General features: G+C 45.6%; 3 long non-coding RNA genes across 3 annotated transcripts in view; all 3 read right to left on the bottom strand.

Moving 5' to 3' along the window:
- Positions 1 to 19,883: 19,883 nt before the first annotated feature.
- LOC134950605 (uncharacterized) lies at positions 19,884 to 47,888 on the bottom strand. The gene is made up of 5 exons (XR_010183541.1): positions 47,535 to 47,888; positions 44,209 to 44,274; positions 43,083 to 43,134; positions 38,298 to 38,355; positions 19,884 to 21,876 (listed from the first exon to the last, which is right to left on the bottom strand). It is a non-coding gene; the product is annotated as an uncharacterized LOC134950605 (long non-coding RNA).
- Positions 47,889 to 52,543: 4,655 nt separating this feature from the next.
- On the bottom strand, positions 52,544 to 57,349 carry LOC134950494 (uncharacterized). Its single transcript, XR_010183449.1, has 3 exons — positions 56,996 to 57,349; positions 53,671 to 53,736; positions 52,544 to 52,596 (listed from the first exon to the last, which is right to left on the bottom strand). It is a non-coding gene; the product is annotated as an uncharacterized LOC134950494 (long non-coding RNA).
- Positions 57,350 to 61,958: 4,609 nt separating this feature from the next.
- LOC134950383 (uncharacterized) overlaps positions 61,959 to 72,089 on the bottom strand; it is a 12,168-nt gene continuing 2,037 nt past the window's right edge. The window contains exons 2-3 of the long non-coding RNA XR_010183357.1: positions 70,447 to 70,512; positions 61,959 to 62,011 (exon numbers count right to left, since the gene is read on the bottom strand). This is a non-coding gene — a long non-coding RNA (uncharacterized LOC134950383). The remainder of the gene's footprint in view (positions 62,012 to 70,446; positions 70,513 to 72,089) is intronic.

The raw sequence follows: 72,089 nt of genomic DNA, 5'->3' as shown, positions 1-72,089 counted from the left end.
CAGGTGTTTGTGTCGGCCACTTGGGTCGCTTAGCTTAGTCACACAGCGACCTTGGTGCGCCACTTTTTTTCTTTGCATCATGTGCTGTTTGGGGACTATTTTTTGTAGTGCCATCCTGTCTGACACTGCAATGCCACTCCTAGATGGGCCAGGTGTTTGTGTCGGCCACTTGTGTCACTTAGCTTAGTCACACAGCCACCTTGGTGCGCCTCTTTTTTTCTTTGCATCATGTGCTGTTTGGGGACAATTTTTTTGAAGTGCCATCCTGCCTTGATTGACACTGCAGTGCCACTCCTAGATGGGCCAGGTGTTTGTGTCGGCCACTTGTGTCGCTTAGCTTAGTCAAACAGCCACCTTGGTGTGCCTCTTTTTTTCTTTGCATCATGTGCTGTTTGGGGACAATTTTTTGGAAGTGCCATCCTGTCTTGATTGACACTGCAGTGCCACTCCTAGATGGGCCAGGTGTTTGTGTCGGCCACTTGTGTCGCTTAGCTTAATCAAACAGCCACCTTGGTGCGCCTCTTTTTTTCTTTGCATCATGTGCTGTTTGGGGACAATTTTTTTGAAGTGCTATCCTGTCTTGATTGACACTGCAGTGCCACTCCTAGATGGGCCAGGTGTTTGTGTCGGCCACTTGTGTCGCTTAGCTTAGCCATCCAGCGACCTCGGTGCAAATTGTAGGACTAAAAATAATATTGTGAGGTGTGAGGTGTTCAGAATAGACTGGAAATGAGTGGAAATTATGGTAATTGAGGTTAATAATACTATGGGATCAAAATGACCCCCAAATTCTATGATTTAAGCTGTTTTTTAGGGTTTTTTGAAAAAAACACCCAAATCCAAAACACACCCGAATCCGACAAAAAAATTTCGGTGAGGTTTTGCCAAAACGCGTCCGAATCCAAAACACGGCCGCGGAACCGAATCCAAAACCAAAACACAAAACCCGAAAAATGTCCGGTGCACATCACTAGTTATAAGTAGAAATGAGCGGGTTCAGTTCGTCGAGATCCGAACCCCCCCGAATTTCACCTATTTTACACGGGTCCGAGGCAGCCTCGGATCTTCCCGCCTTGCTCGGTTAACCCAAAAGCGGCCAAACGTCAACATCCCGCTGTCCGTATCTCGCGAGATTCGTATTCTATATAAAGAGCCGCGCATCGCCACCATTTTCACTCGTGCAATGGAGATTGAACGGAGAGGACATGGCTACGATCTCTGCCTGAAAAGCTCCATATCTGTGCTCAGTGTGCTGCAAATATCTGTGCTCAGTGTGCTGCAAATATCTACGTTCTCTGCCTGAAAAGCTCCATATCTGTGCTCAGTGTGCTGCAAATATCTGTGCTCAGTGTGCTGCATTTTGGTGACCAACAGTATATAGTTGTACAGTACAGTAGGCCATTGCTATATCTTGCAGCTCTGTGTCACTGCAAGTATCCATTCCATATCTGTGCTGCATTTTTGTGAGCAGTATATATAGTAGTACAGTGCAGCATTTTGGTGACCAACAGTATATAGTTCTACAGTACAGTAGGCCATTGCTGTATCTTGCAGCTCCGTGTCACTGCAAGTATCCATTCCATATCTGTGCTGCATTTTTGTGAGCAGTATATATAGTAGTACAGTGCAGCATTTTGGTGACCAACAGTATATAGTTGTACAGTACAGTAGGCCATTGCTGTATCTTGCAGCTCCGTGCCACTGCGAGTATCCATTCCATATTTGTGCTGCATTTTTGTGAGCAGTATATATAGCAGTACAGTGCAGCATTTTGGTGACCAACAGTATATAGTTGTACAGTACAGTAGGCCATTGCAGTATCTTGCACTGTTGAAGTACACCAGGATGAGGATATGGGTGTTGCTGGAGCTGAGGAGGAAATTGACAAGGAGGATTCTGATAGTGAGGTGGTTTGTTTAAGTCAGGCACCCACGGAGACACCTGTTGTCTGTGGGATGAATAAGGCCATTGACATGCCTGGTCAAAATACAAAAAAAATTACCTCTTCGGTGTGGAATTATTTCAACAGAAATGCGGACAACTAGTGTCAAGCCGTGTGTTGCCTTTGTCAAGCTGTAATAAGTAGGGGTAAGAACGTTAACCACCTAGGAACATCCTCCCTTATACGTCACCTGGAGCGCATTCATCAGAAGTCATTGACAAGTTCAAAAACTTTGGGTGACAGCGGAAGCAGTCCACTGACAACTAAATCCCTTCTTCCTCTTGTACCCAAGCTCCCAGTGCAAACCATACCACCAACTCCCTCAGTGGCAATTTCCTCCTTAGGAACGCCAATAGTCCTGCAGGCCATGTCACTGGCAAGTCTCATGAGTCCTCTCCTGACTGGGATTCCTCCGATGGATCCTTCAGTGTAATGCCTACTGCTGCTGGCGCTGAAGTTGTTGCTGCTGGGAGTCGATCATCATCCCAGAGGGGAAGTCGGAAGACCACTTGTACTACTTCCAGTAAGCAATTGACTGTCCAACAGTCCTTTGCGAGGAAGATGAAATATCACAGCAGTCATCCTGTTGCAAAGCGGATAACTCAGGCATTGGCAGCTGTGTTGGTGTTAGACGTGCGTCCGGTATCCGGCGTTAGTTCACAGGGAACTAGAGAATTTTCTTGAGGTAGTGTGCCCCCAGTACCAAATACCATCTAGATTCCACTTCTCTAGGCAGGCGATACCGAGAATGTACACAGATGTCAGAAAACATCACCAGTGTCCTAAAAAATGCAGTTGTACCCAATGTCCACTTAACCACGGACATGTGGACAAGTGGAGCAGGGCAGACTCAGGACTATATGACTGTGACAGCCCACTGGGTAGATGTATTGCCTCCCGCAGCAAGAACAGCAGTGGCGGCACCAGTAGCAGCATCTCGCACATGCCAAGTCGTTCCTAGGCAGGCTACATTTTGTATCACCGCTTTCCATAAGAGGCACACAGCTGACAACCTCTTATGGAAACTGAGGAACATCATCGCAGATTGGCTTACCCCAATTGGACTCTCCTGAGGATTTGTGGCATCGGACAACACCACCAATATTGTGCGTGCTTTACATGTGGACAAATTCCAGCACGTCCCATGTTTTGCACATACATTGAATTTGGTGGTGCAGAATTTTTTTTAAAACAACAGGGGCGTGCAAGAGATGCTGTCGGTGGCCCGAAGAATTGTGGGCCACTTTCGGCATTCAGCCACCGCGTGCCGAAGACTGGAGCACCAGCAAACACTCCTGAACCTGCCCCGCCATCATCTGAAGCAAGAGGTGTAACGAGGTAGAATTCAACCCTCTATATGCTTCAGAGGATGGAGGAGCAGCAAAAGGTCATTCAAGCCTATACATCTGCCTAGGATATAGGCAAAGGAGGGGGAATGCACCTGACTCAAGCGCAGTGGAGAATGATTTCAACATTGTGCAAGGTTCTGCAACCCTTTGAACTTGCCACACGTGAAGTCAGTTCAGACACTGCCAGCCTGAGTCAGGTCATTCCCCTCATCAGGCTTTTGCAGAAGCAGCTGGCGAGATTGAAGGAGGAGCTAAAACGGAGCGATTCCGCTAGGCATGTGGGACTTGTGGATGGAGCCCTTAATTCGCTTAACCAGGATTCATGGGTGGTCAATCTGTCGAAATCAGAGCACTACATTTTGGCCACCGTGCTCGATCCTAGGTTTAAAGCCTACGTTGTATCTCTCTTTCCAGCAGACACAAGTCTGCAGAGGTTCAAAGACCTGCTGGTGAGACACTTGTCAACTCAAGCGGAACGTGACCCGTCAACAGCTCCTCCTTCACATTCTCCCGCAACTGGGGCTGCAAGGAAAAGGCTGAGAATTCCTAGCCCACCCACTGGCGGTGATGCAGGGCAGTCTGGAGCGAGTGCTGACATCTGGTCCGGACTGAAGGACCTGCCAACGATTACTGACATGTCATCTACTGTCACTGCATATGATTCTGTCACCATTGAAAGAATGGTGGAGGATTTTATGAGTGACAGCATCCAAGTAGGCACGTCAGACAGTCCGTACGTATACTGGTAGGAAAAAGAGGCAATTTGGAGGCCCTTGCACAAACTGGCTTTATTTTACCTAAGTTGCCCCCCCCCCCTCCAGTGTGTACTCCGAAAGAGTGTTTAGTGCAGCCAGTCACCTTGTCAGCGATCGGCGTACGAGGTTACTTCCACAAAATGTGGAGATGATGTTCATCAAAATGAATTATAATCAATTCCTCCGTGGAGACATTCACCATCAATTGCCTCCAGAAAGTACACAGGGACCTGAGATGGTGGATTCCAGTGGGGACGAATTAATACTCTGTGAGGAGGGGATGTACACAGTGAAAGGGGTGAGGAATCGGAGGATGATGATGAGGTGGACATCTTGCCTCTGTAGAGCCAGTTTGAGCACGGAGAAATTGATTGATTGCTTCTTTTTTTGGTGGGGGCCCAAACCAACCAGTCATTTCAGCCACAGTCGTGTGGCAGACCCTGCTACTGAAATGATGGGTTTGTTAAAGTGTGCATGTCCTGTTTATACAACATAAGGGTGGGTGGGAGGGCCCAAGGACAATTCCTTTTTTTTAAGTGCCATCCTGTCTGACACTGCAGTGCCACTCCTAGATGGGCCAGGTGTTTGTGCCGCCCACTTGGGTCGCTTAGCTTAGTCATCCAGCGACCTCGGTGCAAATTTTAGGACTAAAAATAATATTATGAGGTGTTCAGAATAGACTGGAAATGAGTGGAAATTATGGTTATTGAGGTTAATAATATTATAGGATCAAAATTACCCTCAAATTCTATGATTTAAGCTGTTTTTGAGGGGTTTTTGGAAAAAAAACACCCGAATCCGACAAAAAAATTTCAGGGAGGTTTTGCCAAAACACGTCCGAATCCAAAACACGGCCGCGGAACCGAATCCAAAACCAAAACACAAAACCCGAAAAAGTTCCGGTGCACATCTCTAGTTATAAGGTGGCAGCTAAAATCAATGGCAGTATTATACTTGTGTTAAATCAAAGGAACACAGAAGGCAAACAAACCAACAATAAAACAGAAGGACTGCGTTGCAACCACAAAACTCAGGATCATTATGTGGCCTCTTCTCACCTCTACCATGAGAACTCCAGGACCAGGCTTACCACCTCTCCAGCTGAGAACATCAAGTCTGCCCCTGGGCCTAACCCTCAGAATGAGCAGGGAACTGTGGGGTGAGAGCACCAGGACCAGCAGAGACATCTCCATTGGTCCTGAGTGTGCTCCCCACATTCTCAAACCCACCCGTACAAAGATCTTAGCAAAATAATGCTATCCCAATTTTCCTTCTGCCACTGGTTAGCTGCAACTGTTCCCACCCCCCACCCCCCCTGTTGTGTTTTTCTCTTCCACCCTACTGTGTGCTTTTCCTGTACTGTTTACCTACACTGATTGCACACTCTGCCACTGCGCCCTACATACAGGGTACATCATACTACTACACAAGTGTCAGTTTTCCCATATATGCACTGGGCCCTTGTATGGCTCGCTTCCCACAGTGTAACCTTCGAAGTGCGCCCAACATGGCTGCCTCATCTGGTACGCTTGTGGATGGAATGAAAAATACATAGACCTGGTGGTTTTGTTGGAACCCTACTCTGAACTTTAGGACTCTGAAATCACCCCCCATTATGTGTCATCTCTTCCAGGGGTAGACTATTCCACCCTGGGTAATCCTACACTGTGTGTCCAAGATGGCTGCTGCACCTGGTATCTTGTGAGGGTTGAATACACAACCCTTGGAGGTTATTACCCAAAATGCCTACACCAATCATGCATTATGCTTTCTGTGTGCTTAAGGTTTTCTTTTATGTCTGTGTGGCTGTATTACTTTCTTTGTATTATGTGATTGTTTTTGATGTCTGTATAGTGCCTTGAGTCCTGTTGGAGAAAAAGCGCTATATAAATTATTATTATTATTATTACTACCTAGACAGAGAAACTGCTCCTGCCCTAGGGCTTGTGTATGTTTTGATGGTGCAGCCGATGGTGGCATCCATGAATGCACCAATCGGTATTACTGTCTACATACACTGAAAGTGGGTGTGCGATGTGTTTTTCTTCTGGATATACTGTATTATGTTAGCAGCTTTATAGATAAACACTAAGCAGGGAATTCAATTACTGTAGGTGCAAGTTTCAGCAAGGTATAACAAACTCACATACCCCGCACACACTTTTAGATTCAGAGCCATAACAAGGTGTGTGCGGAGTGTGCCTTGCACACAGCGCACTCGTGGAGGGAGTGAATCGCTGGTGATGGACGATTCCCCGCTGTGCTGCGGGGTCAGCTGGGAGCCAGGACACTGAATACAGGAAGAAGCAGGAGTCAGGATAGCTCCCTTGCCTTCCCATGCAGCCCCGCCTCCCACTCGATATTCCCAGTCCCAGTCCAAATGTACCTCTCCGGTACAGTGATGTCTCCCCCCACACCACCTTCCCCAAATGCCGGTGTGGGTGCCAGGTCATAGCGCACTGCATTCTAGGAGCGGACTTGGTGGTGGGAGCGATGGCGCATGGTGTTCTACACGTGGCCGCCCGCCTACCCACCCACAAGCATCAGCCAGGCCCAGATCTGCAGCCCGCCTGAGCCCTCGCCACTGAGGAGGAGTCTTGCCGGCTGCCACCCACGCAGTCCGGGGTCCCGGCAGCAGCACAGCACTCGGCCAGCCTCAGCACTGGAGGAAGAGTGCTGACCCCCTCCCCCTGGTGAGTGCGGATGTTTTTTTCTCTCAGATCCTTCCCCCTGTCTCTTTCATATTCTCCCCCCCCTCTCTCTCTCTCTCTCTCTCTCTTCCTTACCCCCACTCTCTCTTTTTGTAAAAAGGGGCCTCTGCCAACGTAATGTGTAAAAAGGGGTCTCTGCCAGCCTGATGCGTAAAAAGGGGTCTCTGCCAACGTTATGCATAAGAAGGGGTCTCTGCCAGCGTAATGTGTAAAAAGGGGGTCTCTGCCAGCGTAATGTGTAAAAAGGCGTCTCTGCCAGCCTGATGTGTAAAAAGGGGTCTCTGCCAGCCTGATGTGTAAAAAGGGGTCTCTGCCAGCGTGATGTGTAAAAAGGGGTCTCTGCCAGCCTGATGTGTAAAAAAGGGGTCTCTGCTAACGTGATGTGTAAAAAGGGGGTCTCTGCCAGCGTTGTGTGTAAAAAGGGGTGTCTGCCAGCCTGATGTGTAAAAAGGGGGTCTCTGCCAGCCTGATGTGTAAAAAGGGGTCTTTGCCAGCTTGATGTGTAAAAAGGGGCCTCTGCCAGCCTGATGTGTAAAAAGGGGGTCTCTGCCAGCCTGTTGTGTAAAAAGGGGTCTCTACCAGCCTGATGTGTAAAAAGGTGGACTCTACCTGCCGTAATGTGTGATAGAGGTTCTACCAGGGGTAATGTGTATAAGTGGCGCTACTGTGTGGCGTAATTTGAATAATTGAGACTACTGTACAGCGTAATATGAATTTGTATTATTCTGTGCCAATGCCCATTTCCAATGAAGCCACGCCCCTATAATTTTGACGCACATTCACGGTGCGCACTGGCCCTGTTTTGTATAGGGGGGGGCGATGATGCTATTTCTTGCAGACAGCGCTAAAATGTGTAGTTACGGCACTGTTAAGCTTATTGTGTTCCCGATACCCATGGCATCCACACAAAAAAAATGATTGCAGGATTTTCGGCACTGAAAACCCTGCAGCGTGAATAAAAAAAAAGATACTTCTCCGGTGGTCTCCAGTGATTTCCATAGCTCCCGGTGGTTGGTGGTCTCCCCTTCATCTTCCCACTAGGGAGGGGGTTGCTGGGAGTCTCAGGGGCCGGTGCTAGGTTGTTCGGCGCCCCCATGCAAACTATAAATTTGAGCCCTCCCATACTCTACACAGGGACAGCTCACATAATGCCACCTACAGCAGTGGCGCTTATACATAATGCTATCTGTAGTAGTGCCACTTATACACACAAAGAACCCTGTAGTAGTAACACTTACACACGTAATGCCCCCTGCAGCAGTGACGCTTACACAAGACTCCCCCTCTGGTAGTGATGCTTACATGCGTAACGCCCCCTGTACCAGTGACGCTTACACGCGTAACGCTCCTGTACCAGTGATGCTTACACACTGTACCTGTGATGCTTACACACGAAATGCCACCTGTAAAAGTGATGCTTACGCATGTAACACCCCCTGTAGCAGTGACGCTTACACACGTAACGCCCCCTGTAGCAGTGATGCTTACACACGTAACGCCCCCTGCACCAGTGATGCTAACACACGTAACACCTCCTGTACCAGTGATGCTTACAAACGTAATGCCCCATGTAGCAGTGATGCTTATACACGTAACGCCCCCTGTATCAGTGACGCTTACACACGGAACGCCCCTGTACCAGTGATGCTTACACACGGAACGATCCTCCTGAACCATTGACGCTTACACATGAAACGCCGCCTGTAGCAGTGACACTTACACAAGTAAAGCCCCGTGTAGCAGTGATGCTTACACACGTAACGCCCCCTGTAGTAGTGACACTTACATACGTAACGCCCCCTGTACCAGTGATGCTTACACACATAATGCCCCCTGTAGCAGTGACACTTACACACGTAAGGCCCCCTGTAGCAGTGACACTTACACATGTAACGCCCCCTGTAGTAGTAACACTTACAGACGTAACGCCCCCAGTACCAGAGATGCTCTCACAAGTAACGCCCCCTGTAGCAGAGACACTTACACAAGTAACGCTCCCTGTAATAGTGAAGCTTACACACGTACTGCCCCCTGTACCAGTGACGCTCTCACAAGTAATGCCCCCTGTACCAGTGACGCTTACACACGTAACGCCCCCTGTAGTAGTGACGCTTACACGTAATGCCCCCTGTATCAGTGTTGCTTACACACGTAACGCCAGACATACACACACACACACACATATACGTACTGTACATATATTACACACATACACAGTCACACATGCATATACACAGATACAGTACTGTATACATATACACACACACACTTGCCTAAAGAAGTCTGGCAGCAGTGACGCTTACACACGTAACGCCCCCTGTAGCAGTGATGCTTACACACGTAACGCCCCCTGCACCAGTGATGCTAACACACGTAACACCTCCTGTACCAGTGATGCTTACAAACGTAATGCCCCATGTAGCAGTGATGCTTACACACGTAACGCCCCCTGTATCAGTGACGCTTACACATGGAACGCCCCTGTACCAGTGATGCTTACACACGGAACGATCCTCCTGAACCATTGACGCTTACACATGAAACGCACCCTGTAGCAGTGACACTTACACATGTAAAGCCCCCTGTAGCAGTGACGCTTACACACGTAACGCCCCCTGTAGTAGTGACACTTACATACGTAACGCCCCCTGTACCTGTGATGCTTACACACATAATGCCCCCTGTAGCAGTGACACTTACACACGTAAGGCCCCCTGTAGCAGTGACACTTACACATGTAACGCCCCCTGTAGTAGTAACACTTACACACGTAACGCCCCCTGTACCAGTGATGCTCTCACAAGTAACGCCCCCTGTAGCAGAGACACTTACACAAGTAATGCTCCCTGTAATAGTGAAGCTTACACACGTACTGCCCCCTGTACCAGTGACGCTCTCACAAGTAATGCCCCCTGTACCAGTGACGCTTACACACGTAACGCCCCCTGTAGTAGTGACGCTTACACGTAATGCCCCCTGTATCAGTGTTGCTTACACACGTAACGCCAGACATACACACACACACACACATATACGTACTGTACATATATTACACACATACACAGTCACACATGCATATACACAGATACAGTACTGTATACATATACACACACACACTTGCCTAAAGAAGTCTGGCAGCAGTGACGCTTACACACGTAACGCCCCCTGTAGCAGTGATGCTTACACACGTAACGCCCCCTGCACCAGTGATGCTAACACACGTAACACCTCCTGTACCAGTGATGCTTACAAACGTAATGCCCCATGTAGCAGTGATGCTTACACACGTAACTCCCCCTGTAACAGTGACGCTTACACATGGAACGCCCCTGTACCAGTGATGCTTACACACGGAACGATCCTCCTGAACCATTGACGCTTACACATGAAACGCACCCTGTAGCAGTGACACTTACACATGTAAAGCCCCCTGTAGCAGTGACGCTTACACACGTAACGCCCCCTGTAGTAGTGACACTTACATACGTAACGCCCCCTGTACCTGTGATGCTTACACACATAATGCCCCCTGTAGCAGTGACACTTACACACGTAAGGCCCCCTGTAGCAGTGACACTTACACATGTAACGCCCCCTGTAGTAGTAACACTTACACACGTAACGCCCCCTGTACCAGTGATGCTCTCACAAGTAACGCCCCCTGTAGCAGAGACACTTACACAAGTAATGCTCCCTGTAATAGTGAAGCTTACACACGTACTGCCCCCTGTACCAGTGACGCTCTCACAAGTAATGCCCCCTGTACCAGTGACGCTTACACACTTAACGCCCCCTGTAGTAGTGACGCTTACACGTTATGCCCCCTGTATCAGTGTTGCTTACACACGTAACGCCAGACATACACACACACACACACACACACATATACGTACTGTACATATATTACACACATACACAGTCACACATGCATATAGACAGATACAGTACTGTATACATATACACACACACACTTACCTAAAGAAGTCTGGCAGGTTGGAGATGAAGCAACTCATCCCCCTGTGTAGCAGGGTGCTTCAGACTGTTCCTGTGTAGCTCTGCCATCTTTGGGTCCTTTACGGCCACTGCACTGTCACAGGGGAGGGGAGGGGAGAGTCGGCTTCATGCTGCCGGCTCGACAGTACTTTACAAGCAGCAGCTGTACCTCTTGAGTCTCTGGCAGCCTGGTGACCATGTAGCTCCGCCCCCTCTGCCCTCTGAGGCTTTGCCCCCTTTTCTGACTAATTCAATCAAGTTGGGGAGGACTGGAGGCTTGCCTTGAAGCTGCCGGCGCTGGTACCTGTCATACTGTGTGACAGGTTCAGCAGCCGGCAGCAGCAGGGGGACAGGCGCAGCAGCAGCAGCACAGGGATGCAGAGCAGGGAAGAGCGCCTCTCATACCTGGCCCCTCCCTGCTTTGCATTCCTTTGCTGAGCGGGTAGCGCCGGGCCTGTACACTCACATGGTGGCTTCACACCCACACTCATGCACACACACACATACTTACAGACACATAGTATGATTGCCATTCACTGTATGGATGCATGTGGAGAGATGATGCATGACCAAATGAAGGGTAGATTTTTGTTTTATTTTTTTATTTTGCTCCCGTTAATTGGTAGTGCATTGCTTTTCCCAGGGACTTCAATGCTGATAGGATGGCCCTGGTGCCAGTAGAATCACACACACTCACAGTTTATGGATGGTAATGTAATTTATATCTATATACTCCCATTCAGGACAGTAATTAACTGGATTGTGGATTAAATCTATGTCAACTCATTGTAACAGTGACCAGTGACTATCAGTGCTCAGGATCCTCATCTTAGTCTCCTATGTATTAAAAGGAAGAAATTGCATTTGCATCCAACTCTACATGGGCTTGTGTATTTGACAGTACAAACTAATCATTGCAAATACTGTAAGTATTACAATAATAATAGAATTTTTATCCTATAGATTGTAAGCTTGCCCTACAGATTGTAAGCTTGCGAACAGGGCCTTCCTACCTCTATGGCGGTCATTCCGAGTTGATCGTAGCTGTGCTAAATTTAGCACAGCTACAATCAGGCACTCAGACATACGGGGGGATGTCCAGCACAGGGCTAGTCCGCCCCGCATGTCATTGCCAGCATGTCATTGCACAGCGGCGATGCTTTTGCATTTGAGGAGTAACTCCCAGCCAGCGCAGCTCCTGCGGCTGGCCGGGAGAACCTCTTTGCTACCCGGGTTGCAGCGGCTGCGTGTGACGTCACGCAGCCGCCGCGGCCCGCCCCCCCCAATGGTCTGGCTACACCTGCATTGGCCGAACTGCGCCCCTAAACGGCGGCTTAACGCTGCCGTCCAGCCCCCTTCCGCCCAGCGACCGCCTCTGCCTGTCAATCAGGCAGAGGCGATCGCTAGGCAACAATGGCCTTCGGCCATCCAGCATGCACCGACGCACTGCTGCGCCGGTGCATGCGCAGATCCGACCCTATCGCTGTGGTGCGATAAACTGCAGCGAGCGATCAGGTTGGAATGATCCCCTATGTCTGTCTGTTTTTGACCAGTTTTGTTCTATTACTGTTGTTGTAATTGTAAAGTGCAACGGAATATGCTGCGCTATATAAGAAACTGTTAATAAATCTATTCTTTTCAGTTTTTGAAAATTTTATGTGGAATTCACATTTATCAACTGATAAAATACTTCTTGCATCTAGAATTGAGTATGCACTGCTGAGCCAAAATTATGACATCATGGTGGTCATTCCGAGTTGTTCGCTCGGTAATTTTCTTCGCATCGCAGCGATTTTCCGCTTAGTGCGCATGCGCAATGTTCGCACTGCGACTGCGCCAAGTAAATTTGCTAAGCAGTTAGGAATATTACTCACGGTTTTTTCATCGTTCTGGTGATCGTAATGTGATTGACAGGAAGTGGGTGTTTCTGGGCGGAAACAGGCCGTTTTAGGGGCGTGTGGGAAAAAACGCTACCGTTTCTGGGAAAAACGCGGGAGTGGCTGGAGAAACGGAGGAGTGTCTGGGCGAACGCTGGGTGTGTTTGTGACGTCAAACCAGGAACGACAAGCACTGAAATGATCGCACTGGCAGAGTAAGTCTCGAGCTACTCAGAAACTGCACAGAGATGTCTTATCGCAATATTGCGAATCTTTCGTTCGCAATTTTAAGAAGCTAAGATTCACTCCCAGTAGGCGGCGGCTTAGCGTGTGCAATGCTGCTAAAAGCAGCTTGCGAGCGAACAACTCGGAATGACCACCCATATTATATATTGAAAGCAAGACTAAAAAGTGCATTTTCCGGGATGCGGTCAATTTACCTACAATCAAAATCCAAATGGTCAAAATACTGACAACAATTGAACAACAGTCAAAATTCCAACAAGGACAAAATCCCAACATGGTCAAAATACCGACATTTAAAATACTGACAAGGTCAAAATACCGACAATTAAAATGTCAACAGGTAAAAAAGTCGACATGAGTTTTTCATGATCTGTTCATTGAAACAGACTTGTTCATACTTTACCATCCCAGTGGACCTGAAAGGGGTAATATAATAGGGGTGGTCTTCAGTATGCCGAATGTCGGGATCCCGGCGCACATTATACCGGCACCGGAATACCGACACCTGGCATACCGACACATATTCTCCCTCGTGGGGGTCCACGACCCCCCTGGAGGGAGAATAAAAAAGTGTGGCGCGCGTAGCGCGCAACCGTTCCCGCAGCGTGGCGAGCGCAGCATGCCCGCAAGGGGCTCCTTAGCGCTCGCCACTCTGTCGGTATGCCGGCGGTCGGGCTCCTGGCGCCGGTATGCTGGTCCCCGGGAGCCCGAGCTCCAGCATACCGTACTACACCCATATAGTAGTGTGCCGAGCGCAGTGAGGCACTGTGCCCAAAACGCGAGCCATGAGAGGGAACTCGGTACACTTATACAGTGTCCATGTTGACCTATGTCAACATACACACCAAAAACCAATGAAAACCGCATGCCAACTTTTTGACCTGTCGACATTTTAACTGTGGACATTTTGACCTTGTCGGTATTTTAAATGTCGGTATTGTGACCTTGTCGGTATTTTGACCTTGTCTGGATTTTGGCCATAGGTGAATTATTATCGGGATTTTGATTGTAGGTATTTCATACTAAACCCCATTACCCTGTCCAAAACATTTACTAAATTGTCAGCTGTCTGTAGCCTGAGAACCTTGGGATTAGTTAACTATTAAAACCAATAACTAGAAATAATAGCACCTTACACACTTGTTGGTATTTAAATAAGGTCACAGTTTTCATTAAATATGATATACAGTATATTAACAAATGTGACCTAAGTAAGCATTGCGAAACTCCTCTGTAGCTAAGATGTTCTTCACTAACAAAGAGGGGGGAGGCGACTATGCACAAGCCCATGTCAGCTCTTTGGGGAGAGACAGATGGTCCTGCAAACAGTAAGGTGCCCTGCATCTGACACTTGCGTCCCCTATTGGCTGCTGAGAAGCAATGCTTTCCTGCCCAGATGAGCCTTGCTAATACCAAAATATATTGACGTAAGACGAATAAGACACCAGTCACAACATGAAAGACAACAAGACACAAAAAAGGGATGGGTGGTGAATCCTTAGTTAGAGAGCTAGTAAGTGAACTTGATCCTCCCATCTATAAACATTCCTTTTCCTATGTTATGATAGGCTAACTGGGCCACTAAAATTGTCAATAAACTATTTTAAATTAAAGAAACTGAAACCACCTATTGGATCTAAGACTAGCCACTTATGTAGCATTAGTCTTATACACGTTTTCCACTGACAACAAAATCCTGGGTTATTGCACATGATCTCATGATTATTGGCCGTGGAAACAGCTCATCCTGGGTACCAGCAAGCAGGGTTTTTCCCAGGAAGGACCCAGTCAGGTTCAGTATAAATGGGTAACCCGGGTCAATCTGATCTGGGACCACTGCATCTGTGCACAGTGACATCACCAATCCGGCAATAAATCAGGTCCAGCCGCCAGTCTGAAAGGGGTCTTCATCAGGCCGTGCCCGGGTTGGAGGTGTGTACAATCTTTTTAATCTGAAAGAAGTATTATACAAGGTGACACAGCTTTTGCTACTCTGGGTCATCACAAATGAGTTCACCTGCTGTCAACGATCCGGCAGTTGCCAGAGAAAATGAAGTAGGAGATGTTTCCATCTCACGTTCCGCTGGATTATGATTCTGTCTCTTCTGAGTCTGACTGACTTTGGCCACAAATGTGGTCTCTCCCCACTTTATTAAAAAACACTTCATCAAAATTTCTATTTCCATTTCCACTTTTGTGGCTATATGTTTTCATAAATCTGGTTGTGATGTTGAGGCTTGTTTCATATTCCGCTCTAGGCTTTAATTTAAACCTAGGATCAAGTACAGCAGCACCCCTGGAATTATACGGCAGCACCTCTGGACTTATACAGCAGATAGGTAGCACCCTGGAATTATACAGCAGATAGGCAACACTCCTGGGCTTATACAGCATAGGCAGCAGCCCTGGAGAATTACACAGCACAGCAGACAGGCAACTGCACCCCTGACTTAAATGGCAGTGGGGCAGCACCCCTGGACTGATAGGGCAGAGGGGCAGCACCCCTGGAATGATGTGGCAGACAAAGAAAATATGTGCAAGATGGAATTGTCCTTGGGCTCTCCCACCCACCCTTATGTTGTATAAACAAGACATGCACACTTTAACAAACCAATAATTTCAGCGACAGGGTCTGCCACACGACTGTGGCTGAAATGATTAGTTTGTTTGGGCCCCCACCAAAAGAGAAGCAATTAATCTCTCCTTGCACAAACTGGCTCTACAGAAGCAAGATGTCATCGCAACCACGGATGCACTTGGACTCTCCATGGGGATTTGTGATATCTCTGAATGCACAGTTGTTTTTTCCTGTGCTTCAACAAGCTTTATTGCTTTAATTTTTTGAGAGGGAGGAGGGCTTCCACCTTCATGAGAAGCTGAATCACCAGTCATGAACATAGACCAAGGCCTTAGCCTTTCTTTGCCACTTCATGTCGCGAATGGCATATTGCCAATTTTACATTTCTTATCAGATCATTTCTTTTTCTTTTGGTTAATAATTTTTGCTTATTGGATTTTACATGCCCTCTATGACATTGGTCATCGGCCTTAGCAGATGGAATTGCATCATCAATGTCATGACTGGTGGCAGCAGCAGCTTCAGCACTAGTACTAGGAACTGGAAATGTTCCTGATCTTTCACTATTTTTTCCTCCAAATTTGTGTTCTCCATTTCACAGGACAGTATCCCTTTTTTATTATTACAGCACACAGAACAGTGCCCCTTTATTTTCACAGCACCCCTGTATTTTTACAAAATAAAGGACAGGACCAGTGTATATGTATTTTCACAGCACCCTGTGTATTTTTACAGCATACAGGACAGTGCACCTGTACAGCACAGTGACAGGACAGCAACACCCATGTACAGGTGCAGCACCCCTAACAGCACAGTGACAGGTCACCACAGTGACAGGACAGCACCCCCAACAGCACCCCTAGAGAGCACACACTGACCTCACCTGACACCACCACCCAGAGGGAGACAGAGGTCTGTCTCCCTCACTTTCCAAGTCCAGAGTGAAAATGGCAGCAACACACAGCTCTTTATATGGAATCCAAAACCCGCGAGAATCCGACAGCAGGATGATGACATTTTGCCTCGTTCTGGGATCCGAGTCTGGCGGGAAGTCCCAAGCCGGACTCGGTTCCCGGGTCAGATTGTGAAGTTCGGGAGGGTTTGGATCTCGGAGATTTGAACCTGCTCATCTCTAAGTATAAGCATCTTTTGAACAATGCTGCTGTGAATGTATCTGTCTTGTATGGCAGATCCATCCCTAAATGAAAGTACAGTAATTAGTAAAATGTGCATGCTATGTTAAGCAGTCAGTTACTTTATGCAGTCACATTTTATGGGATGTGAAACAGACTGGAAGTTTGTATCTTTTTGGAAATCTCTGCACTATTTGGCACTCTGTGCATCGCATCTGGTTTAGAGTACACAGACTGCAAAGTATGGCAGATGGCCAGAAGCTTTTGGCTCGTTTCTTAATATTTGTTAGTTTTTTCACATACTACTACTAGGCAAGAGATCTACAACTTTTATAGGTAGGTTTTAAAGGACCAATAAACAGCAACATTGAAATGTTTAGATATTAACAATGAATGTAATTGTTAAGTATTTACCTGACATTTCATTGCAACTCTTAAAAAAAAAAGAATACTTCCCCTCACATGTACAGACAACTGAAGCCTCTCTCACACCTTTAGGACAGTATTCTGATAGAATAGCTGATACCCCTTTCACATTGCAGCTATAACCCGGTAAATTGCCGTTTTTTAAGCCTTCCAAAACGGTTCTAGTTGCGGTGTGAAAGGGCGACTTTGAATTTACTGGTTACAGATTACTGGTATTTTAAAACTGTTAAAAAGCAGGATCCTACACGGTTCAGACCCGTTTCATTGTGCAATGTGAAAGGCTCTGAAACGGTATTTCCAAACCACAGAAGGTGATAGGCTGTCTCCATGCGTAATGTCACCAGGCAGAAGCAGGAAATAAACTGGAGGAAACACATGAGAGTGAAGAAGCATTTTTTTTATACAGAATGCAGTTTAAAATGGCAAATTGGAGTGATGAGGAGGTTAGGGAGCTGCTTAGGATGAGAGGGGATGAAGAAATTGCTAGACAAATCACTGGGACAGTGAAGGATGCAGTAATCTACAAAAACATGGTAAAGATGCTTGAAGCTGCTGGGTTCCATCGTACGACTAGCCAAATTATTAATAATTAATTAATAATTATTAATAATGTGTGGGCCAGAAAAGTCCATTTAAAATGACAACCACTGTTTTCTATGGGAGAAACGGGTTCAGTGTGATAGGTACCAAAACGGTAATGAAATGGTAATATACCAGTTACAACATGACTGTGATGTGAAGGGGGTTTAACTGCTCAGACCCGTTTTAAGAACCGTTTAAAGAACCGTTTCAAAAGCAGGGTTTGCGATGTGAAAGCAGCATGAGACTGCAGTCAGTACTATAGCAAGATTATTTTCCACACTGTGTTGGCCCCATTCCATGTGATGTCATGTTGAGGAGGCAGGACTGCAGTGACAATGCAGTGGCACTGCAGCAGCTGTACAGTCAAGGGCATTACTGTGTGGGGCATAATATAGTGACAGGGGCTATAGTGTTGCTCCGTATGTGCAAAGGTTTTTTTTTTTTTTAAATATATATATATTTACTTATTTTAATATATATATATATATATACAAATAGAGAATTCAGCACTCACCATAGCAAGCTCACTTGTCCTCACAACATCAATAAATAAATGATGGGGGTTTAGTTAGTGAATTGGCCAATGCACGGAAGCCTGCATACCGCTCCACGGTACCCCACCTACATGCAGGTCCTACACTATCACAAAGCCTTAAGAATTAAAACCTGGCAACTGTATCACATAATATAACTGCAAATATGCCCACTAAGTTTAATGTATGCCTGCCACATATCTAGTGGCTTTTAAAGGCATACTAGTCACCTGACACAGCCGGTAAATTACTAAGGAGCAGCTGACACAGGTTTAGAACAATTGAGATTACACAGGGGTGCATGAAAAGGCCTGTGACCATGGTTAATAAGAGTTAACCAAAGATTAACCCCATAATATACAAACAAATATAGAAAACCACAGCACTCGCCACCCCAGAAGCGGGGTGCAGTGTCTGCACTCACCACTCATAGGGTGGGGTGCATGCAGCCCATGGCCACCTACCCAAATACATACAAATAGAGAATTCAGCACTCACCATAGCAAGCTCACTTGTCCTCACAACATCAATAAATAAATGATGGGGGTTTAGTTAGTGAATTGGCCAATGCACGGAAGCCTGCATACCGCTCCACGATACCCCACCTACATGCAGGTCCTATACTATCACAAAGCCTTAAGAATTAAAACCTGGCAACAAATATAGAAAACCACAGCACTCGCCACCCCAGAAGCGGGGTGCAGTGTCCAATTCACTAACTAAACCCCCATCATTTATTTATTGATGTTGTGAGGACAAGTGAGCTTGCTATGGTGAGTGCTGAATTCTCTATTTGTATGTATTTGGGTAGGTGGCCATGGGCTGCATGCACCCCACCCTATGAGTGGTGAGTGCAGACACTGCACCCCGCTTCTGGGGTGGCGAGTGCTGTGGTTTTCTATATTTGTTTGTATATTATGGGGTTAATCTTTGGTTAACTCTTATTAACCATGGTCACAGGCCTTTTCATGCACCCCTGTGTAATCTCAATTGTTCTAAACCTGTGTCAGCTGCTCCTTAGTAATTTACCGGCTTGTCAGGTGACTAGTATGCCTTTAAAAGCCACTAGATATGTGGCAGGCATACATTAAACTTAGTGGGCATATTTGCAGTTATATTATGTGATACAGTTGCCAGGTTTTAATTCTTAAGGCTTTGTGATAGTGTAGGACCTGCATGTAGGTGGGGTACCGTGGAGCGGTATGCAGGCTTCCGTGCATTGGCCAATTCACTAACTAAACCCCCATCATTTATTTATTGATGTTGTGAGGACAAGTGAGCTTGCTATGGTGAGTGCTGAATTCTCTATTTGTATGTATTTGGGTAGGTGGCCATGGGCTGCATGCACCCCACCCTATGAGTGGTGAGTGCAGACACTGCACCCCGCTTCTGGGGTGGCGAGTGCTGTGGTTTTCTATATTTGTTTGTATATATATATATATATATATATATATTTATTTTAATTTTTTTGGGGGGCGGGGGCCCTGTCTATTTTGTGAGTCCAGAACCCCACAATTTCTGATGCCAGCCCTGCTTATATTCCCCTATGCCCACCATATCTCTCTGCCCACCAGCTTTCTCCATATACTAGTATGCCATTATTGCAATTCATTTTATTGTGTAGCATATTATGAATAAACAGTCTTTATAACTGACTTTATTCATGCTCTTTGTATTGATTTTTATTTTAATACAATTGCAATATCAATAAAAACAATTAAAAATAATATGCACAAGAAACAATTCATCATGCATTAAAAAAAATTATAGCTCCTTCAATTTAACTTGCTTCAAATAAAAAAACAATTTATTTTTACGTACATCTGTATTTGGAAATCTTTTCACTTACTTCATCCATTACTCAACCTTTTCCTTGCTGATGCCACCCACCATATGACAGTGAAGTGAGAATTGTTACCAGGTTTGTGCCTGAGGCCCTGTAAACATCCCCATCATTTACATATCCTTATCATTTCACAGAATTTGCTGATGCATGGTAAAATATAGAAATGTGTATTTTCTTTAGTCAGTTGATAATATAAGATAATATAAAGCTTGTACTTAATGTACCATTTGACTCAAATATTAATACGAGTACAAGATCAGGGAGTTAGTGTATAACAGCCTGTAATTAAGTCGTGTCATGTAGCCAGATTAAGGAATGCCTACAGTAATTGCATTTAGTTAATCTTGCAGCATGCTCCCAATCATCACTGTTAATTCAATTGTACATTCATTTCACCCTGCTCATTGCCATTAAGCGCACATTTAATTACTTCAATAAAGGATTAATATGCAACATACAAAGAGAAAGGACAGCTCACCGTGCCAAAGCACACAGCTGCCCTACCGTTTAGTGGAGAGATAAACGAAACAATATCATTGGCCGGCATAATTCTCCTGTTGCAAATGTATCATTATTAGATGAACATTTGGAGCCTTTATTTTCGTGCTTGTTATTCCCCCAGTCCATGTGCATATATTTTCCTGGAGCTTGTTCTATAGGATTGACAGATCTGCTATTGTTGTCTTCATTACAACCAGGCTCCTCTTATTACTGTGGCTGTACTTGTAAGCATTCCCTTATCTAGTTTTCAGGCGAGGGTTTACAGCAGCTACACATTGCAACATCTCGAGATAAGGTGGCTGGGTTGTCATTATTCCTGCCTGAACTGCAGAGCACTGACAAGAAAGGCATGTATAAAAAGCGGAATGACAAAGCAGCAGCCACTTTCCGCCCACCAATATAACAGACAGGCCATCAATTCTCCAAGATATACACAACCATTATTGTTGGGGAAACAAAGGCCTGTGTCAATTGTGCAGTGTTATAAAGCAGTCGCTCAAATTAAAACCATGTACCTAACTGCATCTGATGGCAGAAGCTATTTAGCAGTGATATTTTACAGAAAGGCAATGAAAAGCAATAACTGCCTTATTTAATGTATCTGCTCCCTCCAGCTGCCTGGGATAGATGTTAATAGAAGCTGTCGATCAATGTCAGACCTTTTTTTATAATAACTGCAGCAGACTGTAATAAACATGAAGCAAAGATAACTGAAGCTACTGATCAGGCCCTTGTTGCTTTCCTGTGTTCAAAGATTTGTCATCTGTTTGTGACGCTGGTGATAGCAGAACAGATCGGTATCATGGGGGCACCTCTGACTTGATGTGTTCCACTATGTGAGTAAAGTTCGATGGTTAACTCAAGAAGGAAAGCTTGAAATGTATCAGTTCACTGAGCTTATCAATTTATCAAGTGTCTATGTTTTTTTGTTTTTTTTAACGAAGGAACATGACATATCAGCAGAGAGAAGGATGAGCCTGGTTCCATTTTTAATCTTGTATTTGATAAGCAAGATATAAATGATTAAAGAGCAGACAAAATTGATGCCTCCAATATCAATCAAGAGATATTAGCTTGCTATCTAGAAAGTGATGCTATAACCGGGAGCGTTGATGCTTCCTAACTGCTTTACATGTGTATTAAGTAATATCTGCAAACAAGCAAATTATCCACTTTGCTGACTTTACCTAGAATATGCAAATGATCATATGCTCTCAACCCAAACCCTGGCACTCTAATTTGGCCCGGTTCCTACAAAAATGCTCCTGCACTGCCATAAGCATGTGCTAGAAATGTTGCTCTGTTGATGTCTTCTATCACTTCGAGGTCATCCTCTTCCTGTAGTTCCACTATCTCATATAGCAAAACAGTTTATCTTCAAGACTTTGATTTCCTCTCGGTTTTCTAAAAAACAAAGTTGAATATTTCAGACAAAAAATTGATTCCTACCATGCCCCACCTAAGACTACCACCTTCTCACTCTAGCCTCTCTTCTTCTCATTCTAGCATTTTCCTACAACTGGCTAAGATATCTCCCTTTAACTTGCCTTCTTGATCCCATTCCCTTCCACCTTATGTGTTCCTTCTCTAACAGCTCATCAACCTCTTCAACCTATCCCTCTCTGCTGGCATGTTTCTATAAACTTGCACTTTTTTCTCTCACTCTAAAAAATCCCCTCTTGACCCCAACGCCATGTAACTACCATTGAATCCCTCTCATTCACTTTAACTTAAAAACTCTCTTTGATCCTCTCCAATCTGGTTTCTACACTGAAACTGCCCTGCTAAACCAAGTGTCATCCCTCTATCCTCATTCTTCTTGACCTCTCTGCAGCCTATGACACTGTAGGCCACCATCTTCTTCCCCACACAGTTCACTCTATCTGTTTTTGCCACATTGTCCTACCTTGGTTCCTATCTCTCTAACCACCCATTCGCTGTCTCAACTTCCTTTTCCCACGTCTTCTGCTTTCTGTAGGGGGTCACTCAAAGTTCTCTCCTCAGTCCACTATACTTTTCAATGAACACTTCCTGCTGTGGTGACCTTATTACAGTAGTTCTTCAGTCCAGTTACAATTTATGCTGATGACACCCAGCAATACCAGTCCTTATATGGCCTCTCTCCACCCCTCTTCTCTCACATTTCAATCTATTCTCCCTTGTATATGTAATAGGGTCTGAGTTTGCCAGAGGGGCAGAATGTCAGCCGAAAAAGGCTGTCTTTTAAACCAACAATCATTTGCAATGCAACATCAACCTGGATTTGCATTGTAAATGATTGCCACTTTAAAAATACAGCCGACAGCCTGCTCCTCTGGCAAACTCAGACCCTATTATATGTACCCCCCATCTTCACTTGAATGTCTCAGGAATAATATGTTCAATATTAAAATCACTGCATTCCACCATTCTTCTCAAGTGTCATCCCACTCATCTCTTACCGTGGACAATACCACGGATCTTCAGTTCCTCAAGTCCAACGCCTGAGGTCACCCTTAATTGCTCCCTCTTATTATGTCCCTACATGCAGTCCTCTGTTAAATTCTATCGATTACATCTCAGGAATAAAAAAAAAATTAGCCTCAAAATCTCAATCCTGCCTCTAAGGCTTCTCCCATACTACCCCTAAAATATGGAGTTACAGTATCTGCTTTTTTTTTTTTTTTATCAGACTCTATCCAAGCCTCTAAACACCAAAAAAGAGGAGGAAATAGATTTCGTCTTGTCTGCTTAAGGGAGTCGTCATGGATCTTTAAATTAGATACTCTAAATCCGAATGGATTAAACGAAGCTCTAGACTATACACCATTGGATTAAATTGAGACAAAAAATAAGAAGCGTCAAATCTGTAGGTACTACTGTTTTTCTTCACTAAGCAAAGCCCGGATATTGTTATAAGGTCATTCATATTTGGTTAGACTATTATTGGAGTTGGGGGATGGGAAATGAACATTTATTCTTATTTTTATTTTTTATTTTTATTTATATAAAAAATGGTTGTAAATTGTCTGGTTATTTTTATAGAAAGAAAATAAAAGTAATGTAATACAGGAGAATAAATTACAATATAAGTAGTGATGGATTTATCAAAAGTATAAATAGCGGTATAATAAAGTGATTATACTTTTTCTATGTATAATCACAATTTAAACGAATGGGTGGATGAATTTATTATACTATAGTACATATTTCATATGAGTATGGGGATTCAATTTACACTGAAGTATTATAATATAATATATTGAATTCTCAAGCTTGTCTGTGTGTTTGTCTCTATATATATGCTAGATTTCGTCTTACTAAACCAAGAGACTGTCAATTTGAGATTGATTGCATGTTTATTTATTTATTTATTTATATATCATGTCTTGCTTTATGTTTTTATAATTGATAAGTTATTCTTAATATATTAGGAATATTTAAGTTAATGAACTGGGATAGCGCTGTCACCATGTGTGTAGTTAAAATCTTTTATTTTTCAAGTGTGCATTAAGCCATTACCGTTCCATCTGTGTAACACAAGTGACTCCTGTTGCTCATTAAGGGGTGGATAAATAGGTTACATCACAATGACCACCTAGTCTTGAGGAAGTCCCGAGAATTAACGGGACGAAACGCGCTGACGTCATCACCCGTTAATACTGCCCGTGTGCAACTTTTCAGCCGCTGCCTGCAGTGCCGCTCAGAAAGGTCTTTCATTGATCCTGTATGCGCCGGACCTTTGCCGCATCTAGTGTGCCGTCCATTGAGATCATAGGACACATTCACGACTGAGCCGCTCACCGTGATTCCCAGGCCCCGCTCGCGGCAGCATCGGCCGCTCACTGTGGTCTCCGTGATTCTCTTTTCTATGCCTCCGCAACGCTGCCCGCCAACCAGAATCTGCAGAGGTACCCACTTGGACATTGATCCTCGCAATTGTGCCATAGTGCTGGAGTGGGAGTACGGTTCCAGAAAAAGGGGGTAATTATTACAAATCCCGCATGTTCGGGTAACAAGTTGTAAGGAGGACACATCCCGCACTGGGACGCCAGTAACGGGCTAATTAGAGACATTATACTGATTACAACAGGAGATCACTAGCATACAGTATATATTTCCACAATACCAACTGAAAATAACTGTGTGGCATTAACGGCAGATCTAAGAGACATTCAGTTTCTTATTTATTAATAGGTCATTTCTGTTTGACTTATGTGATTATCTGTTTGATTGTTTTTAGTCTAACACGTGATACTGCACACTGATACTTTGTGATACATTGGAGTTGCAACGTTGCTTTTTTAATTGTAACAATATCAATTGTGATAACTTATGTGTCTTTTTTTTAGTAAATTGTTATATAGTAATTCAGTCTCTTGGTTTTTTGAGTGAAAACAAACACCTTACAACTATCACTGTGTACTGTTTTCACCAAAGAGCACTTACATTTTTAATGTTGTCTATCCAAGCCTCTATGTTAGGTTCCTGGTGCTCAGAACAAGGGAGATGTTGCGTAGTGAGTCTTGAGCACCAGAACGTGACGCTGAAATAGAGATGAGCGCCTGAAATTTTTCAGGTTTTGTGTTTTGGTTTTGGGTTCGGTTCCGCGGCCGTGTTTTGGGTTCGACCGCGTTTTGGCAAAACCTCACCGAATTTTTTTTGTCGGATTCGGGTGTGTTTTGGATTCGGGTGTTTTTTTTTAAAAACACTAAAAAACAGCTTAAATCATAGAATTTGGGGGTCATTTTGATCCCATATTATTATTAACCTCAAAAACCATAATTTCCACTCATTTTCAGTCTATTCTGAATACCTCACACCTCACAATATTATTTTTAGTCCTAAAATTTGCACCAAGGTCGCTGGATGACTAAGCTAAGCGACACTAGTGGCCGACACAAACACCTGGCCCATCTAGGAGTGGCACTGCAGTGTCACGCAGGATGTCCCTTCCAAAAAACCCTCCCCAATCAGCACATGACGCAAAGAAAAAAAGAGGCGCAATAAGGTAGCTGACTGTGTGAGTAAGATAAGCGACCCTAGTGGCCGACACAAACACCGGGCCCATTTAGGAGTGGCACTGCAGTGTCACGCAGGATGTCCCTTCCAAAAAACCCTCCCCAATCAGCACATGACGCAAAGAAAAAAAGAGGCGCAATGAGGTAGCTGACTGTGTGAGTAAGATTAGCGACCCTAGTGGCCGACACAAACACCGGGCCCATTTAGGAGTGGCACTGCAGTGTCACGCAGGATGTCCCTTCCAAAAAACCCTCCCCAATCAGCACATGACGCAAAGAAAAAAAGAGGCGCAATGAGGTAGCTGACTGTGTGAGTAAGATTAGCGACCCTAGTGGCCGACACAAACACCGGGCCCATTTAGGAGTGGCACTGCAGTGTCACGCAGGATGTCCCTTCCAAAAAACCCTCCCCAAACAGCACATGACGCAAAGAAAAATAAAAGAAAAAAGAGGTGCAAGATGGAATTGTCCTTGGGCCCTCCCACCCACCCTTATGTTGTATAAACAAAACAGGACATGCACACTTTAACCAACCCATCATTTCAGTGACAGGGTCTGCCACACGACTGTGACTGATATGACGGGTTGGTTTGGACCCCCCCCAAAAAAGAAGCAATTAATCTCTCCTTGCACAAACTGGCTCTACAGAGGCAAGATGTCCACCTCATCATCACCCTCCGATATATCACCGTGTACATCCCCCTCCTCACAGATTATCAATTCGTCCCCACTGGAATCCACCATCTCAGCTCCCTGTGTACTTTGTGGAGGCAATTGCTGCTGGTCAATGTCTCCGCGGAGGAATTGATTATAATTCATTTTAATGAACATCATCTTCTCCACATTTTCTGGATGTAACCTCGTACGCCGATTGCTGACAAGGTGAGCGGCGGCACTAAACACTCTTTCGGAGTACACACTTGTGGGAGGGCAACTTAGGTAGAATAAAGCCAGTTTGTGCAATGGCCTCCAAATTGCCTCTTTTTCCTGCCAGTATAAGTATGGACTGTGTGACGTGCCTACTTGGATGCGGTCACTCATATAATCCTCCACCATTCTTTCAACGGTGAGAGAATCATATGCAGTGACAGTAGACGACATGTCCGTAATCGTTGTCAGGTCCTTCAGTCCGGACCAGATGTCAGCATCAGCAGTCGCACCAGACTGCCCTGCATCACCGCCAGCGGGTGGGCTCGGAATTCTGAGCCTTTTCCTCGCACCCCCAGTTGCGGGAGAATGTGAAGGAGGAGATGTTGACAGGTCGCGTTCCGCTTGACTTGACAATTTTCTCACCAGCAGGTCTTTCAACCCCAGCAGACTTGTGTCTGCCAGAAAGAGAGATCCAAGGTAGGCTTTAAATCTAGGATCGAGCACGGTGGCCAAAATGTAGTGCTCTGATTTCAACAGATTGACCACCCGTGAATCCTTGTGATGTCCAGCATCTCTTGCACGCCCCTGTCGTTTTTTAAATAATTCTGCACCACCAAATTCAAGGTATGTGCAAAACATTGGACGTGCTGGAATTTGCCCATATTTAATGCACACACAATATTGCTGGCGTTGTCCGATGCCACAAATCCACAGGAGAGTCCAATTGGGGTAAGCCATTCCGCGATGATCTTCCTCAGTTGCCGTAAGAGGTTTTCAGCTGTGTGCGTATTCTGGAAACCGGTGATACAAAGCGTAGCCTGCCTAGGAAAGAGTTGGCGTTTGCGAGATGCTGCTACTGGTGCCGCCGCTGCTGTTCTTGCGGCGGGAGTCCATACATCTACCCAGTGGGCTGTCACAGTCATATAGTCCTGACCCTGCCCTGCTCCACTTGTCCACATGTCCGTGGTTAAGTGGACATTGGGTACAACTGCATTTTTTAGGACACTGGTGAGTCTTTTTCTGAGGTCCGTGTACATTCTCGGTATCGCCTGCCTAGAGAAGTGGAACCTAGATGGTATTTGGTAACGGGGGCACACTGCCTCAATAAATTGTCTAGTTCCCTGTGAACTAACGGCGGATACCGGACGCACGTCTAACACCAACATAGTTGTCAAGGCCTCAGTTATCCGCTTTGCAGCAGGATGACTGCTGTGATATTTCATCTTCCTCGCAAAGGACTGTTGAACAGTCAATTGCTTACTGGAAGTAGTACAAGTGGGCTTACGACTTCCCCTCTGGGATGACCATCGACTCCCAGCAGCAACAACAGCAGCGCCAGCAGCAGTAGGCGTTACACGCAAGGATGCATCGGAGGAATCCCAGGCAGGAGAGGACTCGTCAGAATTGCCAGTGACATTGCCTGCAGGACTATTGGCATTCCTGGGGAAGGAGGAAATTGACACTGAGGGAGTTGGTGGGGTGGTTTGCGTGAGCTTGGTTACAAGAGGAAGGGATTTACTGGTCAGTGGACTGCTTCCGCTGTCACCCAAAGTTTTTGAACTTGTCACTGACTTATTATGAATGCGCTGCAGGTGACGTATAAGGGAGGATGTTCCGAGGTGGTTAACGTCCTTACCCCTACTTATTACAGCTTGACAAAGGGAACACACGGCTTGACACCTGTTGTCCGCATTTCTGTTGAAATAGTTCCACACCGAAGAGCTGATTTTTTTGGTATTTTCACCAGGCATGTCAACGGCCATATTCCTCCCACGGACAACAGGTGTCTCCCCGGGTGCCTGACTTAAACAAACCACCTCACCATCAGAATCCTCCTGGTCAATTTCCTCCCCAGCGCCAGCAACACCCATATCCTCCTCATCCTGGTGTACTTCAACACTGACATCTTCAATCTGACTATCAGGAACTGGACTGCGGGTGCTCCTTCCAGCACTTGCAGGGGGCGTGCAAATGGTGGAAGGCGCATGCTCTTCACGTCCAGTGTTGGGAAGGTCAGGCATCGCAACCGACACAATTGGACTCTCCTTGTGGATTTGGGATTTCGAAGAACGCACAGTTCTTTGCGGTGCTACTGCTTTTGCCAGCTTGAGTCTTTTCATTTTTCTAGCGAGAGGCTGAGTGCCTCCATCCTCATGTGAAGCTGAACCACTAGCCATGAACATAGGCCAGGGCCTCAGCCGTTCCTTGCCACTCCGTGTGGTAAATGGCATATTGGCAAGTTTACGCTTCTCCTCCGACAATTTTATTTTAGGTTTTGGAGTCCTTTTTTTACTGATATTTGGTGTTTTGGATTTGACATGCTCTGTACTATGACATTGGGCATCGGCCTTGGCAGACGACGTTGCTGGCATTTCATCGTCTCGGCCATGACTAGTGGCAGCAGCTTCAGCACGAGGTGGAAGTGGATCTTGATCTTTCCCTAATTTTGGAACCTCAACATTTTTGTTCTCCATATTTTAATAGGCACAACTAAAAGGCACCTCAGGTAAACAATGGAGATGGATGGATACTAGTATACAATTATGGACGGACTGCCGAGTGCCGACACAGAGGTAGCCACAGCCGTGAACTACCGTACTGTACTGTGTCTGCTGCTAATATAGACTGGTTGATAAAGAGATGTCGTAGTATGTATGTATGAAGAAGAAAGAAAAAAAAACCACGGTTAGGTGGTATACAATTATGGACGGACTGCCGAGTGCCGACACAGAGGTAGCCACAGCCGTGAACTACCGTACTGTACTGTGTCTGCTGCTAATATAGACTGGTTGATAAAGAGATGTCGTAGTATGTATGTATAAAGAAGAAAGAAAAAAAAAACACGGTTAGGTGGTATACAATTATGGACGGACTGCCGAGTGCCGACACAGAGGTAGCCACAGCCGTGAACTACCGTACTGTACTGTGTCTGCTGCTAATATAGACTGGTTGATAAAGAGATGTAGTAGTATGTATGTATAAAGAAGAAAGAAAAAAAAACCACGGGTAGGTGGTATACAATTATGGATGGACTGCCGAGTGCCGACACAGAGGTAGCTACAGCCGTGAACTACCGTACTGTGTCTGCTGCGACTGGATGATAAATAATGATATAAAAAATATATATATATCACTACTGCAGCCGGATAGGTATATATATTATATAATGACGGACCTGCTGGACACTGTCTGTCAGCAGAATGAGTTTTTTATAGAATAAAAAAAAAAACACCACACAAGTGAAGTCACACGACGAGTGTTTAACTTTTTCAGGCAATCACAATATAGTATACTACTAACTATACTGGTGGTCAGTGTGGTCAGGTCACTGGTCAGTCACACTGGCAGTGGCACTCCTGCAGCAAAAGTGTGCACTGTTTAATTTTAATATAATATGTACTCCTGGCTCCTGCTATAACCTATAACTGGCACTGCAGTGCTCCCCAGTCTCCCCCACAATTATAAGCTGTGTGAGCTGAGCACAGTCAGATATATAATATATACATAGATGATGCAGCACACTGGGCTGAGCAGTGCACACAGATATGGTATGTGACTGTCTTGTACTCCTGGCTCCTGCTATAACCTATAACTGGCACTGCAGTGCTCCCCAGTCTCCCCCACAATTATAAGCTGTGTGAGCTGAGCACAGTCAGATATATAATATATACATAGATGATGCAGGCATGCAGCACACTGGGCTGAGCAGTGCACACAGATATGGTATGTGACTGAGTCACTGTGTGTACCGTTTTTTTCAGGCAGAGAACGGATATATTAAATAAAACAACTGCACTGCTGGTGGTCACTGTGGTCAGTCACTAAACTCTGCACTCTCTTCTACAGTATCAGCCTCAGGTCAATCTCTCTCTCTCTCTCTCCTAATCTAAATGGAGAGGACGCCAGCCACGTCCTCTCCCTATCAATCTCAATGCACGTGTGAAAATGGCGGCGACGCGCGGCTCCTTATATAGAATCCGAGTCTCGCGAGAATCCGTCAGCGTCATGATGACGTTCGGGCGCGCTCGGGTTAACCGAGCAAGGCGGGAAGATCCGAGTCGCTCGGACCCGTGAAAAAAAACATGAAGTTCGTGCGGGTTCGGATTCAGAGAAACCGAACCCGCTCATCTCTAGAAATAAGGTGTGGTGTGGAAATAGCCCCTAGCACCCTACCTCCGTTGTTTTACCCGTGTGGTCAGTTCACGCCTGAGTGACTATGGTTTCTTGGGCCCACGGCAGCCGCGTTTGAAGGGCGGATTATATCTGCCCAACTCCGATGCCCCCAGGTCTTAGCGTGAGACAAGGCGTGAACCGAGACAGGATAATAACAAGGGGACCTCTGACTAAAACAACAGAAAGCTAGGGGCTACTAACTACCCTAAAACTAAATATATGTGCGGCACGCCGCCAAAGGAAAAGAACAAATAAGGAAATGCTGTCCACTCGCCAACACAATACTGTTGTGTACCGGCAGTGATAGCATAAGCAGAACCCTCTGCAAAACACCAGTAACAAAATATAACCAAAGAATACTGCGGCCTAGGCCGACGGACGCGGCAAAGCCGCTACTCACGGAACCGGTACAAACTCTGGCAAACGGACAGGAACCCCCAATGTAGCCGACACAGACTCTCAGAACAGGAGGACAGGCAGAATCCCAAACGACAGACCAGTGGACAACAAGAAGCCAGATATTCGACCAGGCACAGACAAAGCCACAGGACTTCTGGACAGGAATGCTTCACGGCAGGACACGGGATCAGACACTGGAATTGACACAGGAACCGACACTCAAAGCAGCTAGACAGACATTGCTAGACAGGAGCTCAGGAACTGGCAGAGACTAGCTCAGAACTCAAGAACTCTGGAACTCAGGAAATCTAGAAACCTGGAAATATCACCAGCGTCTGTGAATTGCACTGAGCCAGCATATAACAGAGAGTCTTAATTAATTATGTTGTGCAGCTGCCCTGCTGCACAACTGAGAGGTGCAATCAACAGACAGGTGAGGCTGAACACATGGGAACAAGCTGCAATTACACAGACTCACCACTGGCAGCAAACAAGAATATTCTTAAACCAGAGCAACGGGAAAACCTGGCCTGCAAGACAACTATAAACATAAAATAGGAATGAACCACTACCTGTGGTTCATAACACTCTATTGCTTCAAACACTCCATCAAAGCTTACTTATTCACTGATGCTTACTGGACTACTCTTTGATCCTTACTGTTTTCATAATATTTTTACATATCTTTCTTTTTCTCTAACGTCCTAGTGGATGCTGGGGACTCCGTCAGGACCATGGGGAATAGCGGGCTCCGCAGGAGACAGGGCACATCTAAAAAGCTTTTTAGGTCACATGGTGTGTACTGGCTCCTCCCCCTATGACCCTCCTCCAAGCCTCAGTTAGGTTTTTGTGCCCGTCCGAGAAGGGTGCAAACTGGATGGCTCTCTTAAGGAGCTGTTTAGTAAAGTTTTTTTTTAGGTTTCTAATCAGTGATTCCTGCTGGCGACAGGATCACTGCAACGAGGGACTTAGGGGAGAGACTTGCAACTCACCTGCGTGCAGGAGGATTGAAGTTTTAGGCTACTGGACACTGAGCTCCAGAGGGAGTCGGAACACAGGTCAGCCTGGGGTTCGTCCCGGAGCCGCGCCGCCGATCCCCCTTACAGACGCTGAAGAAAGACGGCGGAACGGAGGTCCGGAAACAGGCGGCAGAAGACTTCACAGTCTTCAGAGAGGTAGCGCACAGCACTGCAGCTGTGCGCCATTGTTGCTACACGGCTCACTGACACGGTCACGGAGGGTGCAGGGCGCTGCTGGGGGCGCCCTGGGCAGCAATATAAATACCTATTTGGCAAATAAATACATCACATATAGCCATTAAGGCTATATGTATGTATTTAACCCAGGCCAGTTTTCCTAATAACCGGGAGAAAAGCCCGCCGTGAAAGGGGCGGAGCTTATTCTCCTCAGCACTCAGCGCCATTTTCCTGACCAGCTCCGCTGGTGAGGAAGGCTCCCACTCTCCCCTGCACTACAGAAACAGGGTTAAAGAGAAGGGGGGCATAAATTGGCGATATAATTATATATTAAGAGCCCATATATAGAAACAACACCTTCTAGGGTTGTTATATACATTATGGCGCTTTTGGTGTGTGCTGGCAAACTCTCCCTCTGTCTCCCCAAAGGGCTAGTGGGTCCTGTCCTCTATCAGAGCATTCCCTGTATGTGTGTGCTGTAGGTCGGTACGTGTGTGTCGACATGTATGAGGAAAATGTTGGTGAGGAGACGGAGAAAATTGCCTGTAATGGTGATGTCACTCTCTAGGGAGTCGACACCAGAATGGATGGCTTACTTATGGAATTACGTGATAATGTCAACACGCTGCAAGCCGGTTGACGACATGAGACAGCCGGCGGACAAATTAGTATCGGTCCAGGCGTCTCAGACACCGTCAGGGGCTTGTAAAAACGCCCATTTACCTCAGTCGGTCGACAGACACTGACACGGACACTGACCCCAGTGTCGACGGTGAAGAAACAAACGTATTTTTCCTTTAGGGCCACAAGTTACATGTTAAGGGCAATGAAGGAGGTGTTACGTATTTCTGATACCACAAGTACCACAAATAAGGGTATTTTGTAGGGTGGGAATAAACTACTTGTAGTTTTGCCTGAATCAGATAAATTAAATGAAGTGTGTGATGATACGTGGGGTTCCTCCGACAGAAAGTTATGGGCGGTATACCCTTTTTCCCGCCAGTAGTAAGGGCGAGTTGGAAAACACACCTTAGGGTGGACAAGGCGCTCACACGCATATAAAAAACATGGCGTTACCGTTTCCAGATACGGCCGCCCTCAAGGAGCCAGCTGATAGGAAGCTGAAAAATATCATAACAGTATATACACACATACTGGTGTTATACTACGACCAGCAATCGCCTCAGCCTGGATGTGCAGCGCTGAGGGGGCTTGGTCGGATTTCCTGACTGAAAATTTTGATACCCTTGACAGGGACAGGATTTTATTGTCTATAGAGCATTTTAGGGATGCATTTCTATATATGTGTGATGCGCAGAGGCATATTTGCATTCTGGCATCAAAGAGTAAATGTGATGTACATATCTGCCAGACGAAGACACGACAGTGGTCAGGTGAGGCAGATTCCAGACGGCATATGGAAGTATTGCCGTATAAAGGGGCGGTCCATTGGACCTGGTGGCCATGGCAACAGCTGAAAAATCCACCTTTTGTTACCCCGAGTCACATATTGGCAGAAAAGGACACAGTCTTTTCAGTCTCAGTCCTTTCGTCCCCATACGGGCAGGCGGGCGAAGGCCAGTCATATCTGCCCAGGGGGAGAGGAAAGGGAAGAAGACTGCAGCAAGCAGCTCATTCCCAGGAACAGAAGCTCCTCACGGCTTCTGCCAAGTCCGCAGCATAACGCTGGGGCCGTACAAGCGGACTCAGGTGCGGTAGGGGGTCATCTCAAGAGTTTCAGCAACACTCGCAAGGGAACTCCGGGATCCTACATGTAATATCCCAGGTGTACATTGGAAATTCGAGACGTCTCCCCCTCACACAATTCACAGGCTGTATTCCCAGCAGGTGATAATCAAAGTACCCTTCTTACAACAAGGAAGGGGGTAGTATTCCACACTATATTGTGGTACTGAAGCCAACCGGCTCGGTGAGATCTGAAATATTTGAACACTTACATACAAGCGTTCAAATCAAGATGGAGTCACTCGGAGCAGTGATAGCGAACCAGGAAGAAGGGGACGATATGATGTCACTGGATATCAGGGACGTTTACCTACAGGTCCAAATTTGCCCTTCTCACCAAGGGTACTTCAGGTTCCTGGTACAGAACTGTCACTATCAGTTCAGACGCTGCCGTTTGGATGGTCCACGGCGCCCCGGGTCTTTACCAAGGTAATGGCCGGAATGATGATTTTTCTTAAAAAAAAAAAAAACATGGACGCTTTCCTGATAAGGGCAAGGTCCAGAGAACAGTTGGAGGTCGGAGTAGCACTATCTTAAGTAGTTCTACGACAGCACGAGTGGATTCTAAATATTCCAAAATCGCAGCTTTTTCCGACGACACGTCTACTGTTCCTAGGGAAGATTCTGGACACAGTCCAGAAAAACGTGTTTCTCCCAGTGGAGAAAACCAGGGAGTTATCCGAGCTAATCGGGATCCTCCTAAAACCAGGAAAAGTGTCAGTGCATCATTGCACAAGAGTCCTGGTAAAAATGGTGGCTTATTACGAAACAATTCCATTCGGCAGATTTCCCGCAAGAACTCTTCAGTGGGATCTGCTGGACAAATGGTCCGGATCGCATCCTCAGATGCATCAGCGGATAACCCTATATCCAAGGAAAAGGGTGTCTCTCCTGTGGTGATTACAGAGTGCTCATCTTCTAGAGGGCCGCAGATTCGGCATTCAGGATTGGATGCCGGTGACCACGGAGGCCAGCCTGAGAGGCTGGGGAACAGTCACACAGGGAAAAAATTTCCAGGGAAGTGTGATTAAGTCTGGAGAATTCTCTCCGCATAAATAAGCTTAGAGCAAATTTATAATGCTCTAAACTTAGCTAGACCTCTGCTTCAAGGTCAGCCGGTATTGATCCAGTGGGATAACATCACGGCAGTCGCCCACGTAAACAGAAGGGCGGCACAAGAAGCAGGAGGGCAGTGAAAACTGCAAGGATTTTTCGCTAGGCGGAAAATCATGTGATAGCACTGTCAGCAGTGTTCTTTCCGGGAGTGGACGACTGGGAAGCAGACTTCCTCAGCAGGCATGACCTCCACCCGGGAGAGTGGAAACTTCATAGGGAAGTTTTTCAACATGATTGTGGACCGTTGGCAAAGACCAAAGGTGGACATGATGGCGTCCCGCCCGAACAAAAACGGGACAGGTATTCCGCCAGGTCATGAGACCTTCAGGCGATAGCTGTGGATGTTCTGGTAACACCGTGGGTGTACCAGTCTGTGTATGTGTTCCCTCCTCTGTTTCTCATAACCAGGGTATTGAGAATTATAAGACATAGAGGAGTATGAACTATACTAGTGGCTCCGGATTGGCCAAGAGGGACTTGGTACCCGGAACTTCAAGAAATGCTCACAGAGGACTAAGGGCCTGGGGAGCTAAGAAGGGACTTGATTCAGCAAGTACCATGTCTATTCCAAGACTTACCGCGGCTGCGTTTGACGGCATGGCGGTTGAATGCCGGATCCTGAGGGGAAAAGGCATTCCATAAGAGGTCATACCTACCCTGGTCAAAGCCAGGAAGGAGGTGACCGCACAACGTCATCACCACATGTGGTGAAAATATGTTGCGTGGGTGAGGCCAGGAAGGCTCCACGACGGAAATTCAACTAGGTCGATTTCTACACTTCCTGAAAACAGGAGTGTTTTGGACCTCAAATTGGGGTTCATTAACATTTAAATTTCGGCCCTGTAGATTTTCTTCCAGAAAGAATTGACTTCAGTTCCTGAAGTCCAGATTGTAAAGGATGTATTGCATATACAGCTTTTTTGTGCCCCTAGGGGCACCGTGAGATCTCAACATAGTGTTGGGATTTCTTAAAATCATATTGGTTTGAACCGCTCAAATCTGTGGATTTGAAATATCTCACATGGAAAGTGACCATGCTGTTGACAAATATCTCACATGGGAAGTGACCATGTTGTTAGCCCTGGCCTCGGCCAGGCGATTGTCAGAATGGGCGGCTTTGTCTTACAAAAGCCCATATTAAAATTTTCCATTTGAACAGGACAGAACTGGGACTCGTCTCCAGTTTCTTCAGGAAGGGGTGTCAGCGTTTTCACCTGAAACAACCTCTTGTGGTGCCTGCGGCTACTAGGGACTTGGAGGACTCCAAGTTACTAGACGTGGTCAGGGCCCTAAAAATATATATATATATATATAGTTAGGACGGCTGGAGTCAGAAAGTCTGACTTGCTGTTTATACTGTATACACCCAACAAGCTGGGTGCTCATGCTTCTAAGCAGTCTATTGCACGCTGGATTTGTAGTACAATTCAGCTTGCACATTCTGTGACAGGCCTGCCACAGACGAAATATGTAGATGCCCATTCCACAAGGAAGGTGGGCTCATCCTGGGCGGCTGCCCGAGGAGTCTCGGCATTACAACTTTGCCGAGCAGCTACGTGGTCAGGGGAGAACACGTTTGTAAAATTTTACAAATTTTGATACTCTGGCTAAGGAGGACCTGGAGTTCTCTCATTCGGTGCTGCAGAGTCATCCGCACTCTCCCGCCCGTTTGGGAGCTTTGGTATAATCCCCATGGTCCTGACGGAGTCCCCAGCATCCACTAGGACGTTAGAGAAAATAAGAATTTACTTACCGATAATTCTATTTCTCGTAGTCCGTAGTGGATGCTGGGCGCCCATCCCAAGTGCGGATTGTCTGCAATGCTTGTACATAGTTATTGTTACAAAAATCGGGTTATTACTATTGTTGTGAGCCATCTTTTCGGAGGCTACTTCGTTTTGTTATCATACTGTTAACTGGGTTCAGATCACAAGTTGTACGGTGTGATTGGTGTGGCTGGTATGAGTCTTACCCGGGATTCAAGATCCTTCCTTATTGTGTACGCTCGTCCGGGCACAGTACCTAACTGAGGCTTGGAGGAGGGTCATAGGGGGAGGAGCCAGTACACACCATGTGACCTAAAAAGCTTTTTAGATGTGCCCTGTCTCCTGCGGAGCCCGCTATTCCCCATGGTCCTGACGGAGTCCCCAGCATCCACTACGGACTACGAGAAATAGAATTATCGGTAAGTAAATTCTTATTTTTTTCCTCCAAAGAATAATTTTAAAGATAATCATGCTATCAGGATACAATATTGCATTGCCTTGCTCCATTGCATAATTTGGATAATAGTCCAACAATGCCACTCTGTCTTTATGGACCCCAGCTCTGCTCTCCTAATGACAAAACTGGGTCTTTTTTGAGCATGTGCAGTGAAGAGGACCTTGAGGGAAGCAGGAAATTCAGAGATACGGTAGTACCAGACCCTCTGAGCTCTGCCCAGTATGTCACCAGTGCCATCTTAATTTATAGGCACACACAGCAGATACCCAAGGCCCCACAATTCTAGGGGCCTTCGAGCAGCAGCGGGCTGTTCAAGAGCATATCTGCCTCTAGGCTGGTGCCTCTGGAGCTTCTTGGTAGGCAGGTAGAGAATGCTGCCTGGCCACTCCGATTGTGGATATCACCCAAACAGAACGACCAGGCAGCATTCTCTACCTGCCTCCCAGGCTCACCTAAATGGCTATTTGCTTGCTGATTGGTGGTTGGCTGTAGCAATCCAGCAGTCACAGCACAGCATTCTGTCTGCCTCCAGCCTGCAGCCAGACAGAGAATGGCTGTCAGCTTCCTGATTGCTGAATAGTTCCAACCGTCCACCAATCAGTGTGCTGACAGCCATTCACTGTATGGAAGCATGTCGAGAAACGGTGTGGGATGGCAGGAGGGGGTAGGTTATGATTTTATATTTATTCCCGTGAATGGGTGGATAGGGGCCCCAGTGCATTGCTTTGCCCAGGGCCTTTAATGCTGTTAAGACGGCCCTGTATGCCACACCCCCTGCAGTGGTGGTAATTCTGCCACTTTTCATGAGATTAAACCATTAGGATGACAAGAAATGTTTCTATGGCTCCAGTGAAGGTTTGTAACTCTTTTGGTCACATTATAGGACATCTTATAGCAATAAACAATATTTAAGTTATTCAGTTAAAAAGTAAAGAATAAGGGCTTATTTATCAAATCAGCCTAAAAAAAACAACAGTTTTCTGTCACTGCGTCATAAGAAAATATTTTTGAGGACAATGAATCAAAAAATGTCACCAGCTGAGAAAAGTTCAGCTCACAGGTAATACTCGCCAGTAACAGTAAGCATAGCCTTGCCATTTACCAGGCCAGTTAGTTGGCATGGCGTCTATTCATGGTATGTTGGATTCATGCTTGCTGTCCTAGATTGAATTGAAACAAAAACAAGTTACAATAAGAAAACATCTTTATAAAACTGGAAAAATAAGCTTTATTTTATTGATAAATAATTTGTATCCTATGGGCACCCATGCCTAGCACCATGAGATATACTCATACATTGTGGCTCAGTCACACCAAACAGCCACTCTCAGCGTGCCAGGCAAAGGGCGACTTGGCCGAGCATATATCTTGCCCATAATGTACGCCTCATTCACACAAATAAAACTGGAGCAAACAAAACTACTATGCTGGGTTGCACTGTTCAATTTGATGTGCGACATTTGTACATCTGTGTGTGACAGTCTGAATCTGTATACGAAGGGCTATGATGCAGCAGCTTTGGCTATTTTTCATGCCAAGTTCTGTTGTGATTAATCTGCAACTTTGTACAAGTTTAAAACTAATTCCTGTATAGGTAAAGTCATGTCCCAGCATCTGCAGTACACTTTGAGTGGTGGTTTGTGGTGTGTGTGTGTGTGTGTGTGTGTGTGTGTGTGTGTGTGTGTGTGTGTGTGTGTGTGTGTGTGTGTGTGTGTGTGTGTGTGTGTGTGTGTGTGTGTGTGTCAGTTGCACCTCTAGGAGCTGGGTGTCTGGCGCCGTATGACGTATTAAGGCTAGGTGTATGGGGACACATATGTATGCAGAAGCAATAGAATCTAATTTTCAAATGATTTGAGGTGGGGGTTTTTTTGTACTTTGATAATGAGACCCCTAAGAATGAACTAGAGCAGTCAAAAGTGTAAGTTCTTGAGCATTATAAAATATGTCCCAGTAGAGCTCTACTGTATACTGTATAAGTCAGAATATCTTTTCCACATAGAAACTTTTAGTAACACATTTCCTTCAAGTAATATCTTCAGTTGCTTTATATTCTAGCATGATGCTCTGCAACCAGTGAGCATTAATGTTTCAACAGGACAGTGACATAGGCAAACTGCTCAGACAATTGTGCAGGCATCTGGGGCAAAATTTACTATCGTTCGATTTTGATTTAGAAGGATTTTGGCATTCTATTTCCGTTCGATTTTGATTGAACAGATTTACTAAAGTCAAAATCGAATGACAAATCGATTCTGTCACCAAATTCAATTACAATCCCACTCAAACTCGATTTTCTAAAAAAAAAAAAAATATTTTCACATAGTTCAATATAGAATCCCCTCACTTACTAAAGTTTGATTTGAAATCTAACTCTAAATCGAACTCAAAATCAAACTTGAAATCCCCAAATGAACAGAATGAAGTTAGACATTCGATTTGAGCTTCTAAACACCATTCTATTGCTACTAAATTGATTGTGATGAATTTTTAAGCATCCAAATGCATGAGAAGCAGTGTGAATGTAGGAATAATGGGGGTCATTCTGAGTTGTTCGCTCGTTGCCGATTTTCGCATAGGAGCGATTAAGGCAAAAATGTGCATGCGCATGGTACGCAGCGCGCATGCGCTAAGTATTTTAGCACAAAACTTAGTAGATTTACTCACGTCCGAACGAAGAATTTTCATCGTTGAAGTGATTGGAGTGTGATTGACAGGAAGTGGGTGGTTCTGGGCGGAAACTAACCGTTTTCTGGGAGTGTGCGGAAAAACGCAGGCGTGCCAGGATAAAACGTGGGAGTGTCTGGAGAAACGGGGGAGTGGCTGGCTGAATGCATGGCGTGTTTGTGACGTCAAACCTGGAACGAAACGGACTGAGCTGAACGCAGTGTAGGAGTAAGTCTCGAGCTACTCAGAAACTGCTAAGATTTATTTATTCGCAATTCTGCTAATCTTTCGTTCGCTATTCTGCTAAGCTAAGATACACTCCCAGAGGGCGGCGGCCTAGCGTGTGCAATGCTGCTAAAAGCAGCTAGCGAGCGAACAACTCGGAATGACCCCCAATATCTGTCCAAGGATATGGTATGTTGTACACCTACCTGCAGTATGCAAATTACCACCTGAATGAGAGACCCCAGGAGCAATATTCAGTGTAACATCAGCAGTTTCATGAGTTGAATACTGCACATTTTTATACCAATGGGCATCATACCTAGTCTATGAATGTGCAATAGATAGTAGCATAGCACAAAATTTGACACGGATGATATAATGAAACTTAAATTCATGAGTGTTGTAACTGGCTATCTTGGTTCGTGCCCAGGGGCGTAAGTTAATATCAGACGCCCGGAGGCAAAAAAAATTATATCCCCCCCCCCTCCCCCCCTTGGCCCAGATATGGTATACACACACACAGCCACAAATCCACACACTCATATATATATATATATATATATATATAAATATATATATATATATACAAATACACACCCAACCACATATACACACAGTCATATACATACACACACACACACACACTATACCACTTATACACAATTAGCCACATATACACACACACAGCCACATAGCTACATAATCACACCTATACAAATACACACATAGCTACATACTCACACCTATACAAATACACACACACACACACACACAGCCACATTGACGTACACACTGTCCCAACCCTCATACTTTCCTCCATCATTCAGTTACAGCTTAGTGCTCACCATTGGCAGGTGTCAGCATGTAGGAGTCGGGCAGCGGCGCTGAGGGAAAGTAGCCGAAGCTGGCCAGCTGTGCTGTGAGGCGGGAGCCGGCCAGCCGTCCTGTCATCAGGCTGAAGCCGGATCTGGGCGCCATTGGAGTGAGGGGGAGGGCGGGCGGAGGGCGGCCAGACGTGATATCATTATACGGGAGCCGAAGCCGGCCAGGCGCACTTGTCAGGGGCGGGAGCTGGCGGGTCATACAGGAGCCGCAGCCGGACAGCTGCACTATCAGAGGCAATGGAGAAGGAGCCCCCGTCACTGCTGGAGCCCGGCGGCATCCGACTCCATTGCCTCCCAGACTTCCGCCACTGTTCGTGCCATGATGCCTACATCCTCAGCAAATCGACCCTGCCTGCAAAATTTGAAGTGAGTCAAATGCCAGAGGGATGGTTGTTGGGTAAGTTACCTATACATATAGCCACACAATCCATAACAAATGCAACTTTGGTCTATTAAAAATAGATAATTTGGGAGGCATATTGGGGGTAATTCCATGTTGATCGCAGCAGGATTTTTGATAGCAATTGGGCAAAACCATGTGCACTACTGGGGAGGCAGATATAATGTGCAGAAAGAGTTAGATTTGGGTGGGTTATTTTATTTCTGTGCAGGGTAAATACTGGCTGCTTTATTTTTACACTGCAATTTAGATTGCAGATTGAACACACCCCACCCAAATCTAACTCTCTCTGCACATGTTATATCTGCCTCCCCTGCAGTGCACATGGTTTTGCCCAATTGCTATCAAAATCCTGCTGCGATCAACTTGGAATTACCCCCATTGTTATATCATTTGGCAAAAGTGTCCAATATTGTAGTCTGCTGCCGGCTATTACATTATCACGCATTAAATAAACCACTCCCCCCGGATTGTGCAATAAACAGGGAGCATGTGGAGGTTTTGTTACCAACAACTGACTATGGGGGCCATTCCAAGTTGATCGCTCGCTAGCAGTTTTTAGCAGCAGTGCAAACGCTATGCCGCCACCCACTGGGGAGTGTATTTTCGCTTTGTAGAAGTGTAAACGCTTGTGCAGCAGAGCACCTGCAAAATATTTTTGTGCAAAACAAGACCAGCCCTGTAGTTACTTTTCGTGTGTGTTGATTGTAATGACGGAGGGAAGGCTTTTGACATCACACACCCGCCCAGCGAATGCCCAGCCACGCCTGTGTTTTCTCAGCCACGCCTGCGTTTTTCCAAACACTCCCTGAAAATGGTCAGTTGCCACCCAGAAACGCCCAATTCATGTCAATCTTCCTGCATTCGGCCGTGCGACAGGAATGTTCGTTAGACTCTGTGCAAACCCAGGATACTCATTGTACCTGTACGACGCGAATGCGCATTGCGGTGTATACGCATGCGCAGAAATGCTGATTTTTAGCCTGATCGCTGCACTGCGAACAACAGCAGCTAGCGATCAACTCAGAATGACCCCCTATGTGAGCACAGAAAGTGGAAGGCAGGCAGGAAGGCAGATTAGGGCTAAGCATATTGCCAACTATTTCAGCTGTAAGTATTTAAAAAAAAATCATCTGTTAGTTTTTCATGTATAAAACAGTGTAAGAAGAGAGCTTTCCCTTTAATTATTGTGCATATGATACATTTGGACCAATAGGACGCAATGAGGAAGATCTGTTCGATTTTGCATTAAATTTTGCTGGGAATTTAATATAGATTTGAGGTTCCATTTTGAATGGGAATTCAAAATCTCAACCCAAAATTCCTTCTAAACATGAATCAACATCGAATTTGATTTGAACATTGAATGCAAAATTGATTTTTATTAAGTGAGGGATTTTTTCAGGGATTTAGAAAATCGAATAGAAGCGATTTCAGTTGATTTTGTAGATTCATAAAAGTGATCTCAAAATCGAAATTTTAGTAAATATACCCCCGGTTAACTTATTCCTGTGCCTGCAAGTCTTTGCTGGTTATAGAAGTAGCAGTATAATTTCTGATTTACACTAATCCCTAATCTGATTTACAATAATCCCATTTTGTGCAGAATTTGTCAGAACGTGATCATGATGTGAGCAATTTAAGACAAAGGGGCTTATTCTGAGACAAACGCACCTGCGGGCACTTTTTCATACTTTCACAGCAGTCTACTTACCAGCTAATGCAAGATTCTGACAGAGGTTTGGATGGTGGTGTAGAAGGTGGCGCTAGTGCGGGAGATAAAAAAATTATGGAAAAAAAGGTATAAATTATACTTATCTAAAAAACAGATGGTAGATCAGATCTCTGACATCATGTTTCAGATGTTTTGAGATCAACTATGATGCCGATGGTTCAGTGGATATATGAAATAAATAATAAGGTTAATAATACCAATATGTAGTACGTTCATTGTTTCTAATTACATGTTACCATTTCACCTTTTTATATATACATTTAAATTATATTTTTTTACTGCAATACCTGACACATTTACTTTTTATACAGGACAATACCTGATACATTTGCTTTTAATACAGGACATCGGGATTGCATAGCATCCCGTTCCTGTTGTTATTTTTACAATTATATGGTGCCAATTGCTTTTAATTATACTAATTAAATAAAGACTTTTTAACTATAAATTTTAGACAACAGATCAGGGGCGGTATCCTTGAGAAAGGGCTGACAAGCCCGAAACGCGATGGCTGCCCACAAGACACCGTGCACAGAATGATCAGTGACCTCAAAGTGCTGCGCCGAGCGCCAGCAAGACACGCAGCTGGGCGCAGTGCTCTGTAGCGCTCTGGAGATCAAGGGAACACCGCCGCCAGAGGTTAGTAAGAGTTAGGGACAGAATAGTTAGTTTACGTCCCTCTGCTAACCCTTGTTCAGCCCCAGCCACCGGCATTCACAAATGCACGAACTGTCTGCTTTTTCAAACAATCATAAAAGAGCTATAAACATTTTATTAACCATTTTTTTTACAGGTATTGTATGTTCATTATTTTGTTTTATTCATAGTAAGCGCTCCCAACAATTATTTTACCATTGACCTTACCAATAGGAGCTGCTATTTACATACACCCTTCATTAGTGCGGATTACTCTTTAATTTTGAGACGTTCCAATATATAGTCGTGTGTAAAAGTGATAAGCGTGATGCAGTTGGCATACGTACTCAAACAATGGAGACAGAAATTACATATATAAAGGTATTTTTTAATCGAAGGCTTAGCCTATTGGTATATTTCGTGAGGTGCTTCCTCTAACAATAATGCAGGGAACTCATACCTTACTTACACATTTGTGGTGTATAAACCACGTATCAAGGTATCTTTAGCAGTGAAGGATTTCTCTAAGGATTTCCTAAAATGACAAAATTTTGAGAGGCGTCAGGAACATGTACCGTTATTCACAATGGATGTAATGGATTGACTCCCATCAAGGTTTCATTGTGGTATGTGTGTATATATGTAGTCTCATTTTGATCTCATAAAGGAGAGGTTTTAATACAAGCACTGGTTTACATACATACAGTACAAAAACAATAGACTAAATAGATTAAAAATATAAATTAAATAAAATATTGTCAGGCAGGTAACTGTGCCTCTGCTCCGAGACAAGGCCACAACCTTAATTGAACAACAAATAGCCAGACAGGTCCGGTTTCTGAGGGGGCCAGATATGAAAAATAATAAAAATGGTTGTACCTTCCTCCGTGCAGCAGGACCAGGATTCCACCTTCCAATATATCCTCCTTTCGAGAGGTAGCCTCTCTTTATCAAGGCATGGAGGAAAGTGCTGGCTGGGCTTGATTTAAAGCCCAGTGGGGAAAATGACAGTACTTGAATGGAATGTATGCTGGACTTAATGGGATGCTGTCCTGCAGAGTCTATAATTGCTGCTACTTTGGGACTTAATAGGGGGAACTCACAGTGTGCGTAGCGTGTTTTAGCACCATGCCCCCGGGCTCACTGAAAGGAGGTACTGCAGAAACAGCAGCAGCACCTGTCATATAGGGGGAGGGGCTGGTGTTACCGAAAGACACCATGGGGCAGGGGGTGATAGACAGTGATATCTGTCCTCACTCCTCCTCGCCTCCTTCTTCCCTTCCCTTCAGGAGCTGGAGGTGGTGATGGCGGGAATCTCCTCCCTCCTGTGTCTCCTCTGTGAGAGGGGTGGGAAGCTGTAGTTGCCCCCTTCTACTCCCTCCCCATCAGCCCAGCCTGGGGACCCTCGTGCAGTCTCCTCTCATGACGAGCAGCTTCCCATCCCAGCCATGTTGTGTACCAGTTGAGCAGTAACTATCTCTGTGTCCCACAGAGGATGCATGAACAGCAAAGCTGGAGAGCTGTGGGGGAGGAAGCAGATTCCTGCAGAAGGGGTAGGTATGCGTGATCCTTCACAAAGAGGGTGGGAAGGGGGAGCTGCTGTCCCATACGTGGTTGTACACCACTGCCGGCCCACCCACCCACTCTCTCTAACTGCCCACTGAGGGCAGGCTCCAGAAACCCATCCTCCTTGCCCTGGGACTCCCCTGACATGCTGCTTTATTTACAAGCGGGCAGCCTCCAATAGTCCTGTGCACTGTCAGACTCTCTGCTGGGAAAGTGTGCTGCACCTCAGGTGGGCTGGAGTCCAACACATACAATCTTTTTTTAAAGAGCTTAAACAGTGTATTTATTTGGACACTACTAGGTGGTGTAATGTGAATCAGGGGCACTACATGTGTTGTAATATGAATCAGGGGCACTACGTGCAGTGTAATGTGAATAAGGGACACTGCGTGCAGTGTAATGTGAATCATGGGCACTACGTGTGGTGTAATGTGAATCAGGGGCACTATGTGCTGTGTAATGTGAATCAGGGGTACTACATGCAGTGTAATGTAAATCAGGGACACTATGTGCGGTGTAATGTGAATCAGGGGCAATACGTGCTGTGTAATGTGAATCAGGGGCACTATGTGTGGTGTAATGTGAATCAGGGGCACTACGTGCTGTGTATGTGAATCAGGGGCACTACGTGCTGTGTAATGTGAATAAGATTGTGCTACTGTGTGGCGTTATCTGAATTGGGGGTACTATTGTGTGTCCTTCAGCGTGTTCTGTCCCTTTATTAAATATTTGAGGAAGGGGTGATGGATATTACATTTATGTCATAAAAGGCCAACTTTCATGAAAAGTGTAAACATTTCTGAAAAGTGGGGACCGGGGTGACAAAAATCCTTATTTCAGCCCTGGGTTACCCCCCAGAAACATGTTCCTATCAGTCTGTCTGCACATGTGATCTCTGTCTGTGTGCATATGCCTTATCAAGCACTTACACAGTTACAGATTTCTATCTACATTGCATGTGCAGTATGCTGAAATCCATGAGATGTGTCTGCAAACCCACTTGCATCTGAATCTGAATCCAGCCCAAAATGCTGATCTTAACAAACCCTCACGCTGGACAACTTAGATTTTAAAAAAAACTTAACTAGTCAGTAGAGGTGTATCTACCTATTGTCCAGGATGGTACTCGCCAGGGGTGTCAGGCAAGGAGGGGGCGCCGTCCAGCTGTGCCATCCATGACCAGGCGGTAGAACCAAGTGGTACTGATAGACTTGGCGACTGTCTGTTAGTGCCGGCGCCAGTGTCCGGCAGCAGCACACTGCACCTCGCTTGTAATCAGACTCAACATAAACTACAACTCCCAGCAGCCCTTGTTGCTGAGAGCTCCCGGCACCAAGGTCTGCTAGGAGATGTAGTTTACATTGAGACTGATTGATCACAAGTGCTGAGCTGTGCTGCTGAACACTAGCGCCGGCAGTAAAAGACAGTCACCAGGTACAGTCAGAGCCGGATTATGGGGGGGGATCGCGACATTACAGAGCGGGGGCATGGCTTAAAGGAGGTGTCGCCGTAACCCCGCCCTTGCTCCACCCCCATCCCGCCTCCGGCCCACCCCATCCTTACGTCACAGTGCTCCCCGGCCCGCCTGTTGAGCCGACCTGGCTGCTCTCTCCCGGAGAGAGCAGCCAGAATGTCGGTAAGTATGATGTGAATAAGTGTATAACTATACACAGTGTGTATGTGACTGTATTTGTATATACTCATACCCTCCAATTGTACCTTTTTAAAAGGTACAGTACCTTTTTTTTTATGGTCAGTACCGATTTTTGGCTCTCCAAACTAACGTTGAAAGTTTAGGAAACCCGTGGCCATGTCCCCTTTACCCGTGGCCATGCCCCTTTTCTAATTTTTACCGATTTTTATGTGTCAAATGTTGGAGGGTATGTACTGTGTGTGTGTGTGACTGTACTGTATATCATATGTATGTGTTTTGTGCGTGACTATGTATGTAAGTGTATATGTGTGTTCCTATCGGCAGGATCAGATATACTAATGGCAAATGTGGTTTGACCGCATTCCCCATATAATATTATGAATATATTTATTAGCACTGGTCCACATTTCCATTTTCTATTTGCATTCCCCATATGCCCTGTATAGACTGTGTTTTCTATAGGGGTATGACTGTGTGACGCAGGGCCGTAACTACCTATGGGCCAGCGGTGCGCTGCACACAGCGCAAATGCGCTGAGGGCGCAGCCGCTGCCATCTCTCTTTGCCGGCACTCACTGAAATAGATGTTACCAGCGGGGCTCCCAGCTTCAGGAAGCTGTTTGCAGGGCAGCATCAGGTGGCCGGCGATACTGCTGCTGTCAGTGCTGGGTGTCCTGTGTATGCCCGGGGATAGTTATTGTTGTCCCTCACTCCCTCTGCTGGCTGCAGGTCCCGGAGTCCCCCCTCTGATTGGTGCCCAGGGTAAGCTGCTTTTTGTCCTGCTGGGCTCAGGCTGATGTGCTGGGGAAGAGGCAGGAAAGAGAGAGGGGTCATGTCCTGCTGGGCTCAGTCAGTCAGTGTCAGGCTGATGGGCTCCGTGGGGAAGAGGCAGGAAGGAGAGAGGGGTCATGTCCTGCTGGGCTCAGTTAGTCAGTGTCAGGCTGATGGGCTCCGTGGGGAAGAGGCAGGAAGGAGAGAGGGGTCATGTGCATGGTGCCTGCGGCTGCATGGTACTATGTATGTATTTATTTATTTATTTATTTATTTATGTATGTACAGAGTACTGTATATGTGTGTATGTAAGTACATTGTCTATGTAGGTGTGTACAGTGTGCATGTATGTGTACAGTGTGTGTGTGTGTGTGTGTGTGTGTGTGTGTGTGTGTGTGTGTGTGTGTGTGTGTGTGTGTGTGTGTGTATGTTTGTGTGTACAGTGTGTGTGTATGTATGTATGTATGTGTGTGTACATGTATGTGTGTGAGGTGTATATGTATGTATGTATGTGTGTGTGTGTGTGTGTGTGTGTGTGTGTGTGTGTGTGTGTGTGTGTGTGTGCAGTCAGTGTATATGTATGTGTGTACAGTGTGTATGTATGTACAGACTGATACTGTATATGTGTGTATGTAAGTACATTGTGTATGTACAGTGTATGTGTGTACAGTGTATATGTATGTGTGTATGTACAGTATATGTATGTACAGAGTAGATGTATGTGTGTACAGTGTGTGTGTGTGTGTGTGTGTGTGTGTGTGTGTGTGTGTATGTATGTATGTGTATACAATGTATATGTACTGTATGTATGTACAGAGTACTGTATATGTGTGTATGTAAGTACATTGTCTATGTATGTACAGTGTATATGTATGTGTGTTCAGTATGTGTTTGTGTACAGTGTATTTGTGTGTGTACAGTATGTATGTGTATGTACAGTGTATATGTATGTGTATAGTGTTTATGTATGTGCAGTGTATATGTATATGTGTATAGTGTATATGTGTGTACAGTGTCTGTATGTATGTGTGTGTGTACAGTGTGTGTGTATATGTATGTACAGTGTATATGTATGTACAGTGTATATGTATGTATGTACGTACGTACGTACGTACAGTGTATGTGTATGTATCTATGTATGTACAGTGTGTGTATATATGTGTGTACAGCTGGGCCATAGTTGCCTACCCTCCCACCTTCTGCGGGAGACTCAGTTCACGGTGGAGTTTCCCGCTGCCCCATATTTTACATGAATTCCCCCAAATTAAATTGCAACATCCTTAATCAGGATTGCACAAGTGTGAGTCCATATACGACAGGGTGGGTCCTGGACGAGAGGACTGGGCCATAAGCTTTGACACCAGAAGCAAACCCTATCCACGAGCCTGCTGGTTCCCCCACCCACCTCCTGACCAAAAAACATCTGACAAGAGCCGTCAAGAAAGGACCCTTCTGCCCCCATCTAGATCACTGCTGCACTGGTAAGTACTGCTTATCTACCTGCACTTCCCCAACTCTGTGGGTACACGACTGCTTTACCGACCCTCCAGACTTTAATGTGTAAAAGGAGGCTCTCCCTGTCATAATGTGAAAAAGGGGACTCTGCCTGCCTTAATGTGTAGAAAGGGACTCTGCCTGCCATAATGTGTAAAATGGAGCTCTGCCTGCCGTAATGTGTGACAGGGGCTCTACCTAGAGCAATGTGTGTAAGTGGCGCTACTGTGCGGCGTCATTTGAATAAAGGAGACTACTGTGCAGCGTACTATGAATTGGTATTATTTGTGGCCACACCCCTATATTTTTGGCGCGCGCCTGCGGCGCGCACTGACCCTGCATTAATTATAATGGGGGGGGGGGCGCCGATGCTGTTTCTTGCACACAGCGCTAAAATGTCTAGTTACGGCACTGGTGTGGCGTAATTTGATACTGTGTGGCATAATTTTAATTGGAAGGCCACATTCCTTTTTTGACACTGCTCCCTTATTTCAAATGTGTGTGTGTGTGGCCTGCCCCTGACTTTGCCAGGGGCGCTCGGACCCCTAGATACACCCCTGCTAGTCAGTGCCCCAATGGTTCAAAACACTAAAGGAAATCCTGTCCCTAGGGCATGGTTGCTTTTTATGGTGTAACTGATTTTATATTGTTTAGTATACAAAGTAACTTAAAGAACTTCAAAGGACAATGACTATGTTAAATGTCCCGCACAAAATGTTCTGTCTAAAAATGAACAGATTAAAGACAAATTGTCTTCTAAATGCAAAGGTGAACCTTGACAAAGGGGCGCTTGGACCCCGAAACGTTGGACTATGTTTTGTGTGTAATACACTTTAATCTACCACAGCCTTGGAGTGCCGCCTGCTTTGTTACCCTTTATATATATATATATATATATATATACAAATACACACCCAACCACATATACACACAGTCATATACATACACACACACACACACACACACTATACCACTTATACACAATTAGCCACATATACACACACACAGCCACATAGCTACATAATCACACCTATACAAATACACACATAGCTACATACTCACACCTATACAAATACACACACACACACACACACACAGCCACATTGACGTACACACTGTCCCAACCCTCATACTTTCCTCCATCATTCAGTTACAGCTTAGTGCTCACCATTGGCAGGTGTCAGCATGTAGGAGTCGGGCAGCGGCGCTGAGGGAAAGTAGCCGAAGCCGGCCAGCTGTGCTGTGAGGCGGGAGCCGGCCAGCCGTCCTGTCATCAGGCTGAAGCCGGATCTGGGCGCCATTGGAGTGAGGGGGAGGGCGGGCGGAAGGCGGCCAGACGTGATATCATTATACGGGAGCCGAAGCCGGCCAGGCGCACTTGTCAGGGGCGGGAGCTGGCGGGTCATACGGGAGCCGCAGCCGGACAGCTGCACTATCAGAGGCAATGGAGAAGGAGCCCCCGTCACTGCTGGAGCCCGGCGGCATCCGACTCCATTGCCTCCCAGACTTCCGCCACTGTTCGTGCCATGATGCCTACATCCTCAGCAAATCGACCCTGCCTGCAAAATTTGAAGTGAGTCAAATGCCAGAGGGATGGTTGTTGGGTAAGTTACCTATACATATAGCCACACAATCCATAACAAATGCAACTTTGGTCTATTAAAAATAGATAATTTGGGAGGCATATTGGGGGTAATTCCATGTTGATCGCAGCAGGATTTTTGATAGCAATTGGGCAAAACCATGTGCACTACTGGGGAGGCAGATATAATGTGCAGAAAGAGTTAGATTTGGGTGGGTTATTTTATTTCTGTGCAGGGTAAATACTGGCTGCTTTATTTTTACACTGCAATTTAGATTGCAGATTGAACACACCCCACCCAAATCTAACTCTCTCTGCACATGTTATATCTGCCTCCCCTGCAGTGCACATGGTTTTGCCCAATTGCTATCAAAATCCTGCTGCGATCAACTTGGAATTACCCCCATTGTTATATCATTTGGCAAAAGTGTCCAATATTGTAGTCTGCTGCCGGCTATTACATTATCACGCATTAAATAAACCACTCCCCCCGGATTGTGCAATAAACAGGGAGCATGTGGAGGTTTTGTTACCAACAACTGACTATGGGGGCCATTCCAAGTTGATCGCTCGCTAGCAGTTTTTAGCAGCAGTGCAAACGCTATGCCGCCACCCACTGGGGAGTGTATTTTCGCTTTGTAGAAGTGTAAACGCTTGTGCAGCAGAGCACCTGCAAAATATTTTTGTGCAAAACAAGACCAGCCCTGTAGTTACTTTTCGTGTGTGTTGATTGTAATGACGGAGGGAAGGCTTTTGACATCACACACCCGCCCAGCGAATGCCCAGCCACGCCTGTGTTTTCTCAGCCACGCCTGCGTTTTTCCAAACACTCCCTGAAAATGGTCAGTTGCCACCCAGAAACGCCCAATTCATGTCAATCTTCCTGCGTTCGGCCGTGCGACAGGAATGTTCGTTAGACTCTGTGCAAACCCAGGATACTCATTGTACCTGTACGACGCGAATGCGCATTGCGGTGTATACGCATGCGCAGAAATGCTGATTTTTAGCCTGATCGCTGCACTGCGAACAACAGCAGCTAGCGATCAACTCAGAATGACCCCCTATGTGAGCACAGAAAGTGGAAGGCAGGCAGGAAGGCAGATTAGGGCTAAGCATATTGCCAACTATTTCAGCTGTAAGTATTTAAAAAAAAATCATCTGTTAGTTTTTCATGTATAAAACAGTGTAAGAAGAGAGCTTTCCCTTTAATTATTGTGCATATGATACATTTGGACCAATAGGACGCAATGAGGAAGATCTGTTCGATTTTGCATTAAATTTTGCTGGGAATTTAATATAGATTTGAGGTTCCATTTTGAATGGGAATTCAAAATCTCAACCCAAAATTCCTTCTAAACATGAATCAACATCGAATTTGATTTGAACATTGAATGCAAAATTGATTTTTATTAAGTGAGGGATTTTTTCAGGGATTTAGAAAATCGAATAGAAGCGATTTCAGTTGATTTTGTAGATTCATAAAAGTGATCTCAAAATCGAAATTTTAGTAAATATACCCCCGGTTAACTTATTCCTGTGCCTGCAAGTCTTTGCTGGTTATAGAAGTAGCAGTATAATTTCTGATTTACACTAATCCCTAATCTGATTTACAATAATCCCATTTTGTGCAGAATTTGTCAGAACGTGATCATGATGTGAGCAATTTAAGACAAAGGGGCTTATTCTGAGACAAACGCACCTGCGGGCACTTTTTCATACTTTCACAGCAGTCTACTTACCAGCTAATGCAAGATTCTGACAGAGGTTTGGATGGTGGTGTAGAAGGTGGCGCTAGTGCGGGAGATAAAAAAATTATGGAAAAAAAGGTATAAATTATACTTATCTAAAAAACAGATGGTAGATCAGATCTCTGACATCATGTTTCAGATGTTTTGAGATCAACTATGATGCCGATGGTTCAGTGGATATATGAAATAAATAATAAGGTTAATAATACCAATATGTAGTACGTTCATTGTTTCTAATTACATGTTACCATTTCACCTTTTTATATATACATTTAAATTATATTTTTTTACTGCAATACCTGACACATTTACTTTTTATACAGGACAATACCTGATACATTTGCTTTTAATACAGGACATCGGGATTGCATAGCATCCCGTTCCTGTTGTTATTTTTACAATTATATGGTGCCAATTGCTTTTAATTATACTAATTAAATAAAGACTTTTTAACTATAAATTTTAGACAACAGATCAGGGGCGGTATCCTTGAGAAAGGGCTGACAAGCCCGAAACGCGATGGCTGCCCACAAGACACCGTGCACAGAATGATCAGTGACCTCAAAGTGCTGCGCCGAGCGCCAGCAAGACACGCAGCTGGGCGCAGTGCTCTGTAGCGCTCTGGAGATCAAGGGAACACCGCCGCCAGAGGTTAGTAAGAGTTAGGGACAGAATAGTTAGTTTACGTCCCTCTGCTAACCCTTGTTCAGCCCCAGCCACCGGCATTCACAAATGCACGAACGGTCTGCTTTTTCAAACAATCATAAAAGAGCTATAAACATTTTATTAACCATTTTTTTTACAGGTATTGTATGTTCATTATTTTGTTTTATTCATAGTAAGCGCTCCCAACAATTATTTTACCATTGACCTTACCAATAGGAGCTGCTATTTACATACACCCTTCATTAGTGCGGATTACTCTTTAATTTTGAGACGTTCCAATATATAGTCGTGTGTAAAAGTGATAAGCGTGATGCAGTTGGCATACGTACTCATACAATGGAGACAGAAATTACATATATAAAGGTATTTTTTAATCGAAGGCTTAGCCTATTGGTATATTTCGTGAGGTGCTTCCTCTAACAATAATGCAGGGAACTCATACCTTACTTACACATTTGTGGTGTATAAACCACGTATCAAGGTATCTTTAGCAGTGAAGGATTTCTCTAAGGATTTCCTAAAATGACAAAATTTTGAGAGGCGTCAGGAACATGTACCGTTATTCACAATGGATGTAATGGATTGACTCCCATCAAGGTTTCATTGTGGTATGTGTGTATATATGTAGTCTCATTTTGATCTCATAAAGGAGAGGTTTTAATACAAGCACTGGTTTACATACATACAGTACAAAAACAATAGACTAAATAGATTAAAAATATAAATTAAATAAAATATTGTCAGGCAGGTAACTGTGCCTCTGCTCCGAGACAAGGCCACAACCTTAATTGAACAACAAATAGCCAGACAGGTCCGGTTTCTGAGGGGGCCAGATATGAAAAATAATAAAAATGGTTGTACCTTCCTCCGTGCAGCAGGACCAGGATTCCACCTTCCAATATATCCTCCTTTCGAGAGGTAGCCTCTCTTTATCAAGGCATGGAGGAAAGTGCTGGCTGGGCTTGATTTAAAGCCCAGTGGGGAAAATGACAGTACTTGAATGGAATGTATGCTGGACTTAATGGGATGCTGTCCTGCAGAGTCTATAATTGCTGCTACTTTGGGACTTAATAGGGGGAACTCACAGTGTGCGTAGCGTGTTTTAGCACCATGCCCCCGGGCTCACTGAAAGGAGGTACTGCAGAAACAGCAGCAGCACCTGTCATATAGGGGGAGGGGCTGGTGTTACCGAAAGACACCATGGGGCAGGGGGTGATAGACAGTGATATCTGTCCTCACTCCTCCTCGCCTCCTTCTTCCCTTCCCTTCAGGAGCTGGAGGTGGTGATGGCGGGAATCTCCTCCCTCCTGTGTCTCCTCTGTGAGAGGGGTGGGAAGCTGTAGTTGCCCCCTTCTACTCCCTCCCCATCAGCCCAGCCTGGGGACCCTCGTGCAGTCTCCTCTCATGACGAGCAGCTTCCCATCCCAGCCATGTTGTGTACCAGTTGAGCAGTAACTATCTCTGTGTCCCACAGAGGATGCATGAACAGCAAAGCTGGAGAGCTGTGGGGGAGGAAGCAGATTCCTGCAGAAGGGGTAGGTATGCGTGATCCTTCACAAAGAGGGTGGGAAGGGGGAGCTGCTGTCCCATATGTGGTTGTACACCACTGCCGGCCCACCCACCCACTCTCTCTAACTGCCCACTGAGGGCAGGCTCCAGAAACCCATCCTCCTTGCCCTGGGACTCCCCTGACATGCTGCTTTATTTACAAGCGGGCAGCCTCCAATAGTCCTGTGCACTGTCAGACTCTCTGCTGGGAAAGAGTGCTGCACCTCAGGTGGGCTGGAGTCCAACACATACAATCTTTTTTTAAAGAGCTTAAACAGTGTATTTATTTGGACACTACTAGGTGGTGTAATGTGAATCAGGGGCACTACATGTGTTGTAATATGAATCAGGGGCACTACGTGCAGTGTAATGTGAATAAGGGACACTGCGTGCAGTGTAATGTGAATCATGGGCACTACGTGTGGTGTAATGTGAATCAGGGGCACTATGTGCTGTGTAATGTGAATCAGGGGTACTACATGCAGTGTAATGTAAATCAGGGACACTATGTGCGGTGTAATGTGAATCAGGGGCAATACGTGCTGTGTAATGTGAATCAGGGGCACTATGTGTGGTGTAATGTGAATCAGGGGCACTACGTGCTGTGTATGTGAATCAGGGGCACTACGTGCTGTGTAATGTGAATAAGATTGTGCTACTGTGTGGCGTTATCTGAATTGGGGGTACTATTGTGTGTCCTTCAGCGTGTTCTGTCCCTTTATTAAATATTTGAGGAAGGGGTGATGGATATTACATTTATGTCATAAAAGGCCAACTTTCATGAAAAGTGTAAACATTTCTGAAAAGTGGGGACCGGGGTGACAAAAATCCTTATTTCAGCCCTGGGTTACCCCCCAGAAACATGTTCCTATCAGTCTGTCTGCACATGTGATCTCTGTCTGTGTGCATATGCCTTATCAAGCACTTACACAGTTACAGATTTCTATCTACATTGCATGTGCAGTATGCTGAAATCCATGAGATGTGTCTGCAAACCCACTTGCATCTGAATCTGAATCCAGCCCAAAATGCTGATCTTAACAAACCCTCACGCTGGACAACTTAGATTTTAAAAAAAACTTAACTAGTCAGTAGAGGTGTATCTACCTATTGTCCAGGATGGTACTCGCCAGGGGTGTCAGGCAAGGAGGGGGCGCCGTCCAGCTGTGCCATCCATGACCAGGCGGTAGAACCAAGTGGTACTGATAGACTTGGCGACTGTCTGTTAGTGCCGGCGCCAGTGTCCGGCAGCAGCACACTGCACCTCGCTTGTAATCAGACTCAACATAAACTACAACTCCCAGCAGCCCTTGTTGCTGAGAGCTCCCGGCACCAAGGTCTGCTAGGAGATGTAGTTTACATTGAGACTGATTGATCACAAGTGCTGAGCTGTGCTGCGAACACTAGCGCCGGCAGTAAAAGACAGTCACCAGGTACAGTCAGAGCCGGATTATGGGGGGGGATCGCGACATTACAGAGCGGGGGCATGGCTTAAAGGAGGTGTCGCCGTAACCCCGCCCTTGCTCCACCCCCATCCCGCCTCCGGCCCACCCCATCCTTACGTCACAGCGCTCCCCGGCCCGCCTGTTGAGCCGACCTGGCTGCTCTCTCCCGGAGAGAGCAGCCAGAATGTCGGTAAGTATGATGTGAATAAGTGTATAACTATACACAGTGTGTATGTGACTGTATTTGTATATACTCATACCCTCCAATTGTACCTTTTTAAAAGGTACAGTACCTTTTTTTTTATGGTCAGTACCGATTTTTGGCTCTCCAAACTAACGTTGAAAGTTTAGGAAACCCGTGGCCATGTCCCCTTTACCCGTGGCCATGCCCCTTTTCTAATTTTTACCGATTTTTATGTGTCAAATGTTGGAGGGTATGTACTGTGTGTGTGTGTGACTGTACTGTATATCATATGTATGTGTTTTGTGCGTGACTATGTATGTAAGTGTATATGTGTGTTCCTATCGGCAGGATCAGATATACTAATGGCAAATGTGGTTTGACCGCATTCCCCATATAATATTATGAATATATTTATTAGCACTGGTCCACATTTCCATTTTCTATTTGCATTCCCCATATGCCCTGTATAGACTGTGTTTTCTATAGGGGTATGACTGTGTGACGCAGGGCCGTAACTACCTATGGGCCAGCGGTGCGCTGCACACAGCGCAAATGCGCTGAGGGCGCAGCCGCTGCCATCTCTCTTTGCCGGCACTCACTGAAATAGATGTTACCAGCGGGGCTCCCAGCTTCAGGAAGCTGTTTGCAGGGCAGCATCAGGTGGCCGGCGATACTGCTGCTGTCAGTGCTGGGTGTCCTGTGTATGCCCGGGGATAGTTATTGTTGTCCCTCACTCCCTCTGCTGGCTGCAGGTCCCGGAGTCCCCCCTCTGATTGGTGCCCAGGGTAAGCTGCTTTTTGTCCTGCTGGGCTCAGGCTGATGTGCTGGGGAAGAGGCAGGAAAGAGAGAGGGGTCATGTCCTGCTGGGCTCAGTCAGTCAGTGTCAGGCTGATGGGCTCCGTGGGGAAGAGGCAGGAAGGAGAGAGGGGTCATGTCCTGCTGGGCTCAGTTAGTCAGTGTCAGGCTGATGGGCTCCGTGGGGAAGAGGCAGGAAGGAGAGAGGGGTCATGTGCATGGTGCCTGCGGCTGCATGGTACTATGTATGTATTTATTTATTTATTTATTTATTTATGTATGTACAGAGTACTGTATATGTGTGTATGTAAGTACATTGTCTATGTAGGTGTGTACAGTGTGCATGTATGTGTACAGTGTGTGTGTGTGTGTGTGTGTGTGTGTGTGTGTGTGTGTGTGTGTGTGTGTGTGTTTGTGTGTACAGTGTGTATGTATGTATGTGTGTGTACATGTATGTGTGTGCAGTGTATATGTATGTATGTATGTATGTGTGTGTGTGTGTGTGTGTGTGTGTGTGTGTGTGTGCAGTCAGTGTATATGTATGTGTGTACAGTGTGTATGTATGTACAGACTGATACTGTATATGTGTGTATGTAAGTACATTGTGTATGTACAGTGTATGTGTGTACAGTGTATATGTATGTGTGTATGTACAGTATATGTATGTACAGAGTACATGTATGTGTGTACAGTGTGTGTGTGTGTGTGTGTGTGTGTGTGTGTGTGTGTGTGTATGTATGTGTATACAATGTATATGTACTGTATGTATGTACAGAGTACTGTATATGTGTGTATGTAAGTACATTGTCTATGTATGTACAGTGTATATGTATGTGTGTTCAGTATGTGTTTGTGTACAGTGTATTTGTGTGTGTACAGTATGTATGTGTATGTACAGTGTATATGTATGTGTATAGTGTTTATGTATGTGCAGTGTATATGTATATGTGTATAGTGTATATGTGTGTACAGTGTCTGTATGTATGTGTGTGTGTACAGTGTGTGTGTATATGTATGTACAGTGTATATGTATGTACAGTGTATATGTATGTATGTACGTACGTACAGTGTATGTGTATGTATCTATGTATGTACAGTGTGTGTATATATGTGTGTACAGCTGGGCCATAGTTGCCTACCCTCCCACCTTCTGCGGGAGACTCAGTTCACGGTGGAGTTTCCCGCTGCCCCATATTTTACATGAATTCCCCCAAATTAAATTGCAACATCCTTAATCAGGATTGCACAAGTGTGAGTCCATATACGACAGGGTGGGTCCTGGACGAGAGGACTGGGCCATAAGCTTTGACACCAGAAGCAAACCCTGTCCACGAGCCTGCTGGTTCCCCCACCCACCTCCTGACCAAAAAACATCTGACAAGAGCCGTCAAGAAAGGACCCTTCTGCCCCCATCTAGATCACTGCTGCACTGGTAAGTACTGCTTATCTACCTGCACTTCCCCAACTCTGTGGGTACACGACTGCTTTACCGACCCTCCAGACTTTAATGTGTAAAAGGAGGCTCTCCCTGTCATAATGTGAAAAAGGGGACTCTGCCTGCCTTAATGTGTAGAAAGGGACTCTGCCTGCCATAATGTGTAAAATGGAGCTCTGCCTGCCGTAATGTGTGACAGGGGCTCTACCTAGAGCAATGTGTGTAAGTGGCGCTACTGTGCGGCGTCATTTGAATAAAGGAGACTACTGTGCAGCGTACTATGAATTGGTATTATTTGTGGCCACACCCCTATATTTTTGGCGCGCGCCTGCGGCGCGTACTGACCCTGCATTAATTATAATGGGGGGGGGGGCGCCGATGCTGTTTCTTGCACACAGCGCTAAAATGTCTAGTTACGGCACTGGTGTGGCGTAATTTGATACTGTGTGGCATAATTTTAATTGTAAGGCCACATTCCTTTTTTGACACTGCTCCCTTATTTCAAATGTGTGTGTGTGTGGCCTGCCCCTGACTTTGCCAGGGGCGCTCGGACCCCTAGATACACCCCTGCTAGTCAGTGCCCCAATGGTTCAAAACACTAAAGGAAATCCTGTCCCTAGGGCATGGTTGCTTTTTATGGTGTAACTGATTTTATATTGTTTAGTATACAAAGTAACTTAAAGAACTTCAAAGGACAATGACTATGTTAAATGTCCCGCACAAAATGTTCTGTCTAAAAATGAACAGATTAAAGACAAATTGTCTTCTAAATGCAAAGGTGAACCTTGACAAAGGGGCGCTTGGACCCCGAAACGTTGGACTATGTTTTGTGTGTAATACACTTTAATCTACCACAGCCTTGGAGTGCCGCCTGCTTTGTTACCCTTTATATATATATATATATATATATATATATACAAATACACACCCAACCACATATACACACAGTCATATACATACACACACACACACACACTATACCACTTATACACAATTAGCCACATATACACACACACAGCCACATAGCTACATAATCACACCTATACAAATACACACATAGCTACATACTCAGACCTATACAAATACACACACACACACACACACACACAGCCACATTGACGTACACACTGTCCCAACCCTCATACTTTCCTCCATCATTCAGTTACAGCTTAGTGCTCACCATTGGCAGGTGTCAGCATGTAGGAGTCGGGCAGCGGCGCTGAGGGAAAGTAGCCGAAGCCGGCCAGCTGTGCTGTGAGGCGGGAGCCGGCCAGCCGTCCTGTCATCAGGCTGAAGCCGGATCTGGGCGCCATTGGAGTGAGGGGGAGGGCGGGCGGAAGGCGGCCAGACGTGATATCATTATACGGGAGCCGAAGCCGGCCAGGCGCACTTGTCAGGGGCGGGAGCTGGCGGGTCATACGGGAGCCGCAGCCGGACAGCTGCACTATCAGAGGCAATGGAGAAGGAGCCCCCGTCACTGCTGGAGCCCGGCGGCATCCGACTCCATTGCCTCCCAGACTTCCGCCACTGTTCGTGCCATGATGCCTACATCCTCAGCAAATCGACCCTGCCTGCAAAATTTGAAGTGAGTCAAATGCCAGAGGGATGGTTGTTGGGTAAGTTACCTATACATATAGCCACACAATCCATAACAAATGCAACTTTGGTCTATTAAAAATAGATAATTTGGGAGGCATATTGGGGGTAATTCCATGTTGATCGCAGCAGGATTTTTGATAGCAATTGGGCAAAACCATGTGCACTACTGGGGAGGCAGATATAATGTGCAGAAAGAGTTAGATTTGGGTGGGTTATTTTATTTCTGTGCAGGGTAAATACTGGCTGCTTTATTTTTACACTGCAATTTAGATTGCAGATTGAACACACCCCACCCAAATCTAACTCTCTCTGCACATGTTATATCTGCCTCCCCTGCAGTGCACATGGTTTTGCCCAATTGCTATCAAAATCCTGCTGCGATCAACTTGGAATTACCCCCATTGTTATATCATTTGGCAAAAGTGTCCAATATTGTAGTCTGCTGCCGGCTATTACATTATCACGCATTAAATAAACCACTCCCCCCGGATTGTGCAATAAACAGGGAGCATGTGGAGGTTTTGTTACCAACAACTGACTATGGGGGCCATTCCAAGTTGATCGCTCGCTAGCAGTTTTTAGCAGCAGTGCAAACGCTATGCCGCCACCCACTGGGGAGTGTATTTTCGCTTTGTAGAAGTGTAAACGCTTGTGCAGCAGAGCACCTGCAAAATATTTTTGTGCAAAACAAGACCAGCCCTGTAGTTACTTTTCGTGTGTGTTGATTGTAATGACGGAGGGAAGGCTTTTGACATCACACACCCGCCCAGCGAATGCCCAGCCACGCCTGTGTTTTCTCAGCCACGCCTGCGTTTTTCCAAACACTCCCTGAAAATGGTCAGTTGCCACCCAGAAACGCCCAATTCATGTCAATCTTCCTGCGTTCGGCCGTGCGACAGGAATGTTCGTTAGACTCTGTGCAAACCCAGGATACTCATTGTACCTGTACGACGCGAATGCGCATTGCGGTGTATACGCATGCGCAGAAATGCTGATTTTTAGCCTGATCGCTGCACTGCGAACAACAGCAGCTAGCGATCAACTCAGAATGACCCCCTATGTGAGCACAGAAAGTGGAAGGCAGGCAGGAAGGCAGATTAGGGCTAAGCATATTGCCAACTATTTCAGCTGTAAGTATTTAAAAAAAAATCATCTGTTAGTTTTTCATGTATAAAACAGTGTAAGAAGAGAGCTTTCCCTTTAATTATTGTGCATATGATACATTTGGACCAATAGGACGCAATGAGGAAGATCTGTTCGATTTTGCATTAAATTTTGCTGGGAATTTAATATAGATTTGAGGTTCCATTTTGAATGGGAATTCAAAATCTCAACCCAAAATTCCTTCTAAACATGAATCAACATCGAATTTGATTTGAACATTGAATGCAAAATTGATTTTTATTAAGTGAGGGATTTTTTCAGGGATTTAGAAAATCGAATAGAAGCGATTTCAGTTGATTTTGTAGATTCATAAAAGTGATCTCAAAATCGAAATTTTAGTAAATATACCCCCGGTTAACTTATTCCTGTGCCTGCAAGTCTTTGCTGGTTATAGAAGTAGCAGTATAATTTCTGATTTACACTAATCCCTAATCTGATTTACAATAATCCCATTTTGTGCAGAATTTGTCAGAACGTGATCATGATGTGAGCAATTTAAGACAAAGGGGCTTATTCTGAGACAAACGCACCTGCGGGCACTTTTTCATACTTTCACAGCAGTCTACTTACCAGCTAATGCAAGATTCTGACAGAGGTTTGGATGGTGGTGTAGAAGGTGGCGCTAGTGCGGGAGATAAAAAAATTATGGAAAAAAAGGTATAAATTATACTTATCTAAAAAACAGATGGTAGATCAGATCTCTGACATCATGTTTCAGATGTTTTGAGATCAACTATGATGCCGATGGTTCAGTGGATATATGAAATAAATAATAAGGTTAATAATACCAATATGTAGTACGTTCATTGTTTCTAATTACATGTTACCATTAGAGATGAGCGGGTTCGGTTCCTCGGAATCCGAACCCGCCCGAACTTCAGCTTTTTTTACACGGATCCGAGCGACTCGGATCTTCCCGCCTTGCTCGGTTAACCCGAGCGCGCCCGAACGTCATCATGACGCTGTCGGATTCTCGCGAGGCTCGGATTCTATCGCGAGACTCGGATTCTATATAAGGAGCCGCGCGTCGCCGCCATTTTCACACGTGCATTGAGATTGATAGGGAGAGGACGTGGCTGGCGTCCTCTCCATTTAGATTAGAAGAGAGAGAGTGAGATTGAGACAGAGACACTTGATTTACTGGAGCTTAGGAGTACTAGAGAGTGCAGAGTTTACTAGTGACTGACCACTGACCAGTGACCACCAGTGCAGTTTTATTTAATATAATCCGTTCTCTGCCTGAAAAAAACGATACACAGTGACTCAGTCACATACCATATCTGTGCTCAGCCCAGTGTGCTGCATCATCTATGTATAATATCTGACTGTGCTCACACAGCTTAATTGTGGGGGAGACTGGGGAGCAGTTATAGGTTATAGCAGGAGCCAGGAGTACATATTATTAAAATTAAACAGTGCACACTTTTGCTGCAGGAGTGCCACTGCCAGTGTGACTGACCAGTGACCTGACCACACTGACCACCAGTATAGTATACTATATTGTGATTGCCTGAAAAAGTTAAACACTCGTCGTGTGACTTATGTGGTGTTTTTTTATTCTATAAAAAACTCATTCTGCTGACAGACAGTGTCCAGCAGGTCCGTCATTATATAATATATACCTGTCCGGCTGCAGTAGTGATATATATATATTTTTTATATCATTATTTATCATCCAGTCGCAGCAGACACAGTACGGTAGTTCACGGCTGTAGCTACCTCTGTGTCGGCACTCGGCAGTCCATCCATAATTGTATACCACCTACCCGTGGTTTTTTTTTTTCTTTCTTCTTTATACATACTACATCTCATTATCATCCAGTCTATATTAGCAGCAGACACAGTACAGTACGGTAGTCCATGGCTGTAGCTACCTCTGTGTCGGCACTCGGCAGTCCATCCATAATTGTATACCACCTACCCGTGGTTTTTTTTTCTTCTTTATACATACTACATCTCATTATCATCCAGTCTATATTAGCAGCAGACACAGTACAGTACGGTAGTCCACGGCTGTAGCTACCTCTGTGTCGGCACTCGGCAGTCCATCCATAATTGTATACCACCTACCCGTGTTTTTTTTTTCTTTCTTCTTTATACATACTACATCTCATTATCAACCAGTCTATATTAGCAGCAGACACAGTACAGTACGGTAGTCCACGGCTGTAGCTACCTCTGTGTCGGCACTCGGCAGTCCGTCCATAATTGTATACCACCTACCCGTGGTTTTTTTTTCTTTCTTCTTTATACATACTACATCTCATTATCATCCAGTCTATATTAGCAGCAGACACAGTACAGTACGGTAGTCCACGGCTGTAGCTACCTCTGTGTCGGCACTCGGCAGTCCATCCATAATTGTATACCACCTACCCGTGTTTTTTTTTTTCTTCTTTATACATACTACATCTCATTATCATCCAGTCTATATTAGCAGCAGACACAGTACAGTACGGTAGTCCACGGCTGTAGCTACCTCTGTGTCGGCACTCGGCAGTCCATCCATAATTGTATACCACCTACCCGTGGTTTTTTTTACTTTCTTCTTTATACATACTACATCTCATTATCATCCAGTCTATATTAGCAGCAGACACAGTACAGTACGGTAGTCCACGGCTGTAGCTACCTCTGTGTCGGCACTCGGCAGTCCGTCCATAATTGTATACCACCTACCCGTGGTTTTTTTTTTCTTTCTTCTTTATACATACTACATCTCATTATCATCCAGTCTATATTAGCAGCAGACACAGTACAGTACGGTAGTCCACGGCTGTAGCTACCTCTGTGTCGGCACTCGGCAGTCCATCCATAATTGTATACCACCTACCCGTGGTTTTTTTTTTCTTCTTTATACATACTACATCTCATTATCATCCAGTCTATATTAGCAGCAGACACAGTACAGTACGGTAGTCCACGGCTGTAGCTACCTCTGTGTCGGCACTCGGCAGTCCATCCATAATTGTATACCACCTACCCGTGTTTTTTTTTTCTTTCTTCTTTATACATACTACATCTCATTATCAACCAGTCTATATTAGCAGCAGACACAGTACAGTACGGTAGTCCACGGCTGTAGCTACCTCTGTGTCGGCACTCGGCAGTCCGTCCATAATTGTATACCACCTACCCGTGGTTTTTTTTTCTTTCTTCTTTATACATACTACATCTCATTATCTTCCAGTCTATATTAGCAGCAGACACAGTACAGTACGGTAGTCCACGGCTGTAGCTACCTCTGTGTCGGCACTCGGCAGTCCATCCATAATTGTATACCACCTACCCGTGGTTTTTTTTTTCTTCTTTATACATACTACATCTCATTATCATCCAGTCTATATTAGCAGCAGACACAGTACAGTACGGTAGTCCACGGCTGTAGCTACCTCTGTGTCGGCACTCGGCAGTCCATCCATAATTGTATACCACCTACCCGTGGTTTTTTTTTCTTTCTTCTTTATACATACTACATCTCATTATCATCCAGTCTATATTAGCAGCAGACACAGTACAGTACGGTAGTCCACGGCTGTAGCTACCTCTGTGTCGGCACTCGGCAGTCCGTCCATAATTGTATACCACCTACCCGTGGTTTTTTTTTTCTTTCTTCTTTATACATACTACATCTCATTATCATCCAGTCTATATTAGCAGCAGACACAGTACAGTACGGTAGTCCACGGCTGTAGCTACCTCTGTGTCGGCACTCGGCAGTCCATCCATAATTGTATACCACCTACCCGTGGTTTTTTTTTTCTTCTTTATACATACTACATCTCATTATCATCCAGTCTATATTAGCAGCAGACACAGTACAGTACGGTAGTCCACGGCTGTAGCTACCTCTGTGTCGGCACTCGGCAGTCCATCCATAATTGTATACTAGTATCCATCCATCTCCATTGTTTACCTGAGGTGCCTTTTAGTTGTGCCTATTAAAATATGGAGAACAAAAATGTTGAGGTTCCAAAATTAGGGAAAGATCAAGATCCACTTCCACCTCGTGCTGAAGCTGCTGCCACTAGTCATGGCCGAGACGATGAAATGCCAGCAACGTCGTCTGCCAAGGCCGATGCCCAATGTCATAGTACAGAGCATGTCAAATCCAAAACACCAAATATCAGTAAAAAAAGGACTCCAAAACCTAAAATAAAATTGTCGGAGGAGAAGCGTAAACTTGCCAATATGCCATTTACCACACGGAGTGGCAAGGAACGGCTGAGGCCCTGGCCTATGTTCATGGCTAGTGGTTCAGCTTCACATGAGGATGGAAGCACTCAGCCTCTCGCTAGAAAAATGAAAAGACTCAAGCTGGCAAAAGCACCGCAAAGAACTGTGCGTTCTTCGAAATCCCAAATCCACAAGGAGAGTCCAATTGTGTCGGTTGCGATGCCTGACCTTCCCAACACTGGACGTGAAGAGCATGCGCCTTCCACCATTTGCACGCCCCCTGCAAGTGCTGGAAGGAGCACCCGCAGTCCAGTTCCTGATAGTCAGATTGAAGATGTCAGTGTTGAAGTACACCAGGATGAGGAGGATATGGGTGTTGCTGGCGCTGGGGAGGAAATTGACCAGGAGGATTCTGATGGTGAGGTGGTTTGTTTAAGTCAGGCACCCGGGGAGACACCTGTTGTCCGTGGGAGGAATATGGCCACTGACATGCCTGGTGAAAATACCAAAAAAATCAGCTCTTCGGTGTGGAAGTATTTCAACAGAAATGCGGACAACAGGTGTCAAGCCGTGTGTTGCCTTTGTCAAGCTGTAATAAGTAGGGGTAAGGACGTTAACCACCTCGGAACATCCTCCCTTATACGTCACCTGCAGCGCATTCATAATAAGTCAGTGACAAGTTCAAAAACTTTGGGCGACAGCGGAAGCAGTCCACTGACCAGTAAATCCCTTCCTCTTGTAACCAAGCTCACGCAAACCACCCCACCAACTCCCTCAGTGTCAATTTCCTCCTTCCCCAGGAATGCCAATAGTCCTGCAGGCCATGTCACTGGCAATTCTGACGAGTCCTCTCCTGCCTGGGATTCTTCCGATGCATCCTTGCGTGTAACGCCTACTGCTGCTGGCGCTGCTGTTGTTGCTGCTGGGAGTCGATGGTCATCCCAGAGGGGAAGTCGTAAGCCCACTTGTACTACTTCCAGTAAGCAATTGACTGTTCAACAGTCCTTTGCGAGGAAGATGAAATATCACAGCAGTCATCCTACTGCAAAGCGGATAACTGAGGCCTTGGCATCCTGGGTGGTGAGAAACGTGGTTCCGGTATCCATCATTACTGCAGAGCCAACTAGAGACTTGTTGGAGGTACTGTGTCCCCGGTACCAAATACCATCTAGGTTCCATTTCTCTAGGCAGGCGATACCGAAAATGTACACAGACCTCAGAAAAAGAGTCACCAGTGTCCTAAAAAATGCAGCTGTACCTAATGTCCACTTAACCACGGACATGTGGACAAGTGGAGCAGGGCAGGGTCAGGACTATATGACTGTGACAGCCCACTGGGTAGATGTATGGACTCCCGCCGCAAGAACAGCAGCGGCGGCACCAGTAGCAGCATCTCGCAAACGCCAACTCTTTCCTAGGCAGGCTACGCTTTGTATCACCGGTTTCCAGAATACGCACACAGCTGAAAACCTCTTACGGCAACTGAGGAAGATCATCGCGGAATGGCTTACCCCAATTGGACTCTCCTGTGGATTTGTGGCATCGGACAACGCCAGCAATATTGTGTGTGCATTAAATATGGGCAAATTCCAGCACGTCCCATGTTTTGCACATACCTTGAATTTGGTGGTGCAGAATTTTTTTAAAAACGACAGGGGCGTGCAAGAGATGCTGTCGGTGGCCAGAAGAATTGCGGGACACTTTCGGCGTACAGGCACCACGTACAGAAGACTGGAGCACCACCAAAAACTACTGAACCTGTCCTGCCATCATCTGAAGCAAGAAGTGGTAACGAGGTGGAATTCAACCCTCTATATGCTTCAGAGGTTGGAGGAGCAGCAAAAGGCCATTCAAGCCTATACAATTGAGCACGATATAGGAGGTGGAATGCACCTGTCTCAAGCGCAGTGGAGAATGATTTCAACGTTGTGCAAGGTTCTAATGCCCTTTGAACTTGCCACACGTGAAGTCAGTTCAGACACTGCCAGCCTGAGTCAGGTCATTCCCCTCATCAGGCTTTTGCAGAAGAAGCTGGAGACATTGAAGGAGGAGCTAAAACGGAGCGATTCCGCTAGGCATGTGGGACTTGTGGATGGAGCCCTTAATTCGCTTAACAAGGATTCACGGGTGGTCAATCTGTTGAAATCAGAGCACTACATTTTGGCCACCATGCTCGATCCTAGATTTAAAGCCTACCTTGGATCTCTCTTTCCGGCAGACACAAGTCTGCTGGGGTTGAAAGACCTGCTGGTGACAAAATTGTCAAGTCAAGCGGAACGCGACCTGTCAACATCTCCTCCTTCACATTCTCCCGCAACTGGGGGTGCGAGGAAAAGGCTCAGAATTCCGAGCCCACCCGCTGGCGGTGATGCAGGGCAGTCTGGAGCGACTGCTGATGCTGACATCTGGTCCGGACTGAAGGACCTGACAACGATTACGGACATGTCGTCTACTGTCACTGCATATGATTCTCTCAACATTGAAAGAATGGTGGAGGATTATATGAGTGACCGCATCCAAGTAGGCACGTCACACAGTCCGTACTTATACTGGCAGGAAAAAGAGGCAATTTGGAGGCCCTTGCACAAACTGGCTTTATTCTACCTAAGTTGCCCTCCCACAAGTGTGTACTCCGAAAGAGTGTTTAGTGCCGCCGCTCACCTTGTCAGCAATCGGCGTACGAGGTTACATCCAGAAAATGTGGAGAAGATGATGTTCATTAAAATGAATTATAATCAATTCCTCCGCGGAGACATTGACCAGCAGCAATTGCCTCCACAAAGTACACAGGGAGCTGAGATGGTGGATTCCAGTGGGGACGAATTGATAATCTGTGAGGAGGGGGATGTACACGGTGATATATCGGAGGATGATGATGAGGTGGACATCTTGCCTCTGTAGAGCCAGTTTGTGCAAGGAGAGATTAATTGCTTCTTTTTTGGGGGGGGTCCAAACCAACCCGTCATATCAGTCACAGTCGTGTGGCAGACCCTGTCACTGAAATGATGGGTTGGTTAAAGTGTGCATGTCCTGTTTTGTTTATACAACATAAGGGTGGGTGGGAGGGCCCAAGGACAATTCCATCTTGCACCTCTTTTTTCTTTTATTTTTCTTTGCGTCATGTGCTGTTTGGGGAGGGTTTTTTGGAAGGGCCATCCTGCGTGACACTGCAGTGCCACTCCTAGATGGGCCCGGTGTTTGTGTCGGCCACTAGGGTCGCTTATCTTACTCACACAGTCAGCTACCTCATTGCGCCTCTTTTTTTCTTTGCGTCATGTGCTGTTTGGGGAGGGTTTTTGGAAGGGACATCCTGCGTGACACTGCAGTGCCACTCCTAGATGGGCCCGGTGTTTGTGTCGGCCACTAGGGTCGCTTATCTTACTCACACAGTCAGCTACCTCATTGCGCCTCTTTTTTTCTTTGCGTCATGTGCTGTTTGGGGAGGGTTTTTTGGAAGGGACATCCTGCGTGACACTGCAGTGCCACTCCTAGATGGGCCCGGTGTTTGTGTCGGCCACTAGGGTCGCTTATCTTACTCACACAGCTACCTCATTGCGCCTCTTTTTTTCTTTGCGTCATGTGCTGTTTGGGGAGGGTTTTTTGGAAGGGACATCCTGCGTGACACTGCAGTGCCACTCCTAGATGGGCCCGGTGTTTGTGTCGGCCACTAGGGTCGCTTATCTTACTCACACAGCGACCTCGGTGCAAATTTTAGGACTAAAAATAATATTGTGAGGTGTGAGGTATTCAGAATAGACTGAAAATGAGTGGAAATTATGGTTTTTGAGGTTAATAATACTTTGGGATCAAAATGACCCCCAAATTCTATGATTTAAGCTGTTTTTTAGGGTTTTTTGAAAAAAACACCCGAATCCAAAACACACCCGAATCCGACAAAAAAAATTCGGTGAGGTTTTGCCAAAACGCGGTCGAACCCAAAACACGGCCGCGGAACCGAACCCAAAACCAAAACACAAAACCCGAAAAATTTCCGGCGCTCATCTCTAGTTACCATTTCACCTTTTTATATATACATTTAAATTATATTTTTTTACTGCAATACCTGACACATTTACTTTTTATACAGGACAATACCTGATACATTTGCTTTTAATACAGGACATCGGGATTGCATAGCATCCCGTTCCTGTTGTTATTTTTACAATTATATGGTGCCAATTGCTTTTAATTATACTAATTAAATAAAGACTTTTTAACTATAAATTTTAGACAACAGATCAGGGGCGGTATCCTTGAGAAAGGGCTGACAAGCCCGAAACGCGATGGCTGCCCACAAGACACCGTGCACAGAATGATCAGTGACCTCAAAGTGCTGCGCCGAGCGCCAGCAAGACACGCAGCTGAGCGCAGTGCTCTGTAGCGCTCTGGAGATCAAGGGAACACCGCCGCCAGAGGTTAGTAAGAGTTAGGGACAGAATAGTTAGTTTACGTCCCTCTGCTAACCCTTGTTCAGCCCCAGCCACCGGCATTCACAAATGCACGAACGGTCTGCTTTTTCAAACAATCATAAAAGAGCTATAAACATTTTATTAACCATTTTTTTTACAGGTATTGTATGTTCATTATTTTGTTTTATTCATAGTAAGCGCTCCCAACAATTATTTTACCATTGACCTTACCAATAGGAGCTGCTATTTACATACACCCTTCATTAGTGCGGATTACTCTTTAATTTTGAGACGTTCCAATATATAGTCGTGTGTAAAAGTGATAAGCGTGATGCAGTTGGCATACGTACTCATACAATGGAGACAGAAATTACATATATAAAGGTATTTTTTAATCGAAGGCTTAGCCTATTGGTATATTTCGTGAGGTGCTTCCTCTAACAATAATGCAGGGAACTCATACCTTACTTACACATTTGTGGTGTATAAACCACGTATCAAGGTATCTTTAGCAGTGAAGGATTTCTCTAAGGATTTCCTAAAATGACAAAATTTTGAGAGGCGTCAGGAACATGTACCGTTATTCACAATGGATGTAATGGATTGACTCCCATCAAGGTTTCATTGTGGTATGTGTGTATATATGTAGTCTCATTTTGATCTCATAAAGGAGAGGTTTTAATACAAGCACTGGTTTACATACATACAGTACAAAAACAATAGACTAAATAGATTAAAAATATAAATTAAATTAAATATTGTCAGGCAGGTAACTGTGCCTCTGCTCCGAGACAAGGCCACAACCTTAATTGAACAACAAATAGCCAGACAGGTCCGGTTTCTGAGGGGGCCAGATATGAAAAATAATAAAAATGGTTGTACCTTCCTCCGTGCAGCAGGACCAGGATTCCACCTTCCAATATATCCTCCTTTCGAGAGGTAGCCTCTCTTTATCAAGGCATGGAGGAAAGTGCTGGCTGGGCTTGATTTAAAGCCCAGTGGGGAAAATGACAGTACTTGAATGGAATGTATGCTGGACTTAATGGGATGCTGTCCTGCAGAGTCTATAATTGCTGCTACTTTGGGACTTAATAGGGGGAACTCACAGTGTGCGTAGCGTGTTTTAGCACCATGCCCCCGGGCTCACTGAAAGGAGGTACTGCAGAAACAGCAGCAGCACCTGTCATATAGGGGGAGGGGCTGGTGTTACCGAAAGACACCATGGGGCAGGGGGTGATAGACAGTGATATCTGTCCTCACTCCTCCTCGCCTCCTTCTTCCCTTCCCTTCAGGAGCTGGAGGTGGTGATGGCGGGAATCTCCTCCCTCCTGTGTCTCCTCTGTGAGAGGGGTGGGAAGCTGTAGTTGCCCCCTTCTACTCCCTCCCCATCAGCCCAGCCTGGGGACCCTCGTGCAGTCTCCTCTCATGACGAGCAGCTTCCCATCCCAGCCATGTTGTGTACCAGTTGAGCAGTAACTATCTCTGTGTCCCACAGAGGATGCATGAACAGCAAAGCTGGAGAGCTGTGCGGGAGGAAGCAGATTCCTGCAGAAGGGGTAGGTATGCGTGATCCTTCACAAAGAGGGTGGGAAGGGGGAGCTGCTGTCCCATATGTGGTTGTACACCACTGCCGGCCCACCCACCCACTCTCTCTGACTGCCCACTGAGGGCAGGCTCCAGAAACCCATCCTCCTTGCCCTGGGACTCCCCTGACATGCTGCTTTATTTACAAGCGGGCAGCCTCCAATAGTCCTGTGCACTGTCAGACTCTCTGCTGGGAAAGTGTGCTGCACCTCAGGTGGGCTGGAGTCCAACACATACAATCTTTTTTTAAAGAGCTTAAACAGTGTATTTATTTGGACACTACTAGGTGGTGTAATGTGAATCAGGGGCACTACATGTGTTGTAATATGAATCAGGGGCACTACGTGCAGTGTAATGTGAATAAGGGACACTGCGTGCAGTGTAATGTGAATCATGGGCACTACGTGTGGTGTAATGTGAATCAGGGGCACTATGTGCTGTGTAATGTGAATCAGGGGTACTACATGCAGTGTAATGTAAATCAGGGACACTATGTGCGGTGTAATGTGAATCAGGGGCAATACGTGCTGT

This window comes from Pseudophryne corroboree, chromosome 1 (assembly GCF_028390025.1).
Source record: "Pseudophryne corroboree isolate aPseCor3 chromosome 1, aPseCor3.hap2, whole genome shotgun sequence".
Taxonomy (NCBI): Eukaryota; Metazoa; Chordata; class Amphibia; order Anura; family Myobatrachidae; genus Pseudophryne; species Pseudophryne corroboree.
Note: the sequence above shows the minus strand (reverse complement) of the source record. Positions and strands in the feature narration are given on the sequence as shown.